Source organism: Hylobates moloch, unplaced genomic scaffold, assembly GCF_009828535.3.
Source record: "Hylobates moloch isolate HMO894 unplaced genomic scaffold, HMol_V3 SCAFFOLD_15, whole genome shotgun sequence".
NCBI lineage: Eukaryota > Metazoa > Chordata > Mammalia > Primates > Hylobatidae > Hylobates > Hylobates moloch.
In genome coordinates this window covers 17673157-17743293 of record NW_026652290.1, presented here as the reverse complement: position 1 = coordinate 17743293, position 70137 = coordinate 17673157, and the positions used below count along the sequence as shown (strand labels likewise).

The 70137-nt window shown below is 52.0% G+C and overlaps 2 protein-coding genes across 4 annotated transcripts in view; both read left to right on the top strand.

The window, feature by feature from the left end:
* Positions 1-14281: 14281 nt before the first annotated feature.
* Positions 14282-41441, top strand: CDC42EP4 (CDC42 effector protein 4). The gene is made up of 2 exons (XM_032177718.2): positions 14282-14412; positions 38514-41441. Exon 2 carries the CDS (start codon positions 38626-38628, stop codon positions 39694-39696), a length of 1071 nt encoding a protein of 356 aa, XP_032033609.1. The 5' UTR covers positions 14282-14412; positions 38514-38625; the 3' UTR covers positions 39697-41441.
* Positions 41442-64060: 22619 nt separating this feature from the next.
* The window catches only part of CPSF4L (cleavage and polyadenylation specific factor 4 like), a 20226-nt gene continuing 14149 nt past the window's right edge, over positions 64061-70137 (top strand). For all 3 annotated transcript variants that reach the window (XM_058429180.1, XM_058429181.1, XM_058429179.1), the window contains exons 1-3: positions 64061-64246; positions 64979-65029; positions 68141-68293. In XM_058429180.1, the coding sequence (XP_058285163.1) occupies positions 64078-64246; positions 64979-65029; positions 68141-68293 (373 nt within the window). In that variant the 5' untranslated portion in view covers positions 64061-64077. The remainder of the gene's footprint in view (positions 64247-64978; positions 65030-68140; positions 68294-70137) is intronic.

Here is a 70137-nt window from a genome sequence, read left to right as displayed (position 1 = left end):
TTGCAATGAGCTAAGGTCGTGCCACTGCACTCCAGCCTGGGCCACTGTGCTCCATCCTGGGCAACAGAGCAAGACTCCACCACAAAAAATAAAGCACACACACACACACACACCCCCCCAAAAAAAAAGAAGAAGAAGGAAGGAGAGGGAGAGGACATGGGCTGAAAAACTCCCTATTGGGTACTTTGCCCACTACCTGGGTGACAAGATCAGTCACACCCCAAACCTCAGCATCACACAGTATACCCAGGCAACAAACCTGCACATGTACCCCATGAATGCAAAATCCAGGTTGAAGAAAAGAGAGAGACGACACAGACACACACACAGAGGAGAAAGCCATGTGAGGACACGGGCAGCGCTTGGAGTGATGAAGCAACAAGCTAAGAAATGCCAGGGACTGCCTGGAACCCTCAGAAACGGGAAGAGCCAAGCAAGAATTCTCCCCTAAGCCTTCAGAGGGAGCACAGCCCTACTGATAACTTGATTTTGGACTTCTAGCCTCATAACTGTGAGAGAGGACATTTCTGTTGGCTTAAGCCGCCCAGTTTGTGGTCATTGATTACAGCAGCCCTGGAGAATGAATGAGCAGCTCTCCTGGGATCTCCAACGTACATCTTTTCTCTTTGGGAGTTTAGGTTCAGTAAACTCCCAGACTCCAGCGGGACCCCAGGACGGCCCCTCTGGGACCTTGGGCCTCCCCTCCACTCCCCTCCTCTTCCTCCCTGCTCCCTCCCCCAGCTGTCTCAGATTTCCACAGAAAAGCACCAGCCAGCCCTGGGTTCAATTGGCAACTATGGGATACTTGTTTTCCTGTTTCTTCCCAACCTCCCCCCTGACTTTTAAAATTGTTTCCACCCCTCACTAAGAGCCAAACAAGTCATTCCCCGAGGTCAGGAAAAATGCTCACCGGCCATCAACCTGCAAAATATTAATCACGGATGCCGGGACCGGAACTCCGGGGCCTCTCCCCTGTCATCTGTGTCTGGCTCTGAGTACAGGCGGGGGCTCTGGGGAGCACTCGTGCATTGGAGGTGGGGCGCAGAGGGAGAAGGAAGGACATGCTGCTTTCTTGGCCTGGCACAGTACCTGGTACATGGGGAAGCAGGGCAGGCTTCTCTCCTGGTGCCTGGGCTCACTTCACCCTCGAGCTACTCTGGGAGTGCAAAGGGCAAGGTGAGTCTCTCTACATTGGCCAGACTCTACTAGAACCCAACAGTATGTGGCTAGATGAAGGAAACGGAACTTCATCAAAGACGCATGCAAGTGTTAAACGCTTTGCACAGTACTTTGCATAAGTTAAATCACTTAACCTTACAGAGGCAGGAGCAGGAGGTACAGAGATGCTAAGTAACTACGGGAGGTAACAGAGCTAGGGTCTCCAGGGACATCCCTATTGCCTGGGGACTCTCCCAATCCAGGCTTGAAGAGGGCTCTGCTTTTTGGGTGATGGGACCTGTCCACACTCCTACACAAGACCCGACACAGCAAGGACCATTCTCTGACCCAAGACCTGGGCTGCTTCTATTCCACAGACTCTTCCACGGAGAAAATTATTGCTCCAGTTGGAGGCTCCTAAGACAACACAGAAACAGCGTTGGCAAACTTGGCGTTGTTTACTTCCGTAGCATTTGCGGTAAAGGGATTTGGCCAGTCACAGGGAAGATCTGGGAAGGTTCTAGAAGATACATGTGGATGGGAAGGGCAGGAGGTCAGGGAAGCCACCTCAGAAGTAGCCCCAACCTCATTTATTGGAAGGAGGCCCGTGGGGGAGGGGCAGAAGGAGGCGGCGCTGGTGGGCCCCGCGAGGGTGGCCATGATGACCACATCTGTTTGCAGTTTTCCAGGCAGCCTCCCCACCCCCACCCTGTCCTTCCCCCTGCAATCAGCTAGCTGCCTATGCTTGTCCAGCCTCGTCCTCCTGCCCCGACCAGTCCCGCAGACCCTGGGGCTGTAAATCAGGGCCAGGCTCACGTCTGTTGCCTTCTGTTGGTTCTCAGGGTAGCAGGGTGGGTTGTTAAGATCATAACACTGTGATTTCACCCTGGGGGATGTTCCTGGGGTTCCACCCCAAGGAGCTCCCTCTGCACAACCTGGGGCAGAGAAGCAGAGGGCTGGGGGAGCAGGGAGCACCCTCAGTTGCCCAGGGATCTTACTCTGCACAGCCTGGGGGTGGGGGGCAAGGGGACCCCCTCCGTTGCCCAGAGAGCAGGCAGCAAGTACTGACCCAAGAGAAGCAGGCTGCGTGCAAGGGAAGTCACAGCTCTGCATGGTGAGTAATGGCAACTGATACGGTGGGGCCTCAGAAGGGGGTACCCAGGAAATGGGTCAGCTGGAGCGCCCCGCCTCCTAAAGGGGGCAGCTCTCACTGGCTGCTGCCATGGGGAAATCAGAGCCCAGTGCTGTCGGGTTCTTCTGATTTTTTTAAGAACCAGAAATCAAGTTTTATGTAAATTCCCCTTATGCTTAAATACTAGCAACTAAAAATAAATGTTTTTCAAACACTGTCTTGGCAGATTGCATCTTCTAAAAATGACTGCAACAGTATCTCCCACCTTATATGCCCCAGACACACTTCTCATCAGGAGGGAGTCCATGCTCCCTCCCCTTGGCCCTGGGGGGAGGGGCTGGTGATACAGCAGAGGTGATGCCATGTGACTTTCAAGGCTAGGTCGTGGTTATGGGTTCAATAGTGTCCCCCTGAAAAGATGTGGAAGTCCTGGGGGGGTGTGGTGGCTCAGGCCTGTAATCCCAGCATTTTGGGAGGCCCAAGCGGGTGGATCACTTGAGGTCAGGAGTACCAGACCAGCCTGGCTAAGATGGTGAAACCTCTTCTCTACCAAAAATGCAAAAAAAAAAAACAAATTAGCCGGGCATGGTGGTGGGCGCCTGTAATCCCAGCTACTCAGGAGGCTGAGGCAGGACAATCGCTCGAACCCAGGAGGCAGAGGTTGCAGTGAGTCAAGATCGAGCCATTGCACTCTAGCCTGGGCAACAAGAGCAAAACTTCATCTCAAAAAAAAAAACGTGATAGTTTCCTGGTTCTCTTGGTACTCTGGAGCTTGGCACTTGGCTGCCATCTTGTGAGGAAGCCTAAACTACCCCATGTGGAGAAACCTAGGCAGGTGTTCTGGCTGACAGCTCAGCTGGCACCAACCACCAGACGTGAGTGAAGATGACCCAGAAGGTTCCAGCCCCTAGCCACTGAGTCCCCTCTCACCTTTGAGTCTGCCCAGCTGAGACCCCTTGCATCAGGAGCAGAAACAAGCCATTCTGTGTGCCGTCCAAATTCCTGAGATTCATAGACTCTAGAGGCATAATAAAGTGGTGCTTGGGGAAGAGTTTATTTGGCAGTAATTGCGGATGCCAGACAGAATATAGCTTTAGGCTGCCTCTGATCAAGTTAAGAGGAGGCAACTGGTTTGCCTTTGGAGAACCCAAGCAAGTCTGCCTGTGGGTTCTTCGAGGCTAAAAGCTTCCCAACCTGAGCCACATCAGGGGTGGTGGTGAATTAAAACAGGGAAGGAATGGGGAGATGAGGTAAGGTTCAAGGGCAGGATTATGCGACAAGATATCTGAACAAAAAGTCACCTTCTACTAGCAAAGATTCCATTTCAGGAGCCCAGATGTCAAAAGGTTTTTTTTTTTTTTTTTTTTTTGAGACAGAGTCTCACTCTGTCACCCAAGCTGGAATGCAGTGGTGTGATCTCAGCTCACTGCAATTTCTGCCACCAGGTTCAAGTGATTCTCCTACCTCAGCCTCCCAGGTACAGGCACATGGCATCAGGCCCAGCTAAGTTTTGTATTTTTAGTAGAGATGGGGTTTCACCATGTTGGCCAGGTTGGTCTTGAACTCCTGACCTTAAGTGATCTGCCCACCTTGGCCTCCCAGAGTGCTGGGATTACAGGTGTGAGCCACTGTGCTCGGCCTCCAAGAGATGTTGTTTGTCAGGACACGCACGTGGAGGAGGGACCTCTGCAAAGCTTACAACTCCTGCAGCCCCACTGGTGTGGGGGTCTCACAGGGTTTCTGGAAATTGAAGGAGCTACTACATATAAAATTCAGAATAATACCTAGGTCTTATGGAAACTGTATTGAGGGCTTATTGTTAGGGTTAGTGCTGTAGTTTTCAGTTTCCTGAAGGCTTAGGACCTCCCAGAGGTACCCCAAGAACTGCATCGAAAAAGGCAAAGCAGATGGGGTTCTGGAACCCTCACCCCACTTCACCACATAGCGGGACCACCTTGATCTGTTTGATATCATGTATGTTTCACTTGCAACGTGGCGGGGGAAGGAGAGAGAAGGAACCCCCTGCTTACAAAAATAAATGTTTGAAAACCACTCGTGTAGCAGAAGCACTGGCCCTGGGTTAGGGGAGTTCATGTCTCTTATCCCAGATTCTGCTAGTAGCTGGCTGTGTGCCCTTGGACAAGTCACTTGACTTGTCTCTTTTTTTGAGACAGAGTCTTGCTCTGTTGCCCAGGCTGGAGTGCACTGGCACAATCATGGCTCATAGCAGCCTCAACTGCCTGGGCTCATGCATCTCACGCCTCACCTCAGCCTCTTCAGTAGCTGGGACCACAGACATGCACCACCACGCTTGGCTAATACTTACTATTACTATTGTTTATAGAGACGAGGCCTTACTGTGTTGCCCAGGCTGGTCCGAAACTCCTGGGCTCAAGCGATCCTCCTGCCTTGGCCTCCCAAAGTGCTGGAATTACAGGCGTGAGCCACTGTGCCCGGCCTTCGCTTGATATCTTTGGATTTTATTTTCTGTTCTGAAAACGGAGTGGCTTAGGCGATCCCTAACACTAAATCATTCTCCTTAAAGTAGCCAAATTCTTTGCTCATACAAAAGAGAGAAACATTCTCTTCCACACGTTTTCATGCATGTAATTAGTTTATTATAGATTCAATCACAAGGCTCCTGAGCCTCCTCACCCTGTCTCTCTGTCCTTGTTGCCTCTTGGTGACCTTGGATGAGCCAAGTTTTGCTTTGCTGGAGGACTCCCAGGCCACAACTCAGCTGGGATTTCACTGGCTACTCAAAAACACTGCCAGTCAGGGGCTGGGGTCCGGGCCCAGGGCGATGCGCTCCCTGACTCCTCATTCCTAGCTGACCTAACACGTCTTTTGCTTTCAAATACAATTGCTTTCTGGAGAGCAAAAGGCTTGTAGAGGTAACAGAGGGGTTGGAGAGTGAAGAAAACTCGTGCCCTGCAGCATCAAGCCATCAAGCTGGGAAGTATAAATTAGCCTTGACATCAGACTAGGATGAGTTATTGTTATGACTCAAAGGCTTCCCAGGACCAAAGGACACACACACACACGCACACATGCCAACACTCAGGAACTGAAAGCTGGAGGAGAGAAAACAAACTCCATAGCCACAATGATCAGCTTTGACAGTTCCATCCAATTCATACATACCTTTTCCTCACTCTCCCCACAAGAAGGGACACAGAGATACCAGGCCCTTCTCCCTTCTCACTCATTTCTTTTTTTTTTTTTTTTTTTTGAGACAGAGTCTTGCTCTGTCACCCAGGCTGGAGTACAGTGGCACCATCTTGGCTCACTGGAACCTCTGCCTCCCAGGTTCAAGCGATTCTCCTGCCTCAGCCTCTCCAGTAGCTGGGACTATAGGCGCGTGCCACCGTGCCTGGCTAGTTTTTGGTTTTTTTAATTACAGTAAAAAAAAATTAATTATGATTTTTGTAAATTATAGTAGAGCTGGCCCTATCTCACATGTATCTTAAAGCCCACAAGAGTCTCCCTTTCTGTGCCCAGGATGGCTGGGAAAATGCAGGGAGACCCTAGGGTCAAATAGAAGTATAGAAGCATCAGAAGTTTACCCAAGGGTCTGGGATTTAGTAAAAAGAGAAGGAAGGAGGTGGGAGTGCCCCCAACAAAAGGTAGAGATACCAGAACCTACCGATTTGAGAGGGCTGCTCCTTTAAGCACTGGGAACATCTGGGCAGAGGTGTCACATCACATTGGGATGGAGAGAATGCTGAGTGATGCCATCAGCTCTAGTAATCCTCACCCCTGGGCCATGTGCTGAGCTCTAGGAAGGGATTTAATCAGGGCCTTTGGTTTAGATGTGGTCTTGAGCGGGGAGCAAAGGGGGAGGGGGGCAGGTGGCGATTTGAGACACTACTATAGCTTGCTAAGAGGTCCCTTCAGGCAGGGTGAGTCCGTTCTCTTTGAAACAATGTAGACTCCTCCTGGGCACACAGAAGCCTGTCTGCTTGGTGAAGATCATGCCAGTCTCCCCTAGCAACCTCCTCTTGCCCACCGCGGCTCTGTATAGTAACGGGATCGTTTCTGTTTCAGCTGGAATCTTCCTTTCCTACCATCTCATGGTTCTATGGCTGGAGCCTGACCATCTACGTGTTTCCAAACCAAGATCTGGTCTCACTAGCTGCATAATCCTGAGCAAATTACTCAGTCTTTTCTGTTTGTTTGTTTGTTTTTGAGATAGAGTCTCGTTCTGTCGCCCAGGCTGGAGTGCAGTGGTGCGATCTTGGCTCACTGTAACCTCCACCTCCCAGGTTCAAGTGATTCTCCTGTCTCAACCTCCCAAGTACCTGGGATTGTAGGCATGTGCCACCACACCCGGCTAATTTTTGTATTTTTAGTAGAGATGGGGGTTCACTATGTTGGCCAGGCTGGTCTAGAACTCCTGACCTCAGGTGATCTGCCTGCCTCAGCCTCCCAAAGTGCTGGGATTACAGGCGTGAGCCACTGCATCTGGCCTTTTCTGTTTTTTATCTGCAATGGGAATCATAATGGCAACCACTTTGTAGATTTGAGATGCAGAAATCTTTACATACAGTAAAGTACTCGATAAGTAAAGTGCTCTAGAAGTGGCCCTGCCTTTTCTAAGTGATCCTTATTTAAGTCCCATTTGCCACTGAGCTGAGCTCTCAGGGGAGAGGCCTTTTCTGGATAGGAACAGAAGTGCTTTGCTTCACCTAGTCTCTTTTCTTTCCATCCCTCTAGAGACCTTGAGGGCTTCTGGCTATCACCAGCTGTTCTCCCGCAGAGCTGGGTCCCCGCCCACTCTTCCCCAGAGACAATGACATAAGGGGGAGGCCCCTCTGGGTGAGCCCACCAGAGCCTGAGTCCTTTATCAGAAGCCCAGGACTGCTTCTTGCAGATAATGCTGTTAATTTTTGTTTTGTTAGCTCAATTCTCGGAAACACTAACAGGGATGGCCCCATTCTGTGGCAAGGATGAATGTCAGAACGAAGCTTGCTCCAGAAAGTCTAACTTCGGTCCTATTTATTTATTTATTTATTTATTTGTTTTTTCGGAGATAGGGTCTTGCGCTGTCACCCAGGCGGGAGTGCAGTGGTGTGATCTTGTCTCACTGCAACTTCCGCCTCCCAGGTTCAAGCGATTCTCCTGCCTCAGCCTCCCTAGTACCTGAGATTACAGGCGCCCCCCAACTCCTGACCTCAAGTGATCCACGCTCCTCGGCCTCCCAAACTTAGGTCCTTTTAACTGTGAGACCAGCCAGCATCCAAGTAGTGTCACCTTGGTGTGGTCCTAGCTTGGGGATGAGTTCTGACCTGCATTAGCCACCAACCCCACGCCATCGGCATGAGTGGGATCTCATGTAGTCTCCATTGTGCAAATGAGACCAAGCCCTGGGGGAGCTCAAGGGACTTCTCAGATCACAGTGACAATTTAGATTCAAACCCAGTATCATCTGGCCCTAGGGCCTGTGTTTCTAACCAGGACTCTCAGGCCTTTGGAGCACCAGGTGGAATCCTCTGCTCAGAGGCATGGCTGGGCTCCCCCATTTTTGCCACGGGTCACAGTGGGTGAAGCTCTGGGCTTCAGAAATCCAGGGATCACAGGAAACATTCCTTCCAGGGCCCCTGCTTGCAAGTTTTACTGCCTTTAGTTGACCTCTCTGCTAATTTTCTCAGCAGCCCAGAGCTTTTGCTGTATCTTTCTTGCCCACTCTTCTCTCCCCCCGAATGAACAAGAAATTTAATATCATCTCCTGCTTTTTTGGAAATGTCCCAGCTCAGTGGTCAGGAGTGGCCTGTTAATAACCTGACAATGCACAGTGACAGATTCCTGAGTGGGGTGTGGGGAGGCCTGGCTGTCTGTCTTTTCCCTGCAGAGGGAAGGAGGGAGCCACAGTACCCAGAACCCTAAAGCTCAACTTAGTAACAACCTAATAGTAGCTAGGGCCTTCCTTTAGACTTTTCAGGAAGCAAGGTCACACGCCTTATCTCCTTCCATTCTTCTGATAGCCTCCTATGGCCTGAATTATTACCATGCCCCCCTTACAGGTGTGACTCAAAGCGATAAGATGACTCCTCCAAGGTCACACAATAAGTACAACCCAGGTGTTCTAAGCCCCACGTCTGGACTCATTTCCTGTAAATTTCATGACCTCTCTGCTCTGCTACTGCTCCTTCACACACCCCATCCCGTCTTTGAGCCTAGTTCAATCCTATTTTCACCTCCTGCCTCCAGAGAACCCCCAGCCTTGTGAACGGCATCTCTCTGGGCCAGGAGACCTCTGAGATACAGCGGCCTCCCTCACCCCCTCAGCCCATTTGTGCTGTGAACCCTCAGGAGTTGCCGTTCTGGGGGGATGTGTGACCCTGTGGGCCAGTACAAGTCATTTCAGGGAAAAAGTGACCACACAGAGCTTAGTCGAGGCTGGGGTTGCATATGGAAGAAGGGAGGGATGTGGGCTGTGAACTCTGCTCATTCATTTGTCTAGCAAATGCACTGTGTGCCAACCCACGCTGGAGGTTCAAACATGAACTGAACACCACCCTGTCCCCAAGGAGGCCAAGGGGAAATCGTATTGCTTTACTCTCTAGGCATGCACTGGCTGCCCCAGCCCCCTGATGTGTGTGAACTCCCCCGGAAAATCAGGGTTATGCACCTGAAACCTGGGGCAGAAAGAGCCCCCACATGCAGGTATTTTTCCCCACCATGGTGGGGGAGTCTTGTCTGGAGCCCCAGGCACTCTGCCAGTAGTTTGGTATCTTCAGGATTTTCCCAGCTGCTCAGCAGGTTGCCCCAGCCCCGTGAAAGGGCTGCAGGTGGTTCCCAAGAACGGGGAAGCAAGGCGTGAAAGAGCCTCTCTTTAGCAGGCATAGGAGTGAACAGCCCAGCGCCAGGCCACCCCAGCTGATGGGCTCCTGACCTGGATCACCAAGGCTCCACACAAACTGTGCTGACATCAAGGTTCAGTCCAGGACCATCTTGTCTCACCTCAGTATGGAAAGGGGGGCTCAAAATAAGACATGAAAGCCGGGCATGGTGGCTCACACCTATAATCCCAGTCCTTTGGGAGGCCGAGAAGGGAAGATCACTTGAAGTCAAGAGTTTGAGATCAGCCTGGCTGATATGGTGAAACCTGTCTCTACAAAAAAAATAAATAAATAAAAATAAATTAAAAAAATAAAAAAATTAGCCAGGAATTGGCTAATTGGTGGTAGGCACCTATACTCCCAGCTACTCAGGAGGCTGAGGCAGGAGAATTGCTTGAACCCGGGAGCTGAGATTGCAGACTGCACTGCAGCCTGGGCGTCAGAGCAAGAATCCTTATTAAAAAAAAAAAAAAAGGAATAGACATAGAAAGTTATAGTGTTCTTGTGGAGATAGTGTATTTCACGAAGAGAAATGACCTGCCCAGAGTCATACTTTAGGACAAACACCAGACTGGAATGAGTGGAACTTCCAACCCCTCCAAGAAAATAGGACTAATTGGCTCGGCGCGGTGACTCACGCCTGTAATCCCAGCACTTTGGGAGGCCGAGGCTGGCAGATCATGAGGTCAGGAGATCGAGACCATCCTGGCTAACACGGTGAAACCTCGTCTCTACTAAAAATACGAAGAATTTGCCAGGTGTGGTGGCGGGCGCCTGTAGTCCCAGCTACTCAGGAGGCTGAAGCAGGAGAATGGCGTGAACACGGGAGGCGGAGCTTGCAGTGAGCCAAGATCACGCCACTGCACTCCAGCCTGGGCGACAGTGCAAGACTCCTTCTCAAAAAAAAAAAAAAAAAGGAAATAGGACTAATTAACCTCTTAGAGCTGGGACAAAATAACGTGAACTAAAATGCCCGGAACTCAATGTTAACAAACACTGGGATGTAGTATGTTGGCGCAAAAAAGTAATTGCAGTTTTTGCCATTGAAAGTAATGGCAAAAACCGCAATAACTTTTGCATCTACCTAATATGTGTTGGGGGGTGGGGGTGGATATTAGGGAGGGGCACGTCCATGAAGCTGCAAGGATCATGCATGCCCAAGTCCCAGAGGCAGGCCCCAGCGGCCCCAGACAGGCAGAGACACACGCCTAGGCCTAAAGGCTTACAGGTCAAGTTACACCAAGGGTGCAGTTAAGACCTCAAATCCCTCTCCAAAGTCAGGGGCTTAGAGCTTGCTAGAAATTTCAAGTAGGCATGTATTCAAGCCTCAAATTTTTTATTTTGTTTGTTTGTTTTTTTTTTTTTTTTTTTTTTTGAGACGGGGTCTTGCTCTGTCGCCCAGGCTGGAGTGCAGTGGCGCAGTCTCGGCTCACTGCAAGCTCCGCCTCCCGGGTTCACGCCATTCTCCTGCCTCAGCCTCTCCGAGTAGCTGGGACTACAGGCGCCCGCCACTACGCCCGGCTAATTTTTTTGTATTTTTAGTAGAGACGGGGTTTCACCGTGGTCTCGATCTCCTGACCTCGTGATCCGCCCGCCTCGGCCTCCCAAAGTGCTGGGATTACAAGCGTGAGCCACCGCGCCCGGCCAAATTTTTTATTTTGTTAATTTCCTCTGGTTACTAATAGACAGCTCTAGCCTAAAGGGTTGGAGCAAAACTTAGCTTCAGTGGATCCTTCGGAGAGAAATCCACAGGTCTGGGATTCCCACCATCAAAGAAAATGAGCACTTTCTTCTAATCACGTTTTCCCCCAGAAGGCTAGGATGCAGTCTAGAAGCATCTATGGAGCCCCTTCCTGAAGCAGCTTGTTTCTACTCTAGGCATCCTGAGGGCAGGGACTGGGCTTCATTGCCTTTGTCCCCAAAGGCAAGCCTCCACTGCTGTTAAATGTTTGTGGAAGGAGCCTGAATTTGGGTGAGGAGCAGAATTACAAAGAGACCTAAAGACTTTGTCCTGGAGGTGTGCTTAATTGATATGGATGATAATTGGGAAAGCCAAAGCTAAATGCTGGCAAAAAGGAAAACAGAGTACTAACAGCTAGCCCTAAGAAAACCAAAATACTTTTAAAATGGAAGGAAAGAGATGGGGAGAGGGAGATGTCTCAGAGAAAATAAGAAACGTTCTTTGTTTTTAACTTAAGCTGTGATTTCAGGAGAAAGAGGTCCTGGAACACCAGGAACCAGGGAGGACTTCCACCTGGAAGCAATATGGTAGAAGGGGACCCAGCAAATGGCCAGGTGCCTTTGTTTGTTTGTTTTTTGAGACAGGGTCTCCGACTGTCACCCAGGCTAGAGTGCAGTGGCATGATCTTGACTTACTGTAGTCTCAACCTCCAGGCTCAAGTGGATTCTCCCATCTCAGCCTCCCGAATAGCTGGGACTAACAGGCATGCACCACCACACCTGGCTGATTTTTGTATACTTTTGTAGAGATAGGGTTTCACCATGTTGCCCAGGTTTCTCTCTTGAACTCCTGGGCTCAAGCGATCCACTGGCTTCAGCCTCCCAAAGCAGTGGGATTACAGGCATGAGCCACCGTGCCCAGCCTAAGTGATCTCTTTTAATATTCACCCCAATAGGGGAAGGTAGAGATTGCTGCTCTCACTTTACAGATGGGGAAGCTGGTGGATAACTTGTCAGCTCATAAATGGCAGAGCTAGAATTCCAAGCCAGAGGTGTCTCCAAACCTCTATCCAGCGAGCCTCACCCACAGTCCTGTTGAAGCTCCTACTTCTTTTGAGGACACCTTTGGCTCCAGGTCATGATGACAGCAATCAACTCCATTCTGGTTGCTTTCTAGTCATAAAGCGCTTTCACGCCTGATACCTCATTCCTCTTTACACCCTCCAGACGAGGCTAGCAGAGGGGTCCTGTGCTCTTTGGACACATAAGGACAGCCAGGCTAGCTAAGGGTCAGAGGTGGGAATCAGCGACTAACCCATGTGAAAGAGAATAGAATCTCGGGACCCCAAATTCACTATGTCAAAGGGAAGGTTTAATCCCAGCACTTTTGGAGGTTGAGGTGGGTGGATTGCTTGAGCTCAGGAGCTTGAGACCAGCCTGGGCAACATGACGAAACCCTGTCTCTACAAAAGAAAAAGTACAAAATATGTAGCTGGGCGTGGTGGCGCACGCCTGTAGTCTCAGCTACTCAGGAGGGTGAGGTGAGAGGATCGCTTGAGCCCAGGAGGTCAAGGCCACAGTGAGCTGTGATTGCAGCACTGCACTCCAGCCTGGGCGACAGAGCAAGAACCTGTCTCCAAAAAAAAAAAGTGTGGGGGGGTGGGGGGGAAGTTAAGCTTGGAAACCACAGAAGCTGCTTTCTTTTTGTTCCCAGATAGCTGCAGTTTCACAACCCTGTGTCAGCCTAATTTCCTTTGCTCCCCTTAGACGTACTGAGTAGGAGACAATGCATCATTGACTTTTTCTTCTGTTCTCTTTCACATGTAAAATGTAGACTTACAGACACTAAATCAGAGCCTCACACGCTTGTAACCTCAATGCCTTTCCTCCCTCCCTCTTCTTTTCCTTTCCTGCTTGCTTTTTCTCTTTTAAATAGGGAAGTTCCCAAAACCTTTTTGGAAAAAAGGTGAGTTTTTCCCCGGTGGATCCTCAACCTTGGCTAACTAAACCTCTATTTGATTGAGACCTGCCTTAGTCACTTTTTGGTTTACACCCATGATAACCCCACCAGGGTTCGAATCCACATAGTGTCTGCCTCCCAAGTGGCTCCAAACCCTACCTTTCCCTCCACGTGTCCAGTTCAGAATTTGATTTTCCATTTTTTTTTTTTTTTTGAGATGGAGTCTCCCTCTGTCACCCAGGCTAGAGTGCAATAGCGTGATCTCGGCTCACTGCAACCTCCGCCTCTCGGGTTCAAGCGATTCTCCTGCCTCAGCCTCCTGGGTAGCTGGGATTACAGGCGCCCACCAGCATGCCCGACTAATTTTTGTATTTTTAGTAGAGATGGGGTTTCGCCATGTTGGCCAGGCTGGTCTCAAACTTCTGACCTGAAGTGGCCCCCCACCTGCCTTGGCCTCCCAAAATGCTAGGATTACAGGCATGAGCCACTGCACCCAGCCCAGAATTTAATTTTCACAGCAGGATAGAGTGGCCAAACCATCAGATCTCAAGAGCTGGTTGCTGTCGCACTGCAGAGGGAAACGGAAATGTGCCGTCCCCAGAAAGCAGAATGTTCCTGAGGGCTTAGCCATGGGGAAAGTCTGGGGCCTTCACCTTCACTTCCTTTAAAAACCGAGGGTGGGGTTCAGCTATTGGCAAGGGAACTTTTCACTTTGCGCCTTGTCCACTTTAGTTGACTACTTCGCAGCTGGCATTGTACCTTGGTAATGATCATTTCAACTGAAACTATTCCTCTAAAAAGAATGGAGTCCAAGGCCTGGGACTTGGATTCAGGCTGTGGGACTCAGGAGTTGATCCTCCTTGACGTTCACCTGGTACAAATTTAGCCTCAGCTGATACTTAGGAGGCAAAGGCACAGACTTGGGGATGCGAGGAGCTCAAGGGCTGTCACCCTGTAGAAACATTTCTGACGCCCAGTCCAAGCCTGGCCTCGGGCTGGCCAGCTCCTCCCCGCTCCCTCGTTTCCAACGAGTCTGGGATGGCACCCACGAAGCTGGTGGCGCCAGCCCTCCTGCCCCCATCTCCCGACAGTACTACAGCCAGGTGGTTAGCAGGTCCGGGAGGGAGCAGGAACGAGGAACGCCACCCGGGCTGGAGTTCTTGGTTTCTTGCCCTGGCTCGAATAGGGAAGAGCCTTAAAAGAGCCTCGCGCCAGGCCCCCAGAGGGAGACGCGCCCCTGGCCCTGGGGGCCGCAGTGGGGGTTCGCGGCCGGAGCGCAGGCTGGGGCGGGAGTGTCTCCCGGAAGCCGGGCGGGCCCAGGCTGCCCCATAAGGAGTTGGGAAAGTCTCAGGCTTTCAGTTTGAACCGAGGAGGCCGAGCAGTCGGGCAGAGGTGCCCGACGGCCATTGGCTGCGGCGGCGCCGTGACATCAGCGCGGAGGGGTGCGCGGGGAGGGGTGAGCGGGGAGGGCGCGGGCGGAGCCTGGAAGGGGAGTGTCCTCGAGGCTTCCAGCCCTGAAAGCCCGAGAGCCAGAGGGAAACAAACGCCGGCGCTGACAGGGGCCGCTAGCCCCGCCGCCGCGCGGAGCCCACGGAGGGGACAGCGCAGCCGGCCCGGCGCTCGGGTCTCCCGGGACCGAGGTAGGCGACGGGCAACTGCCTCTGGCTGTGGTAGCCGCCTTCGCGCTGGGTGGCCTGGGTGGGCTTGGGGGTCTCGAGTCCCCCTGTGGGGCAGAGAGGATCGAAGCTGGGGATGCGAGGCCGCGGCGCGGGGAGAAGGGCACGGAGCCCCCACTTCTCGGCGCTTGCGCTTCTCACCGCGCCCGCCGCGGTGCCTGGGACGCTGAGCCGCGCGCCCAGTGTCCTGGCAGAGCGCGGTGTGCAGAGGAGGAGGTGTCAGGGAGCCGGGCGCAGCGTTGCTGGGACTCGATTTCCTCTCTCCACGCTGGAACTCCCGGGCCTGGCCGAGGGTGCCGCTGGGGGAGTTGGGGGCCGGTTTTAAAGGGCTTCCCCCTTCCCAGGAATGGGGTGTGTGTCGGTGTGGGCAGGAGCGCAGCAATCGGCGGCGCGCGGCCCGCGATATCCGCGAGGGGGGCGTGTGTGTTCCCGGAGTTCTTCATGAATAAGAACCGAATTCTCCGCCTGTACGGGCAGAGGCGTGTACACATCTCGCTCTCGTACACACACTGCAGCACACGCCACCCAATGTCACCCGGCCGGGGAGCCAGAGGGAAGGAGCTGTCTGGAAGGGAATGGCCGAAGGAACAAATGGTCCTCCGTTCCCCTACTCCCGCCCCGCGAACCCTTCCCTCCCCGCCAGGCTCCCGCCCCGCCCGCTCCCTCGGAAGCCCGGGAGGCCGAGGCGCCTCCCGGCGGGGTGCGGGGTGAGGGCAGTCGAGCCACCCGCCCCCTTGGAGCCGGGGAGACGGCCGCTCCTGGGGCTCGTGCGCCCCGAGCTCAGCGCGCTCAGCGGGATCGCAGGCGGGAGCGGTCGGTTAATGATTTAATCGCCCGCTTGGGGCGGGTGCGCGCGGATCGGCCGTCCCTGGCCCCGCCCCCTCCCCGGAGCGCCCCCAGCCGGGGTTACAAAACTGCCCCCTGCCCCCGGCGCGTCCCGCAGGAGCCGTCTTGCCCGCGGGGATCCCGTCAGCCGGTGAGTGCCCCGGCCAGGAGGGCTGGAGAGCTGGGCGGGAGCCGGGGCTGAGGCTGAGCCAGCTTCCTGGGAGAGGACTGAAGTGCGTGTGTGTGTGTGTGTGTGTGTGTGTGTGTGTGTGTGTGTGTGAGCGAGAGAGACTGGGGGAGGGGTGCTCTCTGCTAACTCAAACCAGGTTCCCTGTGTTTTCCCAGTGACTGCGGCCTGGGCTTTGGAAGTTTTCTTTTTCTCCCTGGGAGGATGGAGGGGAAATACAATGCCTTTTCTTTTCTTGTTACCTCTGGAACTTCTCTCTCTCTCCTCGACTCCCACCCCTTGCAATCTGACCAACTCCCACATCCCTTACTGGGTGCCCGGTGCCCACTGTTTGCCCAGATAGCTGAGCAGCTGGATCCGGGTGGAGTCCTTGGGAGCCCCTTCGCTGTGAAGCCCCCTGCCCTCCCCTGAGGGGCCAGGGTGCTGGAGGGAAAATCTCTCTCTCGTCCGAACCCCAGCAGCCATCTGTACCAGAGAAAGGTCCCATCCAGCGAGTGTAAATAATGAGGGGCCGGTGACAGGGGCCTCCTGCAAGGCGACTTCTTTGGCAGTCTGGGTTTCCAATAACTCCCTCAGCCCCCGCCCGCTTCTGAGGCTAGGGTGGAGGAGGGACCACCAGCAGGATGGACTGAATTTTAAGAGAACAAAGAACAGGCCACAAAGGAAGGGATTGCTGAGCTGCAGATTTCTCCCAGAAATCGGGAGTTGGCTGGGACTGAGCCAGGCCCTAAGAGAGCCCCTGGCAGCCCCAAGGGCTCCTGGGGCAATAGTGGGGCATCCACCAGGATCTCCTGAGGCTCTGTCTCTGCTGGGAAACCAGTGCCTGCTGAATGCGGGGGTGCCCTACCTTTTCCTGCTCTCATCAACTGCCCTGTGTGAGCTGCCCATGTGACTGACTGATTAGTGGGGTGGTTTATCTCCTCTGAACTTGGACTTTGCCTCTCCACTCCTTGAAGACAGCTGCTCCTTCCCACAAGGGGGGGGTCAGTGAATTTGGGGAGATCCCAAGTGGATTCCCAGGCATCCTGGTGGACCCCTGCAGGGACTAGGAGGGGGCCGCTGTGATCATATGGGCGGTGGTTCTGGGGTGAGTCTCAGCGCCTCGCCTCTGAAATCTCCCTGAAGTCCTAGGGTCCCTGCGCACAGAGGGCAGCTTGCTCCTGCTCTGCTGTACAGCCTAGGCCTGTGCTGTGAACGATTCTCCATTTTCTGGGGTTTCTGCCTCTCTCTTTTTGGATTCCTCTTCTCTTTTCCCCTGGTTTCTCTCTTACCCTTGCCCACCCAGCGTGCTTGTCCCCATCCTCTGTACCCTGCCTCCACTGTGCCTCTGGAACCTGACAGCACCTCACAGGACCAGAGACCAAGGAGTCAGAAGCAAAGGGGGGGTCTCATGTATAAAGGTCAGGGGAGTGAGTGTTGACCTGGGAGAGGAATCTTACACCAGTCTTTTGATTTTAAAAATAATTTTTATTTTATTTATTAATTTTTTTGAGACCAGGTCTTGCTCTGTCACCCAGGTTGCGGTGCAGCATCATAGTCAAGGCTCACTGCAGGCTGGACCTCCTGGGCTCAAGCTATCCTCCCCCTTCAGCCTCCCGAGTAGCTGGGACTACTGGCGCCCACCACCACGCCCAGCTATTTTTTGTATTTTTTTGTAGAGGTAGGGTTTCACCATGTTGCCCAGGCTGGTCTTGAACTCCTGAGCTCAAGGGATCTTACCCCACCTCGGCCTCTCAAAGTGCTGGGCATACAGGTATGAGCCACTGCACCTGGCCGACCCTTTATATTTTTGAGACAGAGCCTTGCTCTGTCACCCAGGCTGGAGTGCAGTGGTGCAATCTTGGCTCACTGCATCCTCCACCCCCTGGGTTCAAGCAATTCTCCTGCCTCAGCCTTCCCAGTAGCTGGGACTATAGGTGCATGCCGCCACGCCTGGCCAATTTTTTTTGTATTTTAGTAGAAACAGGGTTTCACTGTGTTGCCCAGGCTGGTCGCCAACTCCTGAGCTCAGGCAATCCACCCACCTTGGCCTCCCAAAGAGCTGGGATTACAGGTGTAAACCACTGCACCCAGCCCTGGCCAACCCTTCTTTACAAGTCCAGAGCTTTTCCAGAAGGGCCTTGGGTTGGCAGTGGCCCAGGGCTTCCACCCCTTTGGAGTGACTGATTTCTGCGGCCAGGACTGTGTGTGCGCAGGTGTGGCCAAAAGGTGTTTGATGTTGGCCTCTCCCTTTCACTCTCCCCCATCCCACGCCCCCACGTTTGGATTGGGTTCGAAGTGAAGAAGTCAGAAGCCAGAGTGGTCAGGGTTGCGCTTGGTTAGCAGTAAGTCCAGCCTTCTGTGTTCTCATTCTGGTTCTGCAGACTCAGAGGAGTTTGTCCCTGTCGGGGGAGGGAGGAGTTCATCCCTTGGAGGAATGGGGAGCTGGGTTGATGCCAGAGATAAGGCCTGTGGGCGGAGGGAGAAGGGTTGAGCAATGTGACCTGAGCTCTGCGTAGCTCTTCTGACCTACGTACTGGAGGATTTTTCTCGACCGTGAGGAAAAGAACCAAATTCTGGAGCTGGGGACACTTCGAGGGGTCATCTGGCAGAGTGTCCTGAAGGCCAACTCCAGCCAGTGCTTCTGGGGTGCTCTAGGAAGGCCAAGCCCATGCCTGCCCTCTCTCGGCAGGGAACTGGATGGTAGTGCTGGAAGGAGCCCACATGTGGCACTGGACACAGCCCTTTTTGCTTGAGTGCGTTGGGAAGGAAATTCAGACATTAGGGCCGGGCACAGTGGCTCACGCCTGTAATCTCAGCACTTTGGGAGGCAAAGGCGGGCAGATCACTTGAGGTCAGGAGTTTGAGATCAGCCTGGCCAATATGGTGAAACCCCGTCTCTACTAAAAATACAAAAATTAGCCAGGCATGGTGGCGTGCACCTATAATCCCAGCTACTGGGGAAGCTGAGACACAAGAATCGCTTGAACCCAAGAGGTGGAGTTTGCAGTGAGCCAAGATCATGTCACTGCACTCCAGCATGGGCGATAGAATGAGACTCTATCTCAAAAAACAAAACAAAAAAAAAACAAAAAAAGAGAAATTCAGGGCCAGGCGCGGTGGCTCACACCCTGAGGCAGGAGAATGGCATGAACCCGGAAGGCGGAGCTTGCAGTGAGCCGAGATCGCGCCACTGCATTCTAGCCTGGGCCACAGAGCGAGACTCCGTCTAAAAAAAAAGAAAGAAAGAAAGAAAAATTCAGACATTAGTTTCCCACATTCCCGCTCACGGTGCCCCTAAAGCTCCAGCTTAAAATACGCCTCCTTGAGGAGACTTGGGCTTCCTTCCAACTAACTTACATTGGAGTCTCCCCCAGGCACTGCCAGCTTGCAGCTCTGGGCTCTGTGCCAGGATGGCAATGCTGGCATCCAAAGCCCTCCCTTGCCAGGAACAGGGGAACTGGCCGTCTCCACTCAGCCTCCACTCAAGCTGAGGAAGGGGCTCTCTTTTGGGATTCAGGTGAGCACAGTTTAGGGTGTGGTCATTAATGAAGGCTTACAGTTCTTAACCCACCTGTGAGAAACTGCTCTGCACACCTGGTGTTTCCCCTTCACCCCAAAGATGGAACTGAAGGCATCTGGAAAAACCACAGTGCCAGGCAAGAAGGATCCCTGGATGTCTGTGCTCAGCCAGAGCTGCTTCAGCCACCGTCTTCTGCCTTGGCCATCACGGTAGCAGAGGTTGTCTGGGGCAGCCTCCACCTCCCAGGATGAGACTCTGGGTTCTCCTTTTGCCCGGCCACCTGCAGTTCTGGCAGTCACTGAACTTGGTCTGGAGATCCCAGCTTTGAATCTCTCCAAGTGTGCCAACGAAGCCAGGTTCTGTGTGCTAGCTTCTCTTCCCTGCCTGTCCTTCCTCTCTACCTCGGGTCTTCACTCAGTGCAACCTTCTTTCCTTACACTGTTGCCTCCAACCCTGAAGCATCAGAAAGGGACCTGTTGCCCTCAAGTCCTGGAATTGGGTTTAAGGCTTTGTCAAGTGGTACAAGGAGTAGAGAGCCCAAAAAGAGCCTAGGGGCTCGCAGTACGATTTGTGGCTACCTCTAAGGAGAATCTGGTTAGGTCCAAAAGATCAGATTATATTTTATCGGGGGTTGATCATGTTGAAGTTTTGTGCATTATTTTTTTGTTTTGAGACAGGCTTTTTGCTCTGTTGGCCAGGCTGGAGTGCAGTGATGTGATCACAGCTCACTGCAGTCTCAAACTCCTGGGCTCAAGAGATCCTCCCACCTCAGCCTTGAGTAGCTGAGACTATAGATGTGTGCCACCATGCCTGGCTAATTTAAATTTTTTTTTTTTTTTTTGAGACAGGGTCTCACTGTGCTGCCCAGGCTGGTCTCAAGCTCCTGGGCTCAAGCGATCTTCCCACTTCTGCCTCTGCCTCCCAATGTGCTGAGATTTCAGGCATGAGCCACGGCGCCTGGCCTGTGCATTATTTGTTGCTAGTAGCACCCGGGGTCTGGCAAATTCCTGAGTTACTTTTACCCTTATCCTAGGAAGGAATGGAGGAGCTTCTCTTTTCCCACCTCCACCTCACCATCTCGTCTGAGAAAAGCCAGGCTTCTCCCTCTGGCATCATTAAAGGTTAAAAGGTGACGGGATGAGGGAACTCAGATCAGGAAAGAAACCAGATCCGAGGGTTTCCTGCCCCCACTGCTGGCAGAGACTACAGAGGGAGGGCAGAATCTGTACCTGGGCTTCAGCAGCTTGGGGGACCCTTCCCCCTGCATCAGATAATCCTGGGAACCCCCAGGACTTTGAAAAGGGTCAGCCATTGTCTCAGGCCACGTTTCACCGTACAGACTTTTGAATTAGGTGCTCTCAGGCGGCTTTTCTCTATGAAGTTTGGGAAGTGACAGTGGCTGGAGTGTCACTGGGTGTGACAGCATCATCTTTATAGCACACATGGAATTGTGCTCACCCCAGCACAGCACTTGGGAGGTATGTAATGTTATCAATTGCTCTGAGAGCTAATGAGGAAACTGAGGCACAAATAACTTGACCCACATGGCAGGCCAGCTTGTGACCTAGGGAGTGGGGCTCTTTGTCCCCAACTTCCGGCAGGGCCAAGATGCAAGATTTGCCTGTCTGCTCTGGAGGGAGTTTAGATCTGCCAGTCTCCTTCTGGAGACCCCCAGGTGGCCTTGAAATTCCCAGTTCTCAGCTGAGCACCCGGCTCTTAGGAGAGGCAAAGTGAAACCAAACAAGGCCTGGCAGATCTGATTTCAAGCGCGGCGCTTACTTCTGCGATCCCGAGCAGGAGGGAGGCACCCTGCTGCCCAGTAGTAGCACCACTCCCAGAGGAGGAGGAGGGCCCAGCCTGTATGGGGGCAGTGGGGCCCCCCACCAGGAATCCATCCTGCCTGGCCCAGATCGTCCCTCTGCTGGTGGCTGGCGTCGGGTGGTGGCTCCGGGAAGCCCACGTTTCCAGGAAGGGCCCTGTAATCAAGTGAAGTTGCCGGATGTCCTTGAGTCAGTGGCTCCTCATCGTCTTGACTCCTCCGTTGTTGCTTCCGGTCACTCCCAGGTCTTGGCTCCTTTTTCTTCCCTTCTCTGTGCTGTTCTAATTCCCAGGAGGTGAAGGAAGGTTTCCCCTTCACCTCCTGCTGACCTGCTTCTCCCCTGGCCTGAAGCCTGTGGTTCTGGGATGAGGATGAGGATAAAGATGAGGTGGGTGCAGGAACGAAGATGAAGAAGATAAGCAGGGCAGCCGGTTCCCAGCCCACAAGGAGCAGGGGGCTCCCCTGGATGGACCTGGAGCACTGGGCTGTAGTGTGTATTTTCCAGGATTAATTTATACGTTCCCTGGAGTGGTGGGGAATGAGGTGCTCAGACTCAGGAGATGTTAACCTGAAATTGTGTGCAAAACTGCGTATCCTGTGTATCCTCATGCATCCAGAGCCTTCAGCAGCCCTCCCAGGCCTGAGCCCCAGGGACGCTTATGATCCACTGTCCCCCTCGCCCCTCCCCCACCCCGATGTTCCTTATGGTGGAGTGGAAAAAACCCAGAGTCCAGCACATCTGGATTCTTGTGTCTCTCTCTCTCCTAACCAACTGTGTGTGACTTGAGTAAAGCACGTGCCCCTCTAAGTCTCAGTGCTCTTATCTGCGAGCTCGGGATGATAAGGATAACTCCGTGGGATTGTTGGGAAGAATACATGAGATAAAGTTTTTCAAATGCTTGGGACCGTGTATGACTATAAAGTTTAAAGAAAGGCAGGCTATGGTGGCTCATGCCTATCATCCCAGCACTTTGGGAAGCAGAGGTAGGAGAATGGCTTGAGCCCAGAAGTTTGAGGTTACAGTGAGCCTTGATTGCACTGCTACAGTGTACTCCAGCCTGAGGGACAAAGCAAGACCCTCTCTCAGAAAAAAAAAAAAAGAAGAAGAAAAGAGACAGTTTAATCAAAGTAGATCACCTAACACAATGCCTGGTACAGGGTAAAAAGGTCAACAAATCTTAGTTCTTTCATGTATTTTCTCCATGACGTGTGGCCCAGGAATAGTTACTGCAGAGTCTGGGGAGGGGTCTACCCAGGGGTCTAGAATAGTATTTCCTAGAGTGGGTTCCTCAGCACACAGTCTTGCTATCTGTTGGGATCCCCATGGAGAGATGTTATTCCAGAGTGTTCTTGATAATGAGTCACCGTTTAAACTAGACTAGACTCCTTATGCTGTATCTTCCAGCAATTAAAGGGTAAATTATTTTAAGCTGTAGTGTGTTTTCCCATAACTCAGCCTGGCTGAGTGAGTTACTGGCATCATTTTCCCATAAACTGTAAGAATTGTGAATTCCTTAAGGTGGTGGAGAATACTTGTGTGATATTCAAATCACAGTAAACAGGATGATCAGTGGTACTAGCCCTAGGACGGTGCTGTCAATAGGAATGTGACACTAGTCACATATGGAACTTTATGTTTTCTAGGAGCCATGTTTTGAAAACTAAAGAAAGGGGAAATTAATTTTTTTTATTTTTTTATTTTTATTTTTATTTTTTTTTGGAGACAGAGTCTTGCTCTGTTGCCCAGGCTGCAGTGCAGTGGCATGATCTCATCTCACTGCAACCTCCACCTCCTGTGTTCAAGCAATTCGCCTGTCTCAGCCTCCCGAGTAGCTGGGATTACAGGTGCCCACCACCACACCGGGCTAATTTTTGTATTTTTAGTAGAGACAGGATCTCACCATGTTGGCCAGGCTGGGGTCGAACCCCTGACCTCAAGTGATCCATACTCCTCAGCCTCCCAAAGTGCTGGGATTACAGATGTGAGCCACTGTGCCCGGCCAATTATCAGTTTTTGTTTGTTTGTTTGTTTGTTTTTGAGATGGAGTTTTCACTCTTGTTGCCCAGGCTGGAGTGCAATGGTGCGATCTCGGCTCACCGCAACCTCTGCTTCCTGGGTTCAAGCCATTCTCCTGCCTCAGCCTTCTGAGTAGCTAGGATTACAGGCATGCACCACCACACCCAGCTAATTTTGTATTTTTAGTAGAGATGGGGTTTCTCCATATTGGTCAGGCTGGTCTCAAACTCCTGACCTTGTGATCCACCTGCCTCAGCCTCCCAAAGTGCTGGGATTACAGGCGTGAGCCACCGCGCCTGGCCAATTATCAATTTTTTTTTTTTTTGAGACAGAGTCTGGCTCTGTCCCCCAGACTGGAGTGCAGTGGCGCCATCTCAGCTCACTGCAAGCTCCGCCTCCCAGGTTCCTGCCATTCTCCTGCCTCAGCCTCCCGAGTAGCTGGGACTACAGGCGCCCGCCACCACGCCCAGCTAATTTTTTTGTATTTTTAGTAGAGACGGGGTTTCACCATGTTGGCCAGGATGGTCTCGAACTCCTGACCTCGTGATCCACCCGCCTCGGCCTCCCAAAGTGCTAGGAGTACAGGCTTGAGCCACCATGCCCGGCCAATTATCAATTTTTAAATGTAAAATAATTAAAATTTAAAATTCTGGCCATGTGTGGTGGCTCATATCTGTAATCCCAGCACTTTGAGATTACACTTGAGGCCAGGAATTTTAAGACTTGGCTGGGCAACACAGTGGTGCACACCTGTAGTCCCAGCTACTCGGGACTGAGGTGGAAGGATTGCTTGAGCCTGGGAGGTTGAGGCTACAATGAGCTGCGATTGTGCCACTGTACTAGAGCCTGGTTAACAGAGTGAGACCCTGTCTCAAAAAAAAAAATAAATTAAAAATTCAGCTCCTTAATCACACTAGCCACATGTTAAGTACTCAGTAGCCTTATGTGGCTTGTGGCTGCTAGATTAGATGCCAGAGGTTTAGGATATCACTGTAAGTGCCAGAAAGAGAGATGTTTCATGTCAGTGGTATTATTTCATGTCAGTGGTATTATTCAACATTATATTGGCAGTGTAACAAATCTTGTAAAAAATGAGATATTGAGGAGTGGAGGAGGCAAAATTATTATTAGTTGCAGATGATGAGCTTATCCACTTCCAAAGCCCAAAAGATTCAATCATATAGTTGATTAGAGCCTGTAAGGTAGTATAAGCTTTGTGGGGTGGCCATTTAAATATATTAGGGGGAAAAAAGGTAGCTTCCTGGCCGGGTGCAGTAGCTCACACCTGTAATCCTAGCACTTTGGGAGGCCGAGGCTGGTGGATCACCTGAGGTCAGGAGTTCAAGACCAGCCTGGCCAACACGGTGAAACCCTGTCTCTACTAAAAATACAAAAATTAGCCAGCCAGGCAGGGCATGGTGGCTCACACCTGTAGGCTCACGCCTGTAATCCCAGCACTTTGGGAGGCCGAGGCGGGTGGATCATCTGAGGTCAAGAGTTCAAGACCAGCCTGGCCAACATGGTGAAACCCCCGTCTCTACTAAAAATACAAAAATTAGCTGGGCATGGTGGCGCACGCCTGGACGCTGAGGCACAAGAATCACTTGAACCCAGGAGGCAGATGTTGCAGTGAGCTGCGATCATACCACTGCACTCCAGTCTCGGCAATACAGACTCTGCCTCAAAAAAGAAAAAAAAAAAAAAAAAAAAAGGCCGGGCGCGGTGGCTCACGCCTGTAATCCCAGCACTTTGGGAGGCCGAAGCGGGCGTATCACAAGGTCAAGAGATCAAGACCATCCTGGCCAACATGGTGAAACCCCGTCTCTATTAAAAGTACAAAAATTAGCTGGGCGTAGTGGCGCACGCCTGTAATCCCAGCTGCTCGGGAGGCTGAGGCAGGAGAATCGCTTGAACCCAGGAGGCAGAGGTTGCAGTGAGCTGGGATTGTGCCACTGCACTCCAGCCTGGCGACAGAGCAAGACTCCATCTCAAAAAACAAACAAACAAACAAAAAAACTGGGCATGGTGGCGTGTGCCTGTAGCCCCTGTCACTTGGGAGGCTGAGGCACAAGAATTGCTTGAACCCAGGAATGGAAGGTTGCAGTGAGCTGAGGTACACCACTGCACTCCAGCCTGGGGGACAGACTCACAAGAATGTATCATCTGGAAATAGTTAAGGATATGCACATAATTGCCTGAAAGGACCTTACAGAGTTTCAACTGAAAATGGAAACAACCTAGCCATTCAATGCCTGATTGGATGTAAAAATTAGATATTAAGATTTAATTTAAAACAATGTAGCATAAATTGTTAACATGTAAATATTTTGACCCAGCTGTGAACAATAGTTGGCTTCATTTATCCATCTACAAGGGAACATGCTGCTTGTGAAATAAGGGGGAAAATGTCTAAATTATTGCTCTCCAATAGAAGTCTTAGGCAAGTGCCATACATAATTTATATTTTAATAGTTACATTTTAACAAGTAAGAGGAAATGGTACATTTTGACTCACTATATTCAGAATATCATCTTAACACATCATAGTGTAAAAATATTAATGAGATATTTTATACATCCTCTTTTTTAAATACTAAATCTTAGAAGTCCAGTGTGTATTTTCCACTTGTGCACATATCCATTTGGACTTGCCAGATTTATTTTTATTTTTTTTAATTTTTTCGAGACAGAGTTTCACTCTTTTGCCCAGGCTGGAGTGCAATGGCGTGATCTCGGCTCACTGCAAACTCTGCCTCCTGAGTTCAAGCAATACTTCCTGCCTCAGCCTCCCAAGTAGCTGGGATTACAGGCACACGCCACCGTGCCTAGCTAATTTTGTATTTTAATAGAAATGGAGTTTCACCATGTTGGCCAGTCTGGTTTCGAACTCCTGACCTCAGGTGATCTGCCTGACTCAGCCTCCCAGAGTGCTAGGATTATAGGCGTGAGCCACCGTGCCCTGCCTATTTTTTATTTTTATGTGTATAAATACAAGGAGTGCAAGTATAGTTTTGTTACATGGATATGTCGTGTAGTGTGAAGTCTGGGCTTGTAGTGTAACCATCACCCAATCGTGTACATTGTACCCATTAAGTAACTTCTCATCCCTCATTGGGTTCCCACCCTCCCACCATCCCAGTCTCCAGTGTTTATTATTCCATGCTGGCCACATGTCAAGTGCTCAGAAGCCAGAAGTGGCTGGTGGACAGTGGAGGGTCAATTATTATTAACCCATAGAGAGACGGCAGAAAGTGGAAGTAGCTGGGAGGTTCTGGTGTGCACTATAGCTTTCCTCCTTATCTACCTCCTTGTCCTCCTCCTATGATCCGTGATCTCCCTGATTCACCCCCCTTCCCAGTAGACTCCTCCCTCCCTGCCCTACACCCTGTAGGGATACCTGGGGAATGGGCACTATCTTGTAGCTTGGAGGCTGGGGGTGGTGGGGGGAAGACATGTCATGAAATCTGGGACCTTGCCCCTTTCTCCAGGAAGGGGCCATCAAAGTAGAGGATGTTCATCTCCAGGAAATGGGATCTGCCCCAGGGTGGCTGTGCAGTGGCACCTTTGCATCAACGAGCCTGGCATGGATTGGCACATGGGCAGTGAAGGTGGGGCAAGTGGTATTGGGTCACAGTTCTGGTTTTTCTTCCTGGGAGCTGGAATAACCAAGGAACACAAGATGGAGTTTGGACAGAGCAGACAGGAACACACTAGAAGCGAGGCCTTGTGCCGATCTACTCCTGACTATGCCGGCAGAGTCCTGGCCTGTGCTTCAGGGGGATCCTCCCCACCCCTCACCTCCCAGAACACCAGAACACTGGGAGGTTCCTGAGAGCAGGAAGTGGGAGTGGGCTCCTGGGTAAGGGAAGTCTCCTTTCAGGAGGTTTCAAATGCAGCCATGCCTGGGGATAGAGCTTTAATGGGGGAGGCAGTAATGTGAGTCTTAGCTCCAAGAGTCTTAGATTAACCGGCTCCCAGACCCTTCCTACCCCACCCTGCTCCACATGTATATCCTCAGCTGCAGACACCTGCACAGGTCAGGCAGCATCACCTCATATAGAAAATCACATGCTCCAAGGTCTGCCAGAAATGGGCTCATATCACCACTTAGAAGTTGTGAGAGGCTGGGTGTGGGGTGCAAGGTTCATGCTTGTAATCCCACACTTTGGGAGGCTGAAGCAGGAAGATCGCTTGAAGCTAGGAGTTCAAGAGCAGCCTGGGCAACAAAGCGAGATGCCATCTCTACTAAAAAAATATGTGTGTGTGTATATATATATATTTTTTAAGATGGAGTCTTGCTCTGTCGCCCAGGCTGGAGTGCAGTGGTGTGATCTCGGCTCACTGCAAGCTCCGCCTCCCGGGTTCACGCCATTCTCCTGCCTCAACCTTCCGAGTAGCTGGGACTACAGGTGCCCGCCACCACGCCCGGCTAATTTTTTTTTAATATTTTTAATAGAGACAGGGTTTCACCATGTTAGCCAGGATGGCCTCGATCTCCTGACCTCCTGATCTGCCCACCTCAGCCTCCCAAAGTGCTGGGGTTACAGGTGTGAGCCACCATGCCCAGCCTATGTATTTATTTTTAATAAACCAGGCATGGTGGTGCCCACCTGTGGCCCCAGCTACTTGGGAGACTGAGGCCGGGGAGGATCACTTGAGCCCGGGAAGTTGAGGCTGCAGCGAGCCATGATAGCACCACTACACTCCAGCCTGGGTGACAACAATGCCGTGTCTCAAAAAAAAAAAAAAAAAAAAAAGCTGTGAGATGTGAGAGTGAGTAAATAATTCACTCTGAGTCTCCGTTTATCGTTCTTTAAAATAGGGGCAATCAGGGCAGCCTCCTTGCAAGTTTGCTTTGAGTTTCAAGGGCATAAATGTATATTGTCCTCAGTACAGTGCTTGGCACGCAGCAGGCCCCAGTGAATGAGAACTGTTGAGTGAGGAGGTGTACTGGAGGGACGGGGTAGGAGGGGATTAGGGAGCCTGTTTCTCTGACTCTTGAGCTAAGACTCACTTTAGTGCCTTCCCCGTTAGAGATCTACCCTCAGGGATGATCTAATTCTGCACACAGCTTGGCGGTCAGTGGTGGCTGGAGCCCCTGGTTGCTGGTTGCCCTCGTGTGACCCCTTCTTGTTTTCTCTGCTCCCTTGTAGTGACAGTCCAGCCAAGCTAGGGCTATAGAAGTAAAACCTTCACCTGCACAGGATATCTCTGAGAGGATCCCACTGTTATGTGGGAGGCTGGCCTCCAGCTTGGAGCTTCAGTGTCACTGGAAATAGGCCGATCTCCGGTGGGGTGGGAGTGATCCTTATCGCTCATCTCCTGCTCAGCTGGGGAGGCTTAAGCATCAGGAAGCAGCTGTTGGAGAGCGAGTTCTGTTTTTTGAGAGGGTCCCGATCTCCCTGTGCCCCCTGACGTCAGGTTATTAATGGTTGCCCGCTTCCTTCTCCCAGGCAACTTAGAATAAAACAAGGACCTAATAAATGTGTCTGGCTTGGGGTTGATTTTGAGGGAGGAAGAGAGAGAACAGACATCAGTGGGAGATTTTGACATAAGAGAGGCAGAGTATGGATGGAGACCAGTTCTCACTCAGTCCCCAGTTGGCATCTTATGCTGGAATGTGGCTGCCGAACCTAGAGAACTAGATAGTCTTAAGCTGGTTTTGAAATGAATGCCTTTTCTTTAAACCTTTGATACTTTGGGGTTTTTTGTTGTTGTTTGTTTTAAAAAGAAAAAGCCCAGGTGCGGTAGCTCACACCTGTAATCCCAGCACTTTGGGAGGCTGAGGCGGGTGGATTGCTCGAGGTCAGGAGTTCAGACCAGCTGAAAATACAAAAATCAACCAGCTGTCATGGTGTGCACCTGTAATCCCAGCTACTTGGGAGGCTGAGGCAGGAGAATTGCTTGAACCTAGGAGTTGGAGGTTGCAGTGAGCTGAGATGGCGCCACTACACTCCAGCCTGGGTGATAGAGCAAAACTCCGTCTCAAAATACATAAATAAATTAAATTAACAAACAAACAAAAAGAGCCTGTTTTCCTCTCAAGGCTAACATAACTTCTTAATTTTTCTGTGTGCCCTTTTAGTCTTTATTCACAGATGCATATTTGTGTAGAGTTGTAACCACTATGCATAAACAAGTATATGTTCTGCCTTTTTTTCTATTTATTTTTAATTTTTATTTATTTATTTTTTTGAGACAGAGTCTCACTCTATTGCCCAGGCTGGAGTGCAATGGCGTGATCTCAGCTCACTGCAACCTCCGCCTCTCGGGTTCAAGAGATTCTCCTACCTCAGCTTCCCGTGTAGCTGGGATTACAGGCACACACCACAACACCCAGCTGATTTGTGTGTGTGTGTGGTTGTTTTTTTTTTTTTTTTTTTTGGAGACGAAGTCTCGCTCTTTTCCCCCAGGCTGGAGTGCAATGGCACGACCTCGGCTCACTGCAACCTCTGCCTCCCGGGTTCAAGTGATTCTCCTGCCTCCGCCTCCCAAGTGGCTGAGATGACAGGCACCTGCCACCACACCCGACTAATTTTTGTATTTTTAGTAGAGATGGGGTTTCACCATGTTGGCCAGGCTGGTCTTGAACTCCTGACCTCGGGTGATCCGCCTGCCTCGGCCTCCCAAAGTGCTGGGATTACAGGCGTGAGCCACCACACCCGGCCAAAACCATCATATATTTTAAAGACATTATTTGAAGAAATTTTGCCAGAGTTTCAGGTACCGCAAGACCACCCTACCCTGGGACCATTTTGACTCTGAGCAGCTCTTGGATCGGAGTTTTGTAATGTTCTCCCTGCCTGGTGGCACCTAGTGCCAACTGCTCAGTGGGGTTGCAATTCCTCAGGGAGGAAGGTCCTTCCCTCTTCTCTTTCCTAGCTCTTAATTTGGGCAGGATGGTAGCAAACATCAGAAGGTTGTCCTGGTACCTGGCAGTGAGCCCATCGAGGTGTTGTCTGGGGAAGATCTCTGGGGTGGGAGTCAAGAGACTTGGGCTCCAGCACCGCCTGGTTCCCTTGTGAGTTCCGTGGCCTTTGGCAAGTCACCTCTCCTGGCCCCAACAGCCTAATCAAGACCACTGGGTTGGATCCTCTCCCAGATGTCTGCCATCTCTCAATCTCAGTGGGAGTCATGTGACACAGTGGGTGCTGCATTTTAGCACCCCAAGGAGTACCTAAGAAAATCCACTGGGGCCAGGCGCGGTGGCTCACGCCTGTAATCCCAGCACTTTGGGAGGCCGAGGCAGGTGGATGCCCTGAGGTCAGGAGTTGGAGACCAACCTGGCCAACATGGTGGAACCCCGTCTCTACTAAAAAAATACAAAAATTAGCCAGGTGTGGTAGCAGGTGACTGTAATCCCAGCTACTCAGGAGGCTGAGGCAGGAGAATTAACTTGAATCCGGGAGGTGGAGGTACAGTGAGCCGAGATTGCACCATTACATTCCAGCATGGGCAGCAAGAGCGAAACTCTGTCTCAAAAAAAAGAAGGAAAAAGAAAATCCACTGGGATTTAGAAAGAACACACCAAAACTTGTGCACACGCATGTGTGTGTGTGGTGTGTGTATGTGTACACTAAAACTTATTAATGCATGGAATGACAATAGATATGAATATAACCTATAAAAATATATGTGTGTAGATATATACACATGTATGTATATACACAAATTACATATTCAGTGTTTGTCCTGTGATGCCCCCTACTTTTGATAGTACATTGCTATTTAAGTGAATGGAGCCCTGGGGTGAGAATTAAACCCTGGCTTCAGTCCATGACCTAGGGCAAGTCCCTTAATTTGGTCTTTCCATCTTGAAAGTATGATCCCACCACACCCAGGTATTTTAAAGAGATATTTGACACAGATACATAAATGGTACAGGAGTCATGATGGTGACATTTCATGTTCCCATCTTGGATTTGTTTTTTTTGGTTTCTTTTTTTTTTTTTTTTTTGAGACAGAGTCTTGCTCTGTCACCCAGGCTGGAATACAGTGGCACGATATCAGCTCACTGCAACCTCCACCTCCAGGGTTCAAGCGATTCTCCCTGCCTCAGCCTCCTGAGTAGCTGGGACTACAGGTGCACACCACCACGCCCGGCTAATTTTTGTATTTTTAGTGGAGATGGGGTTTCACCATGTTAGCTGGGCTGGTCTCGAACTCCTGACCTCAGGTGATCCACCCGCCTCAGCCTCCCAAAGTGCTGGGATTATAGGTGTGAGCCACCACGCCCGGCCTTGTGTTTGGTTTTTGATTGTGGCTACTTAGGCTCAGAATATTACAGCAGTGAGCCTTGACCTCCTTGTGCACACAGCACACTTCCAGATGCAAGGGCTTTTGAGCAGGGCACATGAAGGAGTTAAAAGATCCCCAAGAATACTAAAGTCAGCTAAAATCACAACACAGTCGGCATTGAAGTCCTGCCTGGAGCATGTAACCACGTGTATCTAAGCAGTCGCTGTTCTCGCCCATTCATTTAGCTGCCCTCAGCCCTGCCACAGTTTGAATGAAACACAGTCTTCCAAATTCCCTGTGCTTTCCTATCTTTGCAGGATAAGGCTGGTGAGTGTTCCAGAAAGTACTGGATTTTTCTCTGATGACTAAAGCCAGAGTCCCTCACCTCTTAGAGTTGTGGCCCATGTCCTAGTGAGCCTCTTGCACAACCCCCTCCAGCGTGCTGTTCCATCTGACAAGCCTTGTGTAGCAGAATGCCTCCTGTGTTTCGGCAAAGTGAAGTTCCGCCTAGGGGTAGGATGTCAGCCCCTCCTGTGAGAAGGGGCCATGGCCCGCCAGGCAAAACATGGGAAAGGATGGCCAGGACCAGAGGCTGCCCCTGGAAGGCCTGGAGTCTTGTTTGATCCTGTCTTTTCTCTCCTCCCTGGTCTGGGCCCTCCACAATCCCGGGTGTCTCTACCTCCAAAACATGGCCTAAATGTCTCCCACTGTGTCCCTCTTCATCAGACCCACATCCTGGTCTCCATCCTCTTTGACCTGCATTTCTGCAACAGCCTCCTGACTGAATTCCAGCTCCCCTCCTTCATTCCTCCAATGCCAGGACCTCCGGGAGCTTCCAAATACACAGATTGAATCATTCGCCTGCTTACAAACAGCCGCCGGTTTCCTTGTACACCTATAATGACCTCCAAACTCCTTACCTGGGCTGGGTGCAGTGGCTCATGCCTGTAATGCCAGAACTTTGGGAGGCCAAGGCGGGTGGATTGCTTGATGCCAGGAGTTCAAGACCAGCCTGGCCGACGTGGTGAAACCCCATCCCTAAAAACATACAAAAATCAGCCAGTTGCAGTGGCTCACGCCTGTAATCCCAGCACTTTGGGAGGCCGAGGCGGGCAGATCACCTGAAGTCAGGAGTTGAAGACCAGCCTGGCCAACGTGGTGAAACCTGGTCTCTCCAAAAAATTCAAAAATTAACCAGGCATGATGGCAGGTGCCTGTAATAAAAACTAAAAACAAAGCAGAACTCTTTATGTGGCCTGGTAGGGAGGGCTCTATGTAACCTGGGCCCTGGCTGCATGGATTTTTATTCTATTCCATAAATGCTGCAAACCTGTTTCTACACCCCGGCGTTTACACACGCCGTTCCCTCTGCCTGGGTCGCTTCTGACCTGGCTGGTTCCTTCTCATCATTTGGTTCTCAACTCATGATGCTCCTTCCTCAGAGGGGCCTCCCCCAGACCCCCTGACTCCCACACCCACTCACACCACCCCTTTCCCTCCTTATACTGAGGAATACGAGATACCGTTTTATTTATAGGTTTACACCTCCATTCCCCACCCCCCACCCCCCACACTCACACTACACATGTGCCCTGGGAAAACAGCATGCTATTTTCACTGCTCTATCTCCAGGGCCTAGAAGAGTTTGTGAATATCGGTGGGTCTGCAGGAAGTCATGGAGTGAGTGAATGGATGATGAGTAATGGAACAAAGACTCTTGTAGCCGATCCAGGTCACAACTAAAGTCATCGTGCACTAAAAGCCCTCTGCTATCCGGCCACATTGCCTGGAGCTGGCATCGGGTGGTTGGTTAGAACAGCTACGGGAAGGCTCTGCAGAGGGCATGCTGCCCAGCAGCAATGGCGGAGGCAGCGGCAGTGGGCGTTGAGGCATGCTGTGTACCCTGTATACCGGGGTGAACCGCAGGGCAGCTTCAGAGAGCGAGGCCTGCCTAGCTGCCCCTTGAGAGCTCAGGTCTGGCGCCTGCCTCAAGCCAAGCTGCCAGGGACAGGCCACTGCCCGGTCACTTGGAGTGAGAAGTGTTGGTCCCGTCTGTCCTTCTGCCCTGGGCCTGCTGGGCTGGCCAAGCTGGGAGGGCCAGGGAGGATAGGCGAGGGGTCCAGGCAAGGGTAGTCTCGGGAACAGGGCTGAACTAAAGGTGTGGTTGGTGTAGACCCAAGCCAGGGGCCTGACCTTCTGGGGAGGGCTCCTCGTTCCTGCCTTAAAGGAAGGTTCCGTGGTCAGTGGGCTGAGGGTAGAGGAATCTCTTCTTCCGGAGGCTCAGGAGAGCTAGGGAGGGCTGTGAGCTGTGATCCATTTTCCCTCGCCCTGCCAAGAAAGTGGGATGTGGTTTCTGGGGTGGGGTGGGGGTGTCCCGCCCAAGGCAGGCTACGGGGAGTGCCTGCCCCGCATTGGGCAGCCTATTTTAGCCACTTCCCCAGAGCTGAGTCACGGTGCTTCTGAAAACCCCTCCCAAAGCCACAATGCCCTGTGGCCTCCCAAACCATAGCTGCCCCCAGGACCGGCCCAGGCCTCTGGCGGGACTCCCACCACCTACTTTCTCTTAAACTGCATGATCCAGCTCCTCACCTCCAAATTGTTCTCTGTTAGAAGCTCAGAGTGACTCAAGATCACTCAAGGCTGGTGAAACCAAGCTGTTGCTGACGCTCAATCCTGCTGGGTGACCTGTCTAGTCTGAGCTCCAGACACCCAGGCCTCATCCCCAGCGTGGACTGCCAGGCACTTCAGCCCCCTCCTCGCTGGGGCAGTGAGACGGATGCGTGACACCCTCTAGGCCCCAACTCTCTCAGGACCCTTCCTTGCTGGGTATTGAAGATGGCTTTCTACAAGCCACAAAGTCTCATTCCCAACCCCCCAGGAAGCGAGACCATGGCAGCAGGCAGCACTGGGTAGGCCTGTCCCTGTCTTTCTGGGGTGTGGGGTTGAACAAGATCCTGGGGACCCCAGGGCTAGCCCAGGATGGCTGTGATTTCAGCTGAGTTTCCCTGCTGTCCCCTCTGACCTACTTCTATAGTTCTACCCGAAGGATGTGCTGGGGGGTGTGGCTAATGGGATGCGGGGAGCTGCCCTCCCCTGTAGCCATCATGGCCAGGATATTTGGTCCCTTTGGGCAGCCACAGTGACCTGCAGCTTCTCTGGCGAGTCCTGGGGAGCCGGCTCTGTGGTTTCCCTTTCTTTCCTCTCTAATGAGCATATAAGATCGGGAAACCACAGGACCTGACATCACTCACAGGGTCTGGGGATTCCTGCCTTGGCGTTGAAACCCTTAACACAGCTCTGGAGGCTCGTGCCACCGCGTTCTCACCCGGTTCTGACCATCCACGCCCCCCTCCCTGCTTCTCTGTCTTTGTTGTTTACCTGGTGAGCATACCTGCTCTATCTTCACCTGTGTGTTCTCACTCAAGGCTGCTGTTTCTCAACTGGGGCAGTTTTGCCTCCCGGGGGACATTGGGCAATATCTTGAAACAGTTTTGCCTGTTGTGACTGGGGGATGGATGCTACTGGCATCTAATGGGTAGAGACCAGGGACGCTGCTAAATATCCTACAGCGCACAGGGCAGTCCCACCTCCCGATGAGAAATTATCTGGCCCAAATATCAACAGTGTGGAATCTGCTCTAGGATTACACAAGAACCTTCTTGAAGCAGCAGTTGGGTACCCCCTTCTCTGCACCCTGCCGGCCAGCAGTGGGGAGGAGCACTCAGTGGCCGGTGGTCACTGACGAGCACTGCAGCCGCCAGAGCTGGAGAAGGGCCTGGAGTGGAGCGGAGAGAGCTCTGGACTCAAAGACCCAGTTTCTAGCCCAGCTCTGTTCCTTTGGGCTAAAATCCTGGATAAATCACTTTCCTTCAGTAAACCTGTTTCCTCATCCATAAAGTGAAAGTGCTGCACTGAATATTCCCTCCAGTTCTTTGAGATTCCTGGGTGCTGTGCGTAGAGCCAGGAGGCGGGGTGCAGGCAGGTGGAAGACGGGGTCCTCTCCGTTCCTGACTGGTGCCCGTGCTGGTGGCAGTAGAAGCCTGAAGGATTTGCCAGGAACGAGAGTTCGTTTGAAGCCTGGCCTTTTTACCTTCTATGCCCAACATGACTGAGGCAGATTCTACCTTCTCTTTCTTTTTCTTTTTCTTTTCTTCTCCTTCTTCTTTTCTTTCTTTCTTTCCTTTCTTTTCCTTCCTTTCTTTCCTTTCTTTTCCTTCCTTTCTTTCTTCTTCCTCTCTTCTCTACCTTTCCTTCTTTCCTTTCTTTTTCTTTCTCTCTCTCTTCTTTTTTTTCCTTATTTCCTTTCCTTCCTTCCTTTCTTTCCCCTCCCTTCCTCCCTCCCTCCCTCCCTTCCTCCTTCCCTCCCTTCCTCCCTTCCTCTCTTCCTCCCTTCCTGTTTTCTTCAGAGTTTTTCCTAGGAGCCCATGGCTGGCCAAGAGGGTCATATATGATATTCAGAAGTCAGCAAACTACAGTCCATGGGCCAAACCCAGCCTGCATTTGCTTTTGTAAATAAAGATGTGGCTTTTTGGTGGTTTTTTTTCTTTTACTGGTTTATTACAAAAGACACAACTCAGGAACAGCCAAACGGAAGAGGTGCATGAGGATGCGTGGGATCAGGTGTTGGGGTGGGGGGCAGGGCACGCACCACCTTCCCAGCACCTCGATGTGCTCACCAACCCAGAAGTTGTCTGTAAATAAAATGTTATTGGAACATAGCCATGCCTACCTGTTTACATGTTGCTATGGCTCCTTTCTTTCTTTTTTTGATTTTGTGTAGAGATGGGGTCTCACCGTGTTGCCCAGGCTGGTCTGGAACTCCTGGGCTCAACTGATCCTCCTGCCATAGCCTCCCAGAGTGCTGGGATTACAGTTGTGACCCACCGTGCCCACTCAACGGCTACTTTTATACTAAGAAGACAGAGTTGAGTAGCTGTGACAAAAACCCTGTCAGCCACAAGGCCGAGAATATTTACTCTCTGGCTCTTTACAAACAGTGTTTGCTGACCCTTGGTCTAGCGGTTCAATGTCTAATTGTTTAGAGGTTGAGGTAGGGCAGGAGGGTGGGGCCCAGAGATAATCCAGGTTAGAGTTAGGGGAAGGTCACTTTCCTAAGGGTGGGGAGGAGAGAGAGCTGAGCTATGACCAGGAGTAGAGCATCACCTCAAGGCATCCCTCACGTCCTCGCCCACGTCACTGTGTGGCAAGTCTGCCAGGTGCCTGGCTCCCCCTCCCTGCCCAAGAGAACTTTGTGTTTGCTGGAAGGATAAGCAGTATGGCCTGGGCACTGGGAGGGGGGACATTGCTGGTGGGGGAAGCCATGAGGCTGGGCAGCAGAGGCTTGAGAGAACAGGGAAGCGGATGGGGGTGAGGACGCAGAGAGGTCAGGCTGGGAGCCCTGGAGCCAGGCTGTGGGCAGAAGGGGAGGAGAGGAGGGAGGTGCTGGACTTCCAGTGGGTGCTTGGAGGCCTACCCTGTGGCACACCCTGCTGGACTGGACTCGGTGGTAAACAGACCCTTTAAGACCCTCTGGATGGACCAGGCGCAGTGGCTCACGCTGATCCCACGTGCTGATCCCAACACTGGGAGGCCGAGGTGGGTGGATCACCTGAGGTCAGGAGTTCGAGACCAGCCTGACCAACGTGGTGAAACTACATCTCTACTAAAATTACAAAAAAAAAAAAAAAATAGCTGGACGTGGTGGTGGGCACCTGTAAATCTCAGCTACTCGGGAGACTGAGGCAAGAGAATCACTAGAACCCGGGAGACAGAAGTTGCAGTGAGCCGAGATCATGCCATTACACTCCAACCTGGGGACAGGGCGAGACTCTGCCTCAAAACCCTGGAAACTCGTACTGCAGTGGGAAGATGAGAGTCCAGCCAGCAGGGACAGAATAATGTAGCCAGTATCTGCTGGAAGAGGGGACATCTCCCAAAGTGCCGTGGGGGGCAGGTGGTAGCTAAAGGTTTCCTGGGAGTAGTGATGTGTCCCAGATGAGCCCTGAAGGATGCTGGGTGTGGCAGGGGTTGCATCAGGGAACTGTTTGTATCCACTGCAGCTCAGGGGATACAGCAGGGTACAAAAGTAGGGGACACTGAGGAGCAAGGTGGGGACTAGTCATTGGATCAAGGGGTCTGCACTGGGTAGGGCGTCATGTGGATGGGTTTTGTTTTAGCCAAGAGATGAAGGATGGACAGGAGGGAGACAAACAGGGAGACCTGTTAGGCTGATGTCAGGGGCCAGGTGGGGTGTGGTGGGCTCATGTGACGCAGCGGCAGGCATGCGGAGGAAGCGCCCAGCGTCTGAGTTTTGCAGTGGGAAGAGTGGGTCTGGACTGGGGGTACCTCACAGAACTGTGCTGCTGGCTGGACTGGGAGGCAGGCAGGTACCTGGTGTCCAAGCACCACCTCTCACCCACCATACTTGGTTAAATCCCTGCACCCATCTCCCCAAGCTGCTCAGCTCTGCTGGGCTTAGTATTTGAGGCAAGTCCCTCTAGGGGAGAGAGGGGCTGATTTGGCCCCAACACTGAACTTCAACTTGGCCCTTGTCCGGAGCTGTGAGAGTGGTGCCTCCAGGCTCCTGGGCTCTACCTCTGCTGTTTTTTGGATTTCTGGTGAATCACCTTGGAATCAGTCTGCAGATCCTGGGGGGACCAAGTCATTTAGGGTCCAGTCCCTGCCTCCCACTCCCCTAATGATGAAAGAAACTGGAAGTTCCCCAATCTTGATCTCCCCGAGACACCAGAAGGTGGACCCTCAGCAAAGAGCCTGGGGCTCCACAGTGGAGACGTCACAGGCGGGATCCTCATTTATGGGATCCCAAGCGAAGGCTGAAAGGCTGGGGAGCTGGTTCTGTGGGTCCCAGCAGCCCCACCCCAATTCTGATTCACAAAGAGAACTGTGCCGCCCACGCAGGTGGAGGAGCTGGTCAGCCTCTGTCTCCCTGGGCCCGTCCTGTCCTTTCCCTTCTCTCTCCGAGGACCAGGACTCAGGGTGGGGTGTCCATTAACTCCACAGGGGTCGAGGTTAGACAGCAGGAAGAACTTACAGCACATCTCCAGGCTGACTGTTCATAGGAGCCAACTCATAGACTCCATCTCTTCCCTGGCTTGCTGCCTGGAATTGCTGGATTTACCTTCGCGTCCTTAAATGTGGTCGTGTTTGCTCTGGCAACATCCCGGCTTGCAGGGGCAGGGGAGCCATTGTCTTTTACAGGAAAGGTTCTGTCTCAAGTTTCAGGGAAAGTGTGTCTGAGGGTACTGGAACTCTAACCAGATTTGCAAAATCACTCCTCTACTCTGAATGCCTGCGGATGAAGAAACAGGCAGGGTTCTGCCATGGATTGCTGGCTTATTTCACAGCATTTAACTTTGGTAGGAGCGCTGGGGTTTAAATGACAGTCCCCTGGCAAATAGGCTTTTGTGCCGTGTGGCCAGCCCGCGTTAATCCTTTGCCTCCCATTCTCTGCTTGCAGCCTTATGATCTCCTCATTGCGTCCGCCTCTGCCCACGGGACTTGGACTTCAGATCTGACCCCAGACCTGCCGGCCACCTCGGGAGGGCCCACCTCCCCGCTCATCCAGCAAGATGCCGATCCTCAAGCAACTGGTGTCCAGCTCGGTGCACTCCAAGCGCCGTTCCCGAGTGGACCTCACGGCCGAGATGATCAGCGCCCCGCTGGGCGACTTCCGCCATACTATGCACGTTGGCCGGGCCGGAGACGCCTTTGGGGACACCTCCTTCCTCAATAGCAAGGCTGGCGAGCCCGACGGTGAGTCCTTGGATGAACAGGCCTCCTCTTCATCTTCCAAACGCAGTCTCCTGTCCAGGAAGTTCCGGGGCAGCAAGCGGTCACAGTCTGTGACCAGGGGGGAGCGGGAGCAGCGTGACATGCTGGGCTCCCTGCGGGACTCGGCCCTCTTTGTCAAGAATGCCATGTCCCTGCCCCAGCTCAATGAGAAGGAGGCCGCGGAGAAGGGCACCAGTAAGCTGCCCAAGAGCCTGTCATCCAGCCCCGTGAAGAAGGCCGATGGTGGGGAGGGCGGCGACGAGGAGGCGGGCGTGGAGGAGGCAGTGCCCCGTCGGAATGGGGCCGCGGGTCCCCATTCCCCTGACCCCCTCCTTGACGAGCAGGCCTTTGGGGATCTGACAGATCTGCCTGTCGTGCCCAAGGCCACCTACGGGCTGAAGCATGCGGAGTCCATCATGTCCTTCCACATCGACCTGGGGCCCTCCATGCTGGGTGACGTCCTCAGCATCATGGACAAGGAGGAGTGGGACCCCGAGGAGGAGGAGGGTGGTTACCATGGCGATGAGGGTGCCGCTGGCACCATCACCCAGGCTCCCCTGTACGCTGTGTCGGCCCCTCCCCTGGCAAGGCAAGAAGGCAAGGCCGGCCGAGACTTGCCCTCCCTCCCCTCCCATGCTCTAGAGGACGAGGGGTGGGCAGCAGCGGCCCCCAGCCCTGGCTCCGCCCGCAGCATGGGCAGCCACACCACACGGGACAGCAGCTCCCTCTCCAGCTGCACCTCGGGCGTCCTGGAGGAGTGCAGCCCTGCCTTCCGGGGGCCGGACAGAGCCCGGGCTGCTGTCTCAAGACAGCCGGACAAGGAGTTCTCCTTCATGGATGAGGAGGAGGAGGATGAAATCCGTGTGTGAGATGGACAGTGGGTGGCCACCCGGAGCTCTTGGCTGCATCTTCTCCCTGCACCCACCCCACTATGACCTCTGACCCTATGGCACCCGGGCAGCCAGAACCCTTGCTTCAGACCGTGGACCCTGGACCTTGTAGATGAGGGACACTGGCCTGGCCCTCGGGCCTTCAGAGGACATAGGGGGATGGCATGGGTGCCGACTGGCTGTCTGACTTCATCACGCTCCCTGCACTTAGGCTGCGTGGGACAAGGGCTGTGTTGTCGCAGCAGGAATCGGTTTTCCTTTGTTGGCCTCCCTTTCCTCCACCCTGGCCTCAAATGGATGCCAGATGCCAACCCGAGTTCCGGCCACGTGCAGCCAGCGGGTCAGCCCAGAGGCAGCCTCAGCTCCAGGGCTAAGGACACTCGGCTCCCCTTTTCTCTGCTGGCATTTCTGCTGTGCCCAGCGGTGGCTGCTGGGGAAGCAGCTGCAGCAGGAGGGAGATGGTCTTGCCTCTCAGCCCCTCCCTGCTCCACCCCAGCTCCTGCCCTGGAAATCTGGAGCCCCTTGGAGCTGAGCTGGACTGGGGGCCAGCCTCGAGCATGTGCCCTAAACGCAGCCCTTTCCAGGGGAAGAGAGCAGGATGGAGAATGGAAGGAAAGCCCCCAGGCTTCATGAATTGCAAGAAGGGACCCTTCCAGGATGACACTAGGAACAGGGCTAGGGCACTCACTCAGTCCCTAGGGGCTTGTTTGTTCTTTATTATTATGTTTAAATCCTTATAGAGCAATATCAGGATGGTGTTAATAGGTCTGCCTCAGAAGGAGAATCAATCCTTTTAGAAAACCTTTATACTAAGCCTCCTCTTTGAAATTCACAATGGCGCTTAGCGGACTGGATCTGGGGACATCCCTGGCAAAGACACCAGCTCAACTTTAGTGCTTCCCCACTTTATTTAGAACGACACGGGGTGGGTGTCTGTGTGTGTGTGTTTCCCCTTCCCACCTCCCATAGCTATTAACAACTGAGGAAGGCCAGTGTAGAACATTTTTGGAGAATGATTTTTTTTTTTAATAATATATCATTCCTATGGGGGGAAAACCTTTTTTTTTTTCTTTTTGGCTGAATTATTCCCTCCCTCCCCCCAATACCCTCAGTACTGACTACTTCCCTTTCCTTTCTCAGGCCTCCCCCCACCGACTTTTGAGGCCAGGGTTGGCCAGATTTAGCAAAACCAAAACAGAGTGCTGAGTTAAATGCAAATTTCAGGTAAACAAAAGATAATTTTCTAGCATTAATATGCCCTGCGCAATATTTGGAACACTTATGTGAAAAATGATTTGTTTTTCTGAAATTCAAGTTTCTCTCTGAGTCCTGTAACTCTCCCCGAGGGGATTGAGCAGAAGCTTGGGTATGAGCTCCGAGGTTGACTGCCAGTTATTTTTCTGTCCTGGGAACAGCTTGACCCACCTCCCTGTCTCCATGTAGCCAGTGGGGGGAGGGGGAGACACAGAACCAACCACAGCCAGGGACGTCCCCACGGTGACTCTGGCCTGACTCGAGACACTAACTTTGTTCCTGGTTCAGCGCCCTGTTGGTGCTCCTGTTTCCAATAGCTTAGGTCCCATGGTTGGGGAGGAACCTCAGGGGCTGTGCAGCCCCTGCTAGCCGCCCTCGAATCCCATCCAGGCCAGTTCCAGATTCTAAACTGAATTTTTTCATGATATTGTCAAAACAGTGAGGAAACATTAAAAAAAAGCCCTAAAGCACGCCTGGTGTCTGTCTCTGCTTTTTGGGAGGGCTATTTCAGGATGGGGGTGGGGTCTGGACCCGGGTCCTAGAGCTGTCCAAGGGGGCCTGAGGTGACTTCTGTCTCTCTGTTCATGAGAACCCGCCCTTCCTGCGATGCTGTCTGCCTGGGCAGGCCCCTTCAGAGTTTGGGGACTCAGGTGTCCCCAACTGCCATCTCTTGGAGGCCCTTGGCACTTGGTCGTTTAGCTGTTCTGTGCCTCCCTCTCCTGCTCTGTAAAATGGGTATCCTGCCACTCTTAGAAGGCTGGGGCACAGAAACAGTGACATGGGCTTTTTGTGGGGGAGGGGGTTGGGTTTTTTTTTTTTTTTGAGATGGAGTCTCACTCTGTCACCCAGGCTGGAGTGCAGGGGTGTGATCTCAGCTCACTGCAACCTCTGCCTCCTAGGTGCAAGCAATTCTCCTGCCTCAGCCTCCCGAGTAGCTAGGATTACAGGCGTGCGCCACTATGCCCAGCTAATTTTTGTATTTTTAGTAGAGACGGTTTCACCATGTTGGCCAGGTTGGTCTCGAACTCCTGACCTCAAGTGATCCGCCCACTTTGGCTTCCCAAAATGCTGGGATTATAGGCGTGAGCCACCAGTGCTGGTCGACATGGGCTTTTTATACAGCTGTGATTAGGATGAGAGCGACTGTGTTCTCCCCAGCCCCCGGGTGTCCTGGTGCACGGGACTGTCACCACCAGAAAGTGGCTGGCCCTGAAGGCAGGTTCTGCATGAGGCTGGGAGCAGGGCTACCACCTCCTCTTACCCCTTTTACCGTTAAGCCTAGAAAATCAGCTTACAAGTGGCAGGTCCCCAGTTCAACCTCACTTCTCAGGGAGATAGAAGCTGCACATCCCCATTTTCCAGATGGAGGAAGGTGATCAGATAAGCCTCGGGGCCGCCTTCTCTAACGCCCAGAATTCATTCAAAACTCCCGCCCTTCTCACCCCCACCACTCCTGGGCACATCAAAACCTCAGGATACGAAGTCGGGGGGTGAGGATCTAGTGGCCCCTGAACCCACTGTCCCGCCCCTGCCCTACCACCTTCTTCCCTCGAACCATGTTCCCCTCTTTCTGGGCAGCTTCAGAAGGGAGCCCCGGTCTGCACAGGGCTGGCTCACTGCTTGCTGAAGCCCCCACTTGCTCTCAGGAAATCTGGGGAAATCTTGGAGATCTCAATGTGGCTGAGTTCCTGGTGGAAACCCTGCCCTCTCCCCTGCGCACCCACAGAGAAGGTGAGTTCCCCACTCATCTCCCTGGGAAGCAATTAAAGGCATAATTAAAATGTCACTCAGGTCCCTCCCTCTGTCCCTAGACAGGCTCATTCCCGTGGGAGTTATGAGCAGGGACTTCTGGCTGCCCCAAGGGAAGAAGAGAGAGGGAGGAGAGCTGGGGCCCATTGGGAGACGGGTCCCTAGGGGCTACGGTTAGCTCAGGGATGACTGGGGAGAGGAAGGTACTGTTCAGGCAATGACCAGGCAGGTGAGAAAGGGCTGTGCCTTCCAGACACAGTGCAGCCTCCCAAGAGACAGAAATGACTGTACCTACACCGACTAACCAGGGACTCTTGAGGGGCCCAGAGAAACAAGCCACCCCAAGCCCCAGAATCTGTTTCTTGACCATTGATGGAAATGCTCTGAGCACTCAAGAAGACCCAGGGACCTGGCTTGATTCACAGCTTTAAGGAACATACCTTCTGGCTGGGGGTTCAGTGGACCCAGGAGAAAAGGATGAGATGAGCATGCAGAACCAGCCGAGCTACAGAGCTCAGTCAAGATTTGCTGGGAGCCAGGCGCGGTGGCTCACACCTGTAATCCTAGCACTTTGGGAGGCTGAAGCAGGGGGATCCCTTGAGGCCAAGAGTTTGAGATCAACTTGGGTAACAGCGAGACAACATCTCTACCAAAAAATAATTTTTTTTTTTTTTTTTTTGAGACGGAGTCTCCCACTGTCGCCTGGGCCAGAGTGCAGTGTCACAATCTCAGCTCACTGCAACCTCCGCTTCCCAGGTTCAAGCAATTCTCCTGCCTCAGCCTCCTGAGTAGCTGGGATTATAGGCACCCACCACCAGGCCCAGCTAATTTTTTGTAATTTTAGTAGAGACCGGGTTTCACTATCTTGGCCTGGCTAGTCTCAAACGCCTGACCTCATGCTCCACCCACCTCGGCCTCCCAAAGGGCTGGGATTACAGCCGTGAGCCACCTCGCCCAGCCAATAAATAAATCTTTAAAAAAAAGATTTGCTGGGTAGCCTTGGGCCAGTTATTTTCTCGCTCCAATTGGCGTCAGTTTCTCCATCTTTAAAATTAGGCAGTCGCTCAGTTGTTTTCAACTTTTTACCAGAAGCTTTGTTTGCAATGAGGTCATGCTATTTTTTTAATTGATTTTTTTTTTTTTTTCGAGAACGGAGTCTCGCTCTGTTGCCCAGGCTGGAGTGCAGTGGTGCGATCTTGGCTCACTGCAGCCTCCACCTCCCGGGTTCAAGCAATTCTCCTGCCTCAGCCTCCTGGGTAGCTGGGATTACAGGTGCACGCCACCACACCCGGCTAATTTTTTTTTTTTATTTTTAGTAGAGACAGGATTTCATCATGTTGGCCAGGCTGATCTCAAACTCCTGACCAGGTGATCCGCCCGCCTCGGCCTCCCAAAGTGCTGGGATTACAGGTGCGAGCCACTGCACCCAGCCTTTTATAATTGATTGATTATTCATTTATATATTTATTTATGAGATGAGGTCTTATGTTGCCCAGGCTGGTCTCAAAATCCTAGCTTCAAGCAATCCTCCCACCTTGGCCGCCTCCCAAAGCTCTGGGATTACTGACGCAAGCCACCACACCTGGCCTCATATGAGGTCATACTTTGAACCTCTGTGGAGGCTGAGCCAGAGCTTCCCTCGGTGAGGTTGGATTTGGGGGGTCCTTACTCTTTCCCTGTTGGTCTCTGAGGTTCACCTGAGAGACCTAGGGCCCTGCAGGACACTTCTTGTCTTAAAGATGTTCTGTGGGCCCTTTCTGTCTAAAGAAGGAACCAGGAACTACTTCTGGGTAATAATTTGGTCATTTAAATTCAGATCTCAGCCACCGTTTTCCAAAATGGGATGGGACCCAAAGCCTTCGGGCCCGATGGTGTCCTGGCACCAGCCCCACCACTGGCCCCAGCGGGTCCAGAGCATCTCCTTCCACGTCCCCCATGTGGACAGGGCTGTGCGCCTGTTTATTGGGCACATGCCGCTCTGCACCGCTGTGATGCAGGCCATATGTCTTAGCAGCTATGACCGCCATATGCTAGGCATTGTTCTTTGCTTTGGCCTCAGTTCATTCTCATAACAATTCTGTGAGGTCCATGCCATTCATATCACCGCCATTTCACAGGGGAAGCACCTAGAGGTGAAAGAACCGGCCCACTCCACAGGTCTAGGAAACGGAGGAGCTGGACACGAAATGACAAGGTAGGGCCGGTGGCCTGGCTTGGCCAAGCAGCACAGAGACCGGGCTATCAGCCTCGCAGAGTGGGGTGTGCCCATCTCCCACGGGGCTGTGTGCCCAAGGGAAGTGTCAGGGGAGGCACTGGCTGCTCCTGCCCCCTTCAGCTGCAGCTGCTGGTTCCCATAGGTCAGCCCCGCCCACCAGGCAGCCAAGGCCCTGCCCTTCCCAGGGTTGCTCTGCCTGGCCTCCTGGCTCTGCTGGGCAGGACCAGGGCCTTGGTTTGGACTCCTTGCCTCTCAAGCCTGCAGCCTCAGGCCTGTGCTCCTGCTGGCATCCAGGCTACTCCTGCGTGGTGTCCACATTTGACCCCAGAGTTACACACGCCCAGCCACTCCTCCTCTCTCCACCAAGGTGGCACCACATTCCCAGAAGAAAGTAGACCAAAGGGACAGAGACTGTCAGGACACATGAAGGCAGCAAGGGATTCTCAGGTTCCTCAAAGTTTAGGATCTAGTTTCCTCTCCCTGATCATTTTATTTTACTTTATTTATTTATTTTATTTTATTTAGACGGAGTCTTGCTCTGTCACCCAGGCTGGAATGCAGTGGCATGATCTCAGCTCACTGCAGGTTCAAGCGATTCTCCTGCCTCAGCCTCCCGAGTAGCCGGGACTACAGGTGCCTGCCACCACACCTGGCTAATTTTTGTATTTTTAGTAGATATGGGGTTTCACCATGTTAGCCAGGCTGGTCTTTTTTTTTTTTTTTTTTTTTTTTTTTTGAGACGGAGTCTCGCTCTGTCACCCAGGCTGGAGTGCAGTGGCGCAATCTCGGCTCACTGCAAGCTCTGCCTCCCGGGTTCACGCCATTCTCCTGCCTCAGCCTCTCCGAGTAGCTGGGACTACAGGTGCCTGCCACCACGCCTGGCTAATTTTTTTGTATTTTTAGTAGAGACGGGGTTTCACTGTGGTCTCGATCTCCTGACCTTGTGATCCGCCCGCCTCGGCCTCCCAAAGTGCTGGGATTACAAGCGTGAGCCACCGCGCCCGGCCAACCAGGCTGGTCTTGAACTCCTGACCTCAAGTGATCCGCCCGCCTCGGCCTCCCAAAGTGCTGAGATTATAGGCATGAGCCATCGTGCCTGGCCCCTGCTCATTTTAGAGACAGGAAGACTGAGGCTGGGAGGACAAGAGATTGGCCAAAGTCCGGTGAGTAGAGCAGAGCAGAGCAGGTGGAATTCTCTGAGCTGGCCTGGGTGCTGTGGCTTGGGAGGTGAGGGACGGGTTGAGGGATGGCGTGAGCAGCAGACTGTGTGCAGACCTGGGAGTGGTATAGCTGCAGGGGTGGCTGGAAGATCCCCGAACGCAGGGCAGGTTGGAGGGGTGGGAATTTCCAGGTGTGTGTGGCACTCCCCACCCCTGCCTGGCTCTCCTCGACCCTCATATGACAGACGCCCCAAGGCCCCCACTCCCTCCACACTTGGGCAGGTGCCCTTCCTGGCCACCCTTCACCTGCAGCACTTAACATGTACACAATCTTTCCCTGAGCCCGGAGGGCCCTGATTTAAGATGCCAGAAAGAAAAGTTAGGAATGAAAATGGGAGACCTTATCTTTATTCTTCCCCTTTCCGATCTCCTCTGGGCCCCGTGGCTTACTGCCAACAGACAGATGGGAGACTGGGAAGAATATTTTGGTGGGAGGGAGTGGTGCTTGCAGACAGATGGATGCTAGCTCTGCCTCTGAAACCTGTTGCTCTGACCTACTGAGCTGCCGTTCTCCACGGAGACTCCCAGGAGAGATAGGAGGAGCCAAGGATAGCTGCCTTCCCTGGCCAGAATCCAACCCTAAATGACACTTGGCATGTTAAAAAATACTTGTCAAGGCCACAGGGTTCTGATGAATCTTGTTTTCTTTTTCTGCCCTGCTTTCTTCCAAAAAGGATTAGCGGCAGCTTACAAAAATTCATAAAATACAATAGGATAAAAATAGATCAGAGAGAAAACAACACTGGAACACATGGTACAATGAACCAAGAGGGTAGGACACAGAATGTTCTTTGGCTGGGCCTCCACAATCCTCAAAGGTGGGCTGCAAACAGGATTCTGAGCTTCCTATCAGTCAAAACAAAGAGGGGAATCTGCCGGTTTTGAGACTCACAGAGTCCACAAGATTAAGACCAACCCCGGCCGGGTGCAGTGGCTCATGCCTGTAATCCTAGCACGTTGGGAGACCAAGGTGGGTGGATCACATTAGGCCAGGAGTTCGAGACCAGCCTGGTCAATATGGTGAAACTCCGCTTAAAATTAGCTGGGCGTGGTGGCAGACACCTGTAATCCCAGCTACTCGGGAGACTGAGGCAGGGGACTCACCGAAGCCTGGGAGGTGGAATTTGCAGTGAGCTGAGATTGTGCCACTGCACTCTAGCCTGGACAACAGAGCAAGATTCTGACTCAATTAAAAAACAAAACAAAACACTCAACCTAGAAGCAGGGCAGCTATTTCTGACACTAAAGTCTGAGAGGAATTCTCATGGGACCTTTGACGGGATGAGGGGTAGTGTCCCAAGCAACACCGTCAACAACAGTCCTTTTTTGTTTTAGAGACAGGGTCACTCAGTCTTGCTCTGTCTCCCAGGCTGGAGTGCAGTGGCGTGATCTCAGCTCACTGCAACCTCCGCCTCCTGGATTCAAGTGATTCTCCTGCCTCAGCCTCCCGAGTAGCTGGGACTACAGGCTCACGCCACCACACCTGGCTATGTTTTGTATTTTTTGGTGGAGACGGGGTTTCACTGTGTTGGCTGGGCTGGTCTCAAACTCCTCACCTCAAGTGATCTGCCTGCTTCAGCCTTCCAAAGTGCTGGGATTACAGATGTGAGCCACCATGCCTGGCAAATTTTTGTTGTTTATAAGCCACTCAGATTGTGGTATATTGTTTATAGCACCCCAAATGGACTAAGTAAGACACAGATACAGTCACAGAAACCCTATCAGCTGCTTTCTACAGAGTTACTCAGGATAAACCAAGGGCTTGATGCTAAGGCACAGATCAGTAAAACCCACTCTATGGAGGGCCAGACCCACATGATCCAAGAGACACAATTTAGATTCTCCCAGAGAAGGGCTTCTCAACCCAACACTATTGATATTTGGGGCTGGCTCATTCATTGTTATTGGGGACTGACCTGTGCACTGTAGTGTGTTTGCAGCATCCCTGGCCTCTACCTGGTAGATGCCAAGCACTCCCTCAAATTGTGACAGTTAAAAATGTCCTCAGACCGGGCTCGGTGGCTCATGCCTGTAATCCCAGCACTTTGGGAGGCCAAGGCAGTTGGATCACTTGAGCCCAGGAGTTTAAGACCAGGAGTTCAAGACCTGGCCAACATGGTGAAACCAGGTCTCTACAAAACATATAAAAAATTAGCCAGGTGCGGTTGTGTCCACCTAGTTCTCCCAGCTACTGGGGAGGCTGAGGTGGGAGGATGGCTTAAGCCCAGGAGGTTGAGGCTACGGTAAGCCGTGCTCACACCACTGCACTCCAGCCTTGGCAACAGGGTGAGACCCTGTCTCAAAACAAAAAAGTCCCCTGACATTGCCAAATGCCCTATTAGGGGCCGAAAACCGCTGCTCTTAAAGGAGGAGTGAGCCACTTTCTGAAAAGGTTGGTGCAAAAGTAATTGAGGGTCGGGCACGGTGGCTCACGCCTGTAATCCCAGCACTTTGGGAGGCCAAGGAGGGCGGACCACTTGAGGTCAGGAGTTCGAGACCAGCCTGGCCAACATGGCAAAACCCTGTCTCTACTAAAAATACAAAAATTAGCTGGGCATGGTGGTGCAAACCTGTAACCACAGCTACTTGGGAGGCTGACGCAGGAGAATTGCTTGAACCCGGGAGGCGGAGGTTGCAATGAGCCAAGATCATGCCACTGCACTCCAGGCTCTGCCTCAAAAAAAAAGAGAAAAAAGATGTAATTGCATTTTTTGTCATTAAAAGTAATGGCAAAATATGAAGACCAATTTAAGACAAATAAAAGTGTTTTCAGGGCCGGGCATGGTGGCTCATGCTTGTAATCCCAGCACTTTGGGAGGCTGAGGCAGGCGGATCACAAGGTCAGGAGTTTGAGACCAGCCTGACCAACATGGTGAAACCCCGTCTCTACTAAAAATACAAAAATTCGCTGGAAGTGGTGGTGTGTGCCTGTAATCCCAGCTACTCATGAGGCTGAGGCAGGAGAATCGGCTGAACCCAGGAGGCAGAGGTTGCAGTGAGCCAAGGTCGCGCCACTGCACTCCAGCCTGGGCAGCAGAGTGCGACTCTATCTCAAAAAAAAAAAAAAGAAAAAGAAAAAGAAAAAAAAGATTTATGCAGTCCCTTGAGGAAAAATGTATATACTTACATGTTTTAATTGCCTACTGGATTGAGAAAATTGGCACTTCCTATTAGCCAGTAAAATGTTTCTATGTGGGTATACTTGAGAAGTGGCTGTACCAAGGCAGCTTTCTAATTTTTCATCCTGAAGTCAGATTGAGGATTGTATTGAGAAGGTGGCACGGGCCAGAGGGCTTCTCCTTGCAGATCGAGAGCAGTGAGAGGACTGTGTCATCTCCTGGCTGACTCGAAGACAATCCTGCATCAATATAATTTCTCACAACCGTGGTTCTTCCCCAACCCTCCACCAAATCCGGGTTGACTGCAAAGAGTTTGCTGTTGTATTCTCTGAAAAAAAGAAAACTATAGTGCAGATTCCTTTATTCATCAGATATGTAATGAGCCCCTGCCATGCTCCAAGCACTCTGGGACGTGTTGGGAGGTATAACAGTAGGCAAAGCCAACACAGTCCCAGGGTGGCACTATAACTTGTGTGGACCCCTTCCTCCATAAACATTGTGAAAATTATATTTATGACTCTGTTGCTATAAACCTACAGGTTTGCATATTTTCTTCTGATTTTTTTTTTTTGTTTTTTTTTTTGAGAGGGAGTCTCGCTCCATCACCCAGCCAGGCTGGAGTGCAGTGGTGCAATCTCGGCTCACTGCAACCTCTGTCTCCCGGGTTCAAGCGATTCTCCTGCCTCAGCCTCCCGAGTAGCTGGGATTACAGGTGTGTGCCACCATGCAGGGCTAATTTTTGTATTTTAGTAGAGACAGGGTTTCACCATGTTGATCAGGCTGGTCTCGAACTCCTGACCTCGTCATCTACCTGCCTTGGCCTCCCAGAGTGCTGGGATTACAGGTGTGAGCCACCATGCCCAGCTATTTTCTTCTGATTTTAAAAGAAATTAAAACACGTTTGTGGGCCCCTAAAAGGGCAGAGGGCCTGGCACTGTGTCTACTGAACCGTTGCCAAAGTCACCTGGATGGGCCTTGGCCTTAAGGCTTTGGGTTGGAGGGCTTGGGAAACAGACACTCAACAAGCAAGAAGATAAGTAAAAGCAGCAAACACGGTACTGATTTAAAGGAAACACACATCTAGATGCTGGGAGGGAGAGTAACACTTGGAGGGAGAATAACCTGGGCCTCACTTTGGATAAGGTCATTGGGGGCTGGGTGTGGTGGCTCACGCCTGTAATGCTAGCATCTTGGGAGGCCAAGGTAGGAGGATCGCTTGAGCCCAGGAGTTTGGGCAACATAGTGAGACTCCATTTCTACAAAAAATAAGCTAGCTGGGCATGGTGGTGCATTCCTGTAGCCCCAGCTACTTAGGAGGCTGAGGTGGGAGGATCACTTGAGCCCAGAAGTCGAGGCTGCAGTGAGCCATGATCGTACCACTGTACTCCAGCCTGGGGTACAGAGTGAGACCCTGTCTCAGAGGTCATGGGGGATAGGTGCTCCCTGAAAAAGTGGCATTTAAATCAGACAGAGGATGAGGAGTCTGGGAGGTGAAGGGCGGGGACAAGCATGTTTAGAGAATCAAAGATTCACCTAGCTTTTGGCCTGAGCGTCTGGGCAGTTTCACTCTTTCTGAGCAGGAAAGACTGAGGGAAGAATGGATTCAGGGTAGTTCGAGTTTGATCTCAGATACACGGAAGCCGATTCAAATGGAAATGGCAAGCTGTTGTGAAGCGAGTGTTATGAACCAAATGTTTGTGTCCTCTCAAAAGTCACACATGGAAGCCTTAATCCCAATGTGATGGTATTAGGACTTGGAGGTCTTTGGGAAGTGATTAGGTTTAGGTGAGGTCCTGAGAGTGGAGACCCCATGATGGAATCAGTGTCTTTGTAGAAGAGAATGAGGCCAGCGTTCAGTCTCTCTCTCCTCACCTCATAAGGACACAGCAAGAAGGCAGCCATCTGCCAGCCAGTAAGAGAGCCCTCCCTGGGAACAAAACCTGCCAGCACCTTGATCTTGGACTTCCTAGAACTAAGAGAAATAGGGGTCTGTTGCTTTTTTTTTTTTTTTTTTTTTGGAGTTTCGCTCTGTTGCCCAGGCTGGAATACAATGGCACCATCTCAACTCACTGCAACCTCCGCCTCCCAGGTTCAAGTGATTCTCCTGCCTCAGCCTCCCAAGTAGCTGGGATTACAGACATAGGACAATATGCCCGGCTAATTTATGCATTTTTAGTAGAGATGGGGTTTCGCCATGTTGGCAGGGCTGGTCTCAAACTCCTGATCTCAGGTGATCCACCTGCCCCAGCCTCCCAAAGTGCTGGGATTACAGGTGTGAACCACTTCGCCCAGACAAACGTCTGTTGCTTAAATCACTCTCTACAGTATTTTGTTACAGCAGCCCGAGCTGACTAAGACAAGGGGCAACTGTCTCCTTGTCTGCAGAAAACATCCAGGAGTGGGAGCTGTCAGGTGAGAACATGGAATTCAAAGCCTCACCAAGAGGAGAGAGCAAAGACAGCGCTGAGTCAGCGGCCGGGCTTGGTGGCTCACGCCTGTAATCCCAGTACTTTGAGAGGCTGAGGCGGGTGGATCACGAGGTCAGGAGATCGAGACCATCCTGGCTAATACAGTGAAATCCCGTCTCTACTAAAAATACAAAAAATTAGCCGGGCATGGTGGCAGGCGCCTGTAGTCCAAGCTACTCGGGAGGCTGAGGCAGGAGAATGGCGTGAACCAGGGAGGCAGAGTTTGCAGTGAGCCGAGATGGCGCCACTGCACTCCACCCTGGGCGACAGAGAGAGACTCCGTCTCAATAAAAAAATAAAAATAAATTTAAAAAAGACAGCGCCGAGTCTGATCAGCCCCCGACCGGAGGGAAGGTCAGGATGTTGGTGGTGGGGGGGCCTTGGTCCACCATGCTCTACTGAGTCTCCCTCCAGCACCCCCTCCAGGGTCAGGGCAGTTTATCCAGACGGGGAATGATTGGGGCCCGCGCTCTGCCTCCCACTCCCCCTGCCCACGCTCACTGGGCTTTGTACACAGAGTGGGTACAATTGACTCTTTGTCAATAGTTGGGGCCTGGAGGATTTTTCCGTCGTACTCTCTGTTCGCCTCATGAGCCAATAATTATTTAGAGATAACAAACCGGAGGGCAATCTGTGGTGATGAAAATAGAGTTTTTCTTCCAGACTCAATTGACCCAAAGACAGATCAAACTTGTGACCTTGGACCCACCATCCATCAAAGTGAGTGCCCCAGGCCACGGCTGGGAGAATTAATCCAACACAGTGTCCACGGTCAGCGGGCAGGTCCCTGCTCTATAGAAACTTCCCTCACCCCTCCTCCCCATGGGGGGTAGGGGGTCATGCATCTCCAGGGGAACACAGGACCATCCGTTAGGGCATAGGAATAAATGTTAAAACTTTGTTGATAATTGTGGTTTATCTTGACCTGCATTTTTCCTGTTTTAGAAAGTACAGAATAAAGCAGGACTGGGGAAAGACACCTCCTTTCTTGGAGCTGCTTTACTTCTTTTTCTTTTTTTAATTTTCCTTTTCTTTCTTTTTTTTTTTTTTTCGAGATGGAGTTTTGCTCCTGTTGCCCCTGGCTGGAGTACAGTGGCGCAATCTCAGCTCACTGCAACCTCCACCTCCCGGGTTCGACCGATTCTCCTGCCTCAGCCTCCCGAGTAGCTGGGATTACTACAGGCATGCGCCACCACGCCTGGCTCATTTTTGTATTTTTAGTAGAGATGGGATTTCACCATGTTGGTCAGGCTGTTCTCAAACTCCTGACCTCAGGTGATCCGCTTGCCTTGGCCTCCCAAAGTGCTGGGATTACAGGCATGAGCCACTGTGCCTGGCCACTTCTTTCTTTTTTCTTTTGAGATGGAGTCTCCCTCTGTAGCTTAGGCTGGAGTACAATGGCACAATCTTGGCTCACTGCAACACCCACCTCCCAGGTTCAAGTGATTCTTCTGCCTCAGCTTCCCAAGTAGCTGGGATTACAGGCACCCACTACCACACCCGGCTAATTTTTGTATTTTTAGTAGAGATGGGGTTTCACCATGTAGGCCAGGCTGGTCACAAACTCCTGACCTCAAGTGATCCACCAGCCTCGGCCTCCCAAAGTGCTGGGATTACAGGTGTGAGCCACCGCACCCGGCCTGGAGCTGCTTTTCAGCCAATTCTAGACTCTGGCACTTGGCTGCCAGATGTCCTTCTTTCATGCCTTCTCCGGAGAGTGGCCCCAGGAATTTGCAGTCAGAGGGCTCTTTCTAAAATGCAAATCTCGACCAGCGCAGTGGCTCACTGCGCTGGAGTAATTCCAGACCTTTGTAATCCCAACCCTTTGGGAGGCCGAGGCAAGAGGATCACTTGAGGTCAGGAGTTTGAGACCAGCCTGGCCAACATGGTGAAACCTCGTCTCTGCTACAAATACAAAATTTAGCCGGGCGTGGTGAAGCACACCCATAAGTCCAGCTACTCAGGAGGCTGAGGCAGGAGAATCGCTTGAACCCAGGAGGTGGAGGTTGCGGTGAGCAAGACTGCACCACCACACTCCAACCTGGATGACAGAGACTCCATCTCAAAAATAAAAAATAAAGTAAAAATGCAAATTTCACCAACATCGTAAAGTGGGCTCCTTCAGTGACTCCTCAAGGCCTTGGGTTTGAGGCCCTTCCCAAGCCTGGACCTCCCAGTCCTTTGAGCCACCCCCAGCAGCCAGTGTGCCAGATCTGGTCCTATAGAGCCAGAAGTGATTTCCTAAACGCATGGCAGCAGCTGGAACCATTGTCCCCCTTCTGCCTTTACAAGACTCTACCTGTCTACGCGTTTGTTTCACTTCCTCCCAGAAGCCTTCCTGCAACACCTAAGTGAGAGCTCAGCAGCCTTGTAGTAGCTCCGCCAGTGCCTTCTGATGTCACTGCCTGCTTGTTGGTGATGTTCCCCTCTATACTAGTTTCCTTATTGTTGCTGTGACAAATTACCACAAATTGGCCGGGTACAGTGGCTCATGCCTGGAATCCCAGCACTTTGGGAGGCTGAGGTGGGCAGATCACTTGAGATCAGGAATTCAAGACCAGCCTGTCCAACATGGAAAGATAACGTCTCTACTAAAAAACAATACAAAAATTAGCCAGGTGTGGTGGTGCATGCCTGTCATCCCAGCTACTCAGGTGGCTGAGGCGCAAGAATCGCTTGAACCCAGGAGGTGGAGGTTGCAGTGAGCTGAGATGGCACCACTGCCCGCCAGCCCTGGCGACAGAGTGAAACTCTGCCTCAAAACAAAACAAACAAATAGAAGACGCAAATTGCCACAAATCTGGTAGCTTAAAACAGCACTTTTTTGGCGGGGCACGGTGGCTCACGCCTGTAATCCCAGCACTTTGGGAGGCTGAGGTGGGCGGATCACGAGGTCAGGAGATCGAGACCATCCTGGCTAACATGGTGAAACTCCGTCTCTACTAAAAAATACAAAAAATTAGCCGGGCACAGTGGCGGGCACCTGTAGTCCCAGCTACTCGGGAGGCTGAGGCAGGAGAATGGCGTGAACCCGGGAGGCAGAGCTTGCCATGAGCCGAGATCACGCCACTGCACTCCAGCCTGGGTGACAGAGCCAGACTCTCTCTCAAAAAAAACAAGACAAACAAACAAAAAATAAACCAGCACTTTTTTTTTTTTTTTTTTTTGGTGACATGGTCTGGCTCTGTCGCCCAGGCTGGAGTGCAGTGGTACAATCTCAGCTCACTGCAACCTCCATCTCCTGGGTCCAAGCCAACCTCTCACCTCAGCCTTTTGAGTAGTTGGGACTACAGGTGCAGGCCACCACGTCCAGCTAATTTTTGTAGAGATGGGGTCTCATTATGTTGCCCAGGCTGGTCTCAAACTCCTGAGCTCAAGCAATCCACCCTCCTCAGCCTCCCAAAATCCTAGGATTATAGGCATGAGCCACCATGCCTGGCCCACAAATGTAATATCTCACATTTTTAAAGGTCAGAAGGTCCAGATGGCTTTCACTGAGCTAAAATCAAGGTGTGGGTAGGTCTGTGTTCCTCCTGCAGGTTTGAGGGGAGAATCTGTCTTTTCCACTTCTAGAGACCACCCGCATTCCTTGGCTCATGGCTCCTTCCTCCAGCTTCAAAGCCAGCAGTGCAGCATCTTCACATCTCTCTCTGTTTTTCCATCTCTTCCTCTGTGTCTCTCCCTTCCTCTGACCCTCCTGCCTCCTCCTCATAAGGATCCTTGTGGTGCTATTGGGCCCACTCAGATAATCCAGAATAATCTTCCTATCTCAAGATTCTTAACTTAATTGCATCAGTAAGGTCCCTTTTGCCTTGTAAGGTAACACATCCACAGTTTCTGGAAATTAGGATGTGGGCATCTTTGGATGGGAGCACATTATTCTACCGAGTGCAATCTCCTAGGCAAGTGGCTGTGTCTTGTTTGTTCTGTGTCTTCCAGAGACAGCAGCAGTTAAAAAATACTTTTGAGTGAGTGAGTGAATGAGTGAATGAGTGACTGAATGAGTGAATGAATGAGTGAGTGACTGAGTGAATGAGTGGGTGAATGAGTGAACGAGTGGCTGAATAAGTGAACGAGTGGGTGAATGGGTGAACGAGTGGGTGAATGAGTGAATAAGTGAGTGAATGAGTGAGTGAAGGAATGAGTGAGTGAGGGAATGAGTGAGTGAGTGGATGAGTGGGTGAATGAGAGAATGAGTGAGTGAATGAGTGAGTGAATGGGTAAGTGGGTGAGTGAATGAATGAGTGAGTGAACGAGTGAATGAGTGAATGAATGAGTAAGTGGGTGAGTGAATGAATGAGTGAATGAGTAAGTGGGTGAGTGAATGAATGAGTGAATGAGTGAGTGAATGAGTAAGTGGGTGAGTGAATGAATGAGTGAATGAGAGAGTGAATGAGTGAGCGGGTGAGTGAATGAATGAGTGAATGAGAGAGTGAATGAGTGAGCGGGTGAGTGAATGAGTGAGTGAATGAGTAAGTGGGTGAGTGAATGAGTGAGTGAATAAGTGGGTGAGTGAGTGAATGAGTGAGTGAGTGAATGAGTAAGTGGGTGAGTGAATGAATGAGTGAATGAGTGAGTGGGTGAGTGAATGAGTGAGTGAATAAGTGGCTGAGGGAATGAGTAAGTGGGCGAGTGAATGAGTAAGTGGGTGAGTGAGTGAATGAGTGAGTGAGTGAGTGAATGAATGAGTGAGTGAATGGGTGAATGAGTGAGTGAATGAGTGAGTGAATGAGTGAGCGAGTGAGTGAATGGGGAATGAGTGAGTGAATGAGTGAGTGAATGAGTGAGTGAATGCGTGAGTGAATGGGCGAATGAGTGGGTGAATGAGTGAGTGACTATGAGTGAATCAGTGAGTGAATGGGTGAATGAGTGAGTGAACAAGTGAGTGAATAAGTGAGTGAGTGAATGAGTGAATGGGTGAATGAGTGAGTGAGTGAATGAGTGAGTGAATAAGTAAGTGAGTGAGTGAATAGGTGAGTGAGTGAATAAATGAGCGAATGAGTGAATAAGTGAGTGAATGAGTGAGTGCATGAATGAGCAAGTGAATGAGTGAGTGAGTGAGTGAATAGCTCCCCAGAGGGGGGAGGGTAAGAGCCAGACGTGGGAAGCCAGAGGACTGTGGTTAAGGAGGAGGAGACCAGAGTGTGACCCAAGCTGCCCCACCTGCCACCTCTGCCAATTCGGCTTTGCCGACAGGCCGGGCCTGCAGCTGCGGGTGACAGGCTCCTTTCTCACAGGGCATAGGAGGCAGGGACTGAAGCCTGTGGAGTTTCCCTCTGCTCAGCCTGGAGAGGCTCTGGGCACAGAACCCCAGGCAGAGCGGAGGATGACCTGAAGACCAAGTGAAGACACGTCGTGGCAACAGTGGCCAGGGAATGCTATCCGCACACCGCTTTGACCAGGGCTGACTCCCTAAGCCCAAAATGTCCTGTTTCCTTGATATTTGGACCAAGAGTAGAATCTGCAACCTACCTACTCAGGGACAAGCAAAGGCTCAGTAGCTGTCTTGGGCCTCAGGGGTCTGGGTGGTCTTCCCAGCCCAGGGGAGGTGGAGCCATCTCCCACACTTAGCTTGGTAGGCTGAAAGGAGCTGGTTTTGGGGCCAAGCAGACCTGAGCTTGTGGTCTTTAGGAAGCACATCTAAGCCTTTAGCCTTGGCTTTTTTCAACTGTAGAAGAGAAATAATAATAGCTCTCTTTGCAAGGTTTTGTGGGAATTAGAGAGAATATAATGTAAACAGTGAACCTAAACTAAGTCCTAGTAACTGGTAGCAAAGGTTGGATTCTAGGCCCCCATTCTCACATCTACTGGCTACATAAGCTTAGGCAGTGGTTTAACTTCTGGGCCTTGGTTTCCTTACCTATAAAACGGGTAGAGCAGCTCAGGAGTTTGTCGTGAGAATGGGAGGAGCCTTCAGTGAGAAGTGTGGATGGTTTATTAGTCCTGTGGCTGTTTCCAAGCCCCAAGGGGAAGTAGATGCCTTTCCCTGGCTGCAGGTGTTAGAACTGACGGACTCCTAGAGACGAGTTCCTGCACAATGACAGAGCAGGACCAGCCTGGCTGCAGGGCCTCCCTGCCCTGCACTTCAAGTGGCCACTGTGAAGCCAACAGCTGTCCCCTCCAAGTGGCATTCTTGGGGCACAAAGGGCGGTGGAGAGAGCAGGGCACACTGGCTCATTGTCCCTGGGACTGAGCAGCAGCAGCAGTGGGTGAGGGGCACTCCTCCGGACCTCCAGCCCCTCCCAACCCTGTGGCTATTCAGCTGCCAGGCCATCACTGCCGGATCTTACAGTGGCCCCCAGCAGCACCTGAACCATCATGGAACCCCTTCCCCCCATGGCATCTTTTACCAGGGGCCCTTAGGAATAATGCATTTTAAGAAGGGATAGGTCCAAGCAAAGTGGCTCATGCCTTTAATCCCAGCACTTTGGGAGGCCGAGGTGGGCGGATCACTTGAGGTCAGGAGTTTGAGACCAGCCTGGCCAACATGGTGAAACCCTGTCTCTACTAAAAATAAAAAAAGTAGCCAGGCATGGTGGCAGGCGCCTGTAATCCCAGCTACTTGGGAGGCTGAAGCAGGAGAATCGCTTGAACCTGGGAGGCGGAGGTTGCAGTGAGCTGAGATTTCGCCACTGTACTCCAGCCTGGGGGACAGAGCAAGACTCTGTCTCAAAAATAAAACAACACTCACGCCTGTAATCCCAGCACTTTGGGAGGCCGAGGTGGGTGGATCACAAGGTCAGGAGATTGAGACCATCCTGGCTAACATGGTGAAACCCCGTCTCTACTAAAAAAATACAAAAAATTAGCCAGGCGTGGTGGTGGGCACCTGTAGTCCCAGCTACTCGGGAGGCTGAGGCAGAATAGCGTGAACCCGGGAGGCGGAGCTTGCAGTGAGCCGAGATCCTGCCACTGCACTCCCCCCTGGGTGACAGAGCGAGACTCTGTCTCAAAAAAAACAAAAAAACAAACAACAATAACAAAAACCACCCCTGTATCAGGCACCCACATGTACTTTCACTGATCCTCAGTCCTCCAGGGACGTAGTGTGCATTGCTCCCATTTTACTAATGCAGAATCTGGGGTTCAGAGAGGCGATTAAATGCCTGACCCAGGATATAGACTGGTAGCTGACAAAGGCTGGATTTGAACCCTGGCCTGTCTGACGCCCCTGTCTGCACTGTCGCCATAAAGACAGGGCGCTCAGTGGAGAGGAAGGCAGGTACTCCAGATAAAAGAAAGGTGGGCATGGCCACGATCTGCCCAGCAAAGCACTGGCTGCCATTGATCCCAGGCCAGGGGCATGGGCATGATGACCTTGCCAGGCCCTGCAGCCAGAGAATTCCAAAGCTCCCCCCACCTCCACCCCCGCTTTTCAGAGCAGAGCATTAATAAAAGGGAAGGAGCTGGATGATGACGATTCAGGAAATTTGCAGCCAGAGCTAAATGAGAGCCTCATAATGATGGTGATTAAAAATTCACGCTTCTGTTTGTACAGCGATTTGAGTGTCCACTTATCACCATGAATCAATTAATAAACGAAAACACAAGGGCTAGGGATAAGCTCCAGGGCACAGAAGAGGGCGTTGTGAGGTTTCAGAGGGGACATTCCAGGGCTGGGGCACTGCTTTTTGTTGTTGTATAATGGGGACACCCATTTGCTTCAAGAGCCATGAGGTGGGGCAGCTACCCCGGCCTCAGCAAAGCTTAACAATCACTCAACTTCTCTGGGTGTCTGTTTGCTCATCTATAAAAGGGGTGAGGTCGGCCACGCACAGTGGCTCACGCCTGTAATCTCGGCACTTTGGGAGGCCAAGGCGGGTGGATCACCTGTGGTCGGGAGTTTGAGACCAGACTGATCATCATAGAGAAACCCCGTTTCTACTAAAAATACAAAATTAGCTAGTCGTGGTGACACATGCCTGTAATCCCAGCTACTCAAGAGGCTGAGGCAGGAGAATCGTTTGAACCTGGGAGGCGGAGGTTGCGGTGAGCCGAGATCACGCCACTGCACTCCAGCCTGGGCAACAAGAGTAAAACTCAGTCTCAAAAAAAAAAAAAAAAAAAAAAAAGATGGGATCTTCCAAAACTAAATTTCTTTCTTTCTTTCTTGTTGGGACAGGGTCTTACTCTGTCACCCAGGCTGGAGTGCAGTGGTGCAATCATGGCTCAATGTAGCCTTGACCTCCCAGGCTCGAGGGACCCTCTTGCTTCAGCCTCCTAAGTAGCAGCTGGGACTACAGGCATGTGCCACCATGACTAGCTAATTTTTAAATTTTTTGTAGAGATGGAATCTCATCATGTTGCCCAGACTGGTCTCGAACTCCTGGGCTCCAGTGATCTTCCTGCCTTGGCCTCCCAAAGGGTTAGGTTTACAGGCATGAGCCACCACGCCCAGCCTTGAACCTGAATGCCAAGTGAGAAGGTCTATTCATTTCCTAGAGCTGCTGTCACAAATTACCACAAAGGTGGCTGAATACAATAGGAATTCATTCTCTCACATTCTGGAGGCCGGACCCGAGGTCAAGAAATAGGCAGGGTGGGTTCCTTCTGGAGGCCCTGAGGGAGAGTCTGTCCCACATCTCTCTCCTGGCTTCTGGTGGAGACGGCAATCTTTGGCCATCCACGGAAGCTGGGTCACCCCAGTCTCCACCTCTGTCTCCCCATGGCCTTCTCTGTGTCCCCTCTGTGCCTGTGTCTCAATTATCCCTCTCCTTTCTCTCATAATCACACCAGTTACTCGGTTTAGGAATCATCCTAATTCCAGGATGTCGACCCTGCTTCTAAAGAAGTTCATGTTCACAGGTACCAGGGGTTAGGATTTAGATTTTTTTTATTTTTTATTTTTATTAATTTTTTTTTTTTTTTTTTTTGAGGCAGAGTCTAGCTCTGTCGCTCAGGCTGGAGTGCAGTGGTGCAATCTTGGCTGTCTGAAACCTCCACCTCCTGGGTTAAAGTGATTCTCCTGACTTAGCCTCCCAAGTAGATGGGACCACAGGTGCTTGCCACCATGCCCTGCTAATGTTTGTTTGTTTGTTTGTTTGAGACAGAGTTTCGTGCTTATTGCCCAGGCTGGAATGCAATGGTGTGATCTTGGCTCACCACAACTTTTACCTCCCAGGTTCCAGCGATTCTCCTGCCTCAGCCTCCCAAGTAGCTGGGATTACAGGTGTGCGCCACCACACCTGGCTAACTTTGTATTTTTAGTAGAGATGGGGTTTCTCCATGTTGATCAGGCTGGTCTCGAACTCCCAACCTCAGATGATCCGCCCACCTCGGCTTCCCAAAGTGCTGGGATTACAGGCGTGAGCCACCGCGCCCAGCCAATTTTTTGTATTTTTAATAGAGACGGGGTTTCACCATGATGGCCAGGCTGCTCTTGAACTCTTGACCTCAGTTGATCCACCCACCTTGGACTCCCAAAGTGCTGGGATTACAGACGTGAGTGAGCCAACATGCCTGGACTTTTTTTTTTTTTTTTTTTTTTGAAAAAAGCATCCTTCTCTGTCACCCAGGCTGGAGTGCAGTGGTGCAATCATGGCTCACTGCAGCCTCAACCTCCTGGACTCAAGCAATCCTCCTGCCTCAGCTTCCCAGATAGCTGGAACTACAGACATGTGCCACCATGCCCACCTAATAATTTTTTAATTTTTTGTAGAGATGGGAGTCCTGCTTTGTTGCCCAGGCTGGTCTTGCACACCTGGGCTCAGGTGATCCTCCTGCCTTGGCCTCTGAAAATGCTGGGATTACAGGCGTGAGCCACTGCACCTGGCCTGGACCTAGACTTTTTGGGTAGCCAGTTCAATTTACTGCAGAAGGTATTTTGAATAAGCAAAAACTATGAATGCAAGCCCCGTTGTTTGTGTGCCAAACTAATGATGACCCACTGGGAGAAGGGATTTCATCCATGTGACGTCCACCACACACCTCTGCTGGCCAGGCACCTAGTGGTGGGATGGGAAGCCCAGGTGGAGGAGCAGAGAAGCTGGCATGATGGAGGGAGGAGTCTTAGCCAGGAGTCTCCTTCATGTTCATCCCTCATCAATTAACTCTTGCAGGCCACCAGAGTAGCAGAAAGATCTTTGGGCTATATCCCCAGGGCTCTCATGATTTTAAAAAGTCATCCCCAGGCTGGGCACGGTGGCTCATGCCTGTAATCCTAGCAATTTGGGAGGATGAGGCAGGCAGATCACCTGAGGTCAGGAGTTCGAGACCAGCCTGGCCAATATGGCGAAACCCTGTCTCTACTAAAAGTACAAAAATTAGCTAGGTGTGGTGGTGTGGGCCTGTAATCTCAGCTACTTGGGAGGCTGAGGCAGGAGAATTGCTTGAACCTGGGAGGCAGAGGTTGCAGTGAGCCGAGATCACGCCATTGCACTCCAGCCTGGTGACAGAGCAAGACTCAGTCTCAAAAAAAAAAAAAAAATTTCATCCCCTAAGCAGCCCCCGTCCAGTCTTCCCCCGACCATCCCTCAGAGAGCCACGTACAGTTATCAGAGCCCTGTGGTGGCTCTGCTGCCTTCACGATCACTCCCCTGCAAAGCTGGCCCCAGCAGGCCCCCCAGAGTTGGGTCCCTTCTCAGCTCTTCAGCCTCATTGCCCCCATTCCGCCTCTTTACCCCACTTCTGCCAAACCAAACCCTTGAGCGCCTCCTCAGCCTGCACGTTGCTCCACGCCCCAACCTTCATACTGCTGGCCTTCTTCCAGAACATTCTCTCCCCATCATCATGAGTCTCCACTGAGAGCTCTCCCTGCTACCCCTTCCTGCCCTGCTGGGCCCCTCGTGCCTCCATCGCATTATTGTGTGAATGGCCAATGTCCCCCCTCCTTGATGGGGCCATCTCTGAGGATAGGGACGTGGCCTTAGTGCAGAGATGCTCAGGGATGTTTAGGGAAGGAAGTCATCAAGAGACCTAGATTTGAACCCCATCCATATCGCCTCCCAAACCACGTGGCCTTGGCCTCCCTGGGCTTTGATTCCCTCATCGGTCCTGCCTGCGCTGCCAGGCTGCTGTGAGCCTCTAATGAGCCTGTGTTGACAGATGAATGCATTCTTGGGACTACTAATCAACGCACACAGCCAAGGCCAAGAGAAGCCAGGGTTTCTACCCCAGGGACCCCCTTGGCCCCACCCTCTAGCAGCCCTGGAGCTGGGCCCCTCTGCCTCTCCCAGGATGCAGTCAGAGGCCTGAGCTTCTGCAAACTCTTGGATCTCGTCCCTGCTCCTCCCAGTCCCGCCTCGACTCCAGGTGTCTATCTCTCCAGCTATTTTCTTTTCTGATCTGGAGTTCAAAAGAACAGATCTAGGAGCCACAGCCACGGGGAACAATAGCCAGCAAGCTAGTTCATGTTGGCCCAGCTGAGAGCCTGCAGGGCCGCCCACCTCTCCCTTCTGGGTTTGGGCACCCACAAAGGAGGGCGTGTGGGTTCTGGTTCTATGGGCATCAAAGGCCAATGTGACTGAGAACAGCAGCTCTAGTTAGAGGCAAGGCCAGTTTGGGGCCAGAGCAGGGGGAGGGGGAGCCTGGTCTAATTAGAGCCCTAACATGATCCTTTGAAAGCATTTTCAGATGTCCCCAGCCCTGCAGGCAGGGGTGGTGTAATAATAATAAAACAACATTTGCATAGAGATTTCATTTATAAAGCACTTTCTCAGGGGTGGGGTGGCACTGGGTGGCCCTGTGGAATCCTGGCTGGGAGGCCGCCCTGGCCTTGGGTCGGTCCCGCCCTCCCGCCAAGCTGGCGATTGTGTGCGAGGTAAACAAAGCGCCATTCATCCAACTGTTTCAATTCCTCTCCTCTTCATTCCTTTTTCCCTGTCTCCCATGAAGAGCTCACTCGGGGCTTGTCATTCAGGCCAGAAAAGGGGTGTCAGGGGTCCCAGAGGGAGACCCCTTCCCTGATGGGAAGAAGCGGGGAGGTGGGACGGCTCCCTCCCTCTACACACCCCCACCACCCCCAGCTCCGGCAGAATAACAGCCTTGCTGCGGTTGGTTTGTGCAACTCTTTGCTAACCTGTGGCTGTGTCTTCATGGACAAAGTATGAGCCCAGGTTTGGTAATGTCTGCGTGCACGCCACGTTTGTGTTTGATAACATGCAGAGATAAGCAGTTTGTGGGGCTCTGCGAATCCCTCCCTACCCGAGTGCGCGTTGGGTACACAGTGTGGGGGTGAGGGGCCCTGGGGCGTCCGCCCCTGCACTGGGTGGGCCGGGTGAGACAGCTGGGCCCTGCTCCTGTACAGCCCAGGCTGGAGAGTCCCCTGCAGTCACCTGGCCACTGGCACCCTGGGGTGAAGGTGGAGGCATTGGGCGCTGGCCCCTTAAGGGCCTCTGATGAGCTATATTGGGCCCAACTGCCTGGGTTCCAGCAGCTTCCGCAGCCCCAGCAGGAGACGGAAGATGCAAGAGGTCATTGCGGGGCTGGAGCGGTTCACCTTTGCCTTTGAGAAGGATGTCGAGATGCAGAAGGGCACTGGGCTCCTGCCTTTCCAGGGCATGGACAGTGAGTGAGGATGGGGCCACTGTCCCTCCCCCACCTTCTCTTTTTTTTTCTTTGAGACGGAGTCTCGCTCTTTAGCCCAAGCTGGAGTGCAGTGGCGCAATCTCGGTTCATTGCAAGCTCTGTCTCCTGGGTTCACGCCATTCTCCTGCCTCAGCCTTCCGAGGAGCTGGGACTACAGGCGCCCGCCACATCGCCTGGCTGATTTTTTTGTATTTTTAGTAGAGACGGGGTTTCACCGTGTTAGCCAGGATGGTCTCAAACTCCTGACCTCGTGATCCGCCCACCTTGGCCTCCCAAAGTGCTGGGATTACAGGCATGAGCCACCACGCCCGGCCTCGCTCCCCCTTCCTTCTCTACAGGCATCTCTGCTCAACTCCCTGATGCGACAGCCCCTTCTCTGTCTCTCTCTTCTGTGGCTTCGGGGCAACCCATTTTCCAGACTGAGAAAGAGAGGCACAGACAGACGGTGAATTGAGAGAAGCCACACTGGCCTCCCAAGCTCCTGGGCCAGCCTTGAGCCCCTCGAGCTCCTCTGTTTCAGAGTTGGGGGGTTAAGGGTTGAGGTCTGCTGGCTGGCTCTGCAGCTTAACCTCTACAGGGCCCAGATTTGGGGTCCCATAGGCCAGAGCCTGGGGGAGGTCTAGGTGGGACATGCCGATAGGAGGTGGAGGATCCCGGAACAGCTGCAGCCTCTGGGGAAGCTACGTTCTCCGTTCCCTCTTCTCCTTCCAGAGTCGGCCTCAGCTGTGTGCAACTTCTTCACTAAAGGGCTCTGTGAGAAAGGTGAGTTAGCAGACAGGCTTGGGCCCCAAGCTGGGTGAGTGTAGGGTCTGTCTGAGCTACACCCAGCAGGGGCTCTGCCTGGCCTGGGATAGGGTGTCGAATTTGCACCTGGGGAGGGAAAATTGGGATGGAGTGGAATTTTATTTTTATTTTATTTATTTATTTTTAGATGGAGTCTCGCTCTGTTGCCCAGGCTAGAGTGAAGTGGCGTGATCTCAACTCACTGCAGCCTCTGCCTCCTGGGTTCAAGCAACTCTGCTTTGTCAGCCTCCCGAGTAACTGGAACTACAGGCGCATGCCACCAAGCCCGGCTGATTTTTGTATTTTTAGTAGAAATGGGGTTTTGTCATGTTGGCCAGGCTGGTCTCAAACTCCTCACCTCAGGTGATCCACCTGCCTGGGCCTCCCAAAGTGCTGGGATTACAGGCGTGAGCCACCACGCCCAGCCGTGGAGCAGAATTTTAGACTTACAGGTAGACAAAGGATAAGTGGTTGGATCCACCAAGCAGCCTGCCCCTCCCCTAAGATTTCCCCGCCTCAGCAGCAGTCTTCGTAGTTTGCGGTTCGCATCAGGGTAACCAGGCTGCCTCGAAAGGCGTAATTTTTTCTTTCTGCCTTGCTGAGATGGGCGTGTGTCTGAGCTTTGGCCTGTGCATTCCCAGGAGGCTCCAGCTTCTTAATGTTTTTCTTGATTTCCTCCCAGCTAGAAGAGAGGCATCCTTCTCCCCCAGTCCCATGCTCTGACTCAGTTTGGAAACTGGTCAGTTGTCTCATCCATTCCCTATGCCCTGAGGTAGCACCTGCCACCATCTTTGAAATGCTATCAAAAAGCATCCTCCACTTCTCTCCTGCCCTGACTTTGGGTCAATACCGTCTTCCTAGGCACCTCTCCCCAAATGCAGCCATTCTGGGAAGGCCTGACTCAAATACAAGGGTTTTCAACTTTTCTTCTGGCTCATGGCTCACGTAGGGGCTCTTCCCACAGAAATATACAATTGCCAAAAAAAATTGGCTTACAATTTTAGGGTTTCCTAGTCTTCCTACCACTTGCCTATACATTTAGGTTAAGAAATCTCGCTGGTGTGAGAGTTTAGGACATGCTTTCTGATCCAAATGACTCTGTCCCTGGAAGCTGGGGGGCTGGTGGGGACCAGGAAAGGAGGACCTGGGGCCATGTTCGCCCACCTGCCTTGTCTTGGGGCCAGCCCTGGACCATGCAGGGAGAAGGGAAATGGGATCACTGGTCGCCCAAGGCCTTGTGCACCCAGGACCCTGCAGGCTCGATGTGGACTGAGTGGCGTCTCCTCAGCTCGGCCCATCTAGTCCCTAGAGCAGTGGTTCCTAGCAACACCCTTCTGCAAAGAAAGAAAGCTATTATGGTGGAAGGTCAGAACCAAGCAAGTCAATAGCCAGGGGTGGAGGTTAGGGGTATTTAAAGAGAGCACCTTGGCCAGGGGAGTTGGCTCACACTTGTAATCCCAGCACTTTGAGAGGCAGAGGCTGGAGGATCGCTCAAGACCAGCCTGGGCAACATAGCGAGACCCCATCTCTACAAAACATAATTTCTTTTTTTTTAAAAAAAAGAAAAATGGAAAGAACACCTCCCCTAGCCCCCAAATTATGTCAGAGAACTGGCCAGGCATGAGGCTGGACCTGCTTAGAAACTCAGGAACTTCCAGCCTGGATGACATGGCAAAGCCCTGTCTCTACAAAAAATAAAAATTTAGCTCAGTGTGGTGGTGCAGGCCTGTAGTCCTAGCTACTCGGGAGGCTGAGATGGGAGAACTGTCTGAGTCTAGGAGGTTGAGGCTACAGTGAGCCATGACTTTGCCATTGCACTCCAGCCTGGGCAAAAGGCTAAGATCCTGTCTCAAATAAATACATTAAAAAGAAAGAAACTTAGGAACTGGATGTCCTTCCTGCTAATAGCAAGGCAGACTTGAGTGAAGATGATAAAACAGTTAAATGTAACATTTCCGTGGAATATTCCTTATAAATCATTACAAAGTTGGCTCTTCTGTCACCCTGTTAGGTCTCTGGAATCGGGAAGCATAACATTTGGTGTTTTTAAAGATGGGAATTCAACACGCCCTTACTGAGCACTTACTACGTGCCAGGGGCTGGGCTGGGTGTGGGGATTCTGGGCTGGAAAGCCTGGCCCTGCTCCCTGGCAGGACGAGAGGGGGTGTTAGGCACTCTGGGAATGAAAAGGAGGCAGCTGTTCTGAGCCCAGGTATTTCCCTGGAGAAGGGCATGGCACACCAGGCAGATGGGAAGGATGGGCAAAGGTGTGGTAGTGGGAACAGCTGTACATTAAGAAGAGCTTGCCCTGCCAGTCACGGTGGCTCAAGCCTATAATCCCGCACTTTGGGAGGCTGAGGTGGATGGATCACCTGAGATCAGGAGTTCGAGACCAGCCTGGCCAACATGGTGAAACCCTGTCTCTACTAAAAATAAATAAATAAAAAAATAGCCAGGTGTAGTTGCGGGCATAATTCCAGCTACTTGGGAGGCTGAGGCAGGAGGATCACTTGAACCTGGGAGGTGGAGGTTGCAGTGAGCTGAGACCGTGCTATTGCTCTCTAGCATGGGCAACAGCGAGACACCATCTCAAAAACAAGAGCTTGGCCGGGCGCGGTGGGTCACGCCTGTAATCCCAGCACTTTGGGAGGCTGAGGCGGGCGGATCACGAGGTCAGGAGATCGAGACCGTCCTGGCTAACACAGTGAAACCCTGTCTCTACTAAAAAATACAAAAAAAATAGCCAGGCATGGTGGCGGGCACCTGTAGTCCCAGCTACTCGGGAGGCTGAGGCAGGAGAATGGCGTGAACCCGGGAGGCAGAGCTTGCAGTGAGCCCAGATCACGCCACTGCACTCCAGCCTGGGCAACAGAGCAAGACTCCGTCTCAAAAAAAAAAAAAAAAAAAAAACGCTTGCCCTTCATGCTGCCTCAGCTCCCAGTTCCAGCCCCTACAGGGTACAGGTGAAGGGATAAGGGGAGAGCCGCTGGGGACTGAGTCAGGTACCCTCCTGAGGAATCCCCTGGAGGGCTGAGTGAGCCCCAGGCTGTGGATGAGGGGCCTCCCAGCCAGATGCTCTGGTGTCTCCAGGGAAACTCTGCCCCTTCCGACATGACCGAGGGGAGAAGATGGTGGTGTGCAAGCACTGGCTCCGGGGGCTGTGCAAGAAGGGTGATCACTGCAAGTTCCTGCACCAGTATGACCTCACCAGGATGCCTGAGTGCTACTTCTACTCCAAGTTTGGTAAGGCCTCTTCCTGGCTCGGTGTCTCACCCTGGAGGGTGGCAGTGAGGGCTGTGAGATGGGAAGAAGGTTTCTAGAGGAGGGGGCACGCAGAGGAGGCTGGACATGTCCCTGGAGGCCAGAGAGACCTGTCTGAGCCTCAGGTGTCTGTTCTCCAAACCCCTAGACAAGCAGAAGTGCACCCTGAAGTCCCTGCCCTTTACCGCCCCCAGGATCAAGGTGCATACCAGATACCCCCAAAAGGGAAGAAGGGATTGTTTCTCTCCCCAGTCTTGGTTCATCACACACCCAGCCTGACTATATTGAAATGTCTCAAATGAGCCATCTCTCAGGCCCTGGCTAGAACTTCCCGAATATCAGGCCTTCAGAGCCACATTCACGATGCCTGCTGTACCCTCAAAGCCCCTGCACCACTATCTGCTCTTTCAACGGTCTTGCTATTTTAACCTCTTTTTTTTTTTTTTTTTTTGAGACGGAGTCTCGCTCTGTCGCCCAGGCTGGAGTGCAATGGCGCAATCTCGGCTCACTGCAAGCTCCGCCTCCCGGGTTCACGCCATTCTCCTGCCTCAGCCTCTCCAAGTAGCTGGGACTACAGGCGCCCGCCACCACGCCCGGCTAATTTTTTGTATTTTTAGTAGAGACGGGGTTTCACCGTGGTCTCGATCTCCTGACCTCGTGATCCGCCCGCCTCGGCCTCCCAAAGTGCTGGGATTACAAGCGTGAGCCACCGCGCCCGGCCTTAACTCTTACTTTAGAGGAAACTTTGCATTGTTTCCATAAATGGAGAACTAGTGTCACTTGTTGGAAATCAAAGGTCACTGTAAACATAAATCCATGAGGTTCAGAGGTCTAGCACCTAAAATCATCTTGTGTGGTCAAGCCTGGACCAGCATCTTGCCTCCCTCTGGCTTCAAGGCATCCTTTGTCCTTTTATTTATTTATATATATATATATATTTTTTTTTTTGAGACAGGGTGTCGCTCTATCCCCCAGGCTGGAGTGCAGTGGCGTGATCTTGGCTCACTGCAACCTCCACCTCCCAGGTTCAAGCAATTCTCCTGCCTCAGCCTCCTGAGTAGCTGGGATTACAGGTACCCACCACCATGCCAGGCTAATTTTTGTATTTTTAGTAGAGATGGGTTTGCCACGTTGGCCAGGCTGGTCTTGAACTCCTGACCTCAGGTGATCCACCAGCCTCGGCCTCCCAAAGTGCTGGGATTATTGGTGTGAGCCACTGCGCCCTGCCTCCTTTGTCCTTTTAATCAAGGGACTGTTTATGGGGCAGCTGCAGCCACTTTCCCGCTTACTTAAGAAAGGAATTTGTGAATGTGCTTCAGGTCTCACCCTTCACAATACAGTTCTACAGCTCAGAGCTTTTCGGAGCTGGAAGGAGCCTTACGGATTATCTAGTCCGGTGGTTTTCGAACTGCATTCCATAAAGAGTGACCTGCAAAGAGAGAGCTGGCAGAATCCCCTGGATGCCCCTGACTCAGGAGGCTTGGCTTCTAAATGTGGCTGGAGCCAGCTTCAGGGCCCCCCAAGCGGCTGCTCCTCGTTAGTGCCAATGGGAGGGTCCTGGGTACCTGAGAAGGAGGCAAAGCATCACCTAGGCCAGTCAGAGCCCCACCCAGGCTAATATTCCATTTCCTGCCTGCTCCTGGGAGGCAAAGGCATGGCAGTTCCTGAGAGCTGCCCCCATGTCTCCCCTGAAAGGACAGTGTTTATCCCAGTTCCCCTTGGTCACTGCCTAACATTCTGTGACTTTAGTAATAAAATGCCACCTACTTAGTTATTCCCTCAGTAGCCCTCGGTGTTTGTTTGGGGATCCGGTGCTCCTGGGCATG

Coding starts and splice junctions, on each gene's coding strand:
- CDC42EP4 (XM_032177718.2), top strand. CDS start 38,626: ATGCCGATCCTCAAGCAACTGGTGTCCAGCTCGGTGCACTCCAAGCGC.